This window comes from Mustela lutreola, chromosome 8 (assembly GCF_030435805.1).
Source record: "Mustela lutreola isolate mMusLut2 chromosome 8, mMusLut2.pri, whole genome shotgun sequence".
Classification (NCBI taxonomy): Eukaryota; Metazoa; Chordata; class Mammalia; order Carnivora; family Mustelidae; genus Mustela; species Mustela lutreola.
In genome coordinates, this window is record NC_081297.1 from 96459203 (window position 1) to 96531291 (window position 72089).

General features: G+C 39.6%; 2 protein-coding genes across 7 annotated transcripts; both read left to right on the forward strand.

Annotated features, from left to right (window-relative positions):
• The first annotated feature begins 13464 nt into the window (after nt 1–13464).
• On the forward strand, nt 13465–53934 carry STYK1 (serine/threonine/tyrosine kinase 1). Of its 5 annotated transcripts, none has more exons than XM_059186091.1 (11): nt 13465–13606; nt 32319–32552; nt 38789–38936; nt 39390–39524; nt 42079–42345; nt 43031–43212; nt 44808–44891; nt 47064–47272; nt 48808–48848; nt 49458–49554; nt 52176–53934. In XM_059186091.1, exons 3-11 carry the CDS (start codon nt 38891–38893, stop codon nt 52378–52380), a joined length of 1266 nt encoding a protein of 421 aa, XP_059042074.1. In that variant the 5' UTR covers nt 13465–13606; nt 32319–32552; nt 38789–38890; the 3' UTR covers nt 52381–53934. The 5 variants fall into 5 exon arrangements, with proteins under 5 accessions (XP_059042074.1, XP_059042073.1, XP_059042072.1 ...); XM_059186090.1 differs by lacking the exon at nt 32319–32552 and adding an exon at nt 34843–34996 and having other exon boundaries at nt 13466–13606; XM_059186089.1 differs by lacking the exon at nt 32319–32552 and having other exon boundaries at nt 13467–13606.
• A 6506-nt stretch (nt 53935–60440) lies between these two features.
• Nucleotides 60441–67803, forward strand: MAGOHB (mago homolog B, exon junction complex subunit). Of its 2 annotated transcripts, none has more exons than XM_059186097.1 (5): nt 60441–60608; nt 62584–62686; nt 63617–63727; nt 65702–65784; nt 67452–67803. In XM_059186097.1, the coding sequence occupies exons 1-5, from the start codon at nt 60448–60450 to the stop codon at nt 67549–67551; spliced, it is 558 nt and encodes a 185-aa protein (XP_059042080.1). In that variant the 5' UTR covers nt 60441–60447; the 3' UTR covers nt 67552–67803. The 2 variants fall into 2 exon arrangements, with proteins under 2 accessions (XP_059042080.1, XP_059042081.1); XM_059186098.1 differs by having other exon boundaries at nt 62628–62686.
• Nucleotides 67804–72089: the final 4286 nt, after the last annotated feature.

Consider the following 72089-nt stretch of genomic DNA (forward strand, 5'->3'; position numbering starts at 1 on the left):
TTACATGTTGTATGTTTGCATATTTCAGAAAAGAGGAAGGGGGCTTCTTTCCAACCACACGAGGAATTTCTTCCCCCAGCAAAGATGGTGCCCTCGAATTGAGAAATGTTACAGTATGTGTCAATGCTATGTGGTTACTTCTCAGATACACTGCACCTTTCACATTTATTTATCCTTTAAATCAGGTACATTTGAGCCCTAGGTTTGTGCCAAGCATTATTCTGGTGATGAGGTGGGAACAAACCAACAAAAGACTCTAGTCCCACTGAGTTTACATTTTAGTAAGCAAATATTGGGAATAAATAAACATTAAATAAATGTGAAATTTAAATGTCAGATACTAATAGATACGATAAAAAAAGAAAAACAGTAAAGGGATAAAGATTGTCATAATTGTAAGAGGTTTACTTATTTTAAATGGGGGGGTGATCTCTACATGATAACAATCTATAAATGGATTCATGAGGTGGGAAAGCTGTAAGAATATCTAGAGAGAAGAACGTTCCAGACAGAGAGAAAAGATGCAAAGACCACAGGGAGGGAAGGTGCGTGCTTGGCCTGTTTAAGAAATGGCAAGCAAGGGAAAGTGGATTGTTCAAGAACCTTATATTTCCTTGCAAGTTCAAAAAAAACCCCGAAGTTGGTTTTTTGCACAAGGCAAAAATACTCAAAGGTATAAAGTATTTTAAAGTATTTAAATACTTTATTTAAAGTATTTTAAGAAGAAATGTCATCTTAGTTCTGATTCCCTCAAGACCACCAGGAAGTCTTTTTCTGTTTTTTGTTTTGACCAGTCTCTTTCAGATCTTTTATGTTCATGGGTGTGTGTGTGTGTGTGTGTGTTTGGCAAACTGATGCACTTCAGGGAAGGGGAAGAGGTTTTAATTGTTATTCTTACAACAAACATTAGATCTGTTTCTAGAATCCTATGGGTGAGTTTACTGCCCAGCTGGTGTTCTAACTGTCCCTCACCCCTTCCTGCTCATTTAAAACAATTTTGTTGTGGTGTCTTTCAGAAGTGTCCTAACAATATACATTTGGCAGTGACATTTTTTGCCCATCTGATTATCCTTACTGTTACGCATTATCAAGCATAGGTAGAGTCCTCCCCTCATTTGTACTGGCTGCACAACATTTCAGTTATAGAGCTGTCCATAGTTGTGTCTGCCCTCTTTCTGGATATTGAGACCTTTTTAAAAATTATAAACAGTACTTCACAGTTAAACATCCTTACCTCTAAATTCTATCCATCTGTTTCCAGGTTTACTGTTACTCTATTTCTAGAGAAAAAAAACAATGTCATGATGCATGCAAAGAGTTGGGGGGAAAAATCTTTGGGAGTGGGTAGAAGTACAACCCTAAAACACTGTAGGTACCAAAGAAAGAATGTGAATTGGGTGTGATGTGAGGATGGGCCTGAAATAAGTTGGTTTTGTTTTTGTTTTTGTGTTTTTGTTTCTTTTTACAACAAGGGATCAGGGACTTGTATTGCTTTATCAAGATACAGAGGCTGGATGGGTGGGAACCAAGCCCGAGATAACTAGAAGGATGTCATCCCGTCCTCAGTGATCCCACAGTAGCATAGGTGATGGAACAGCCCCCACAGAGAAACCCTACACAACTTGATATATTTGCATGCCAACTATTTGCCAACAGTGATGCTTGGTGCTTTTTTGTATCACAAATAGCTCAATTGATGCAGTAGTCTAAGGGGCTCCTGTGTTTATTGCAAAAGTGCCATTTCTGAAAGTATTTTCGCTCTTTAGTGGAATGGAATGGAAAAAGATATTTAAACAGGCTAATACTTTGAGATTTTGAATAATAGAGTTCTTTAAGTCTTAGAGTGGATGCAGATTGAAACTTCTGGGAAGGTGGTAGTTGGTTTCAGTTGAAAAGAGAAAATAAATGTAATCTCTTGACTCCAGAGGAGAGATTTTGTATATCATGGCATAGGAACCTTATTAAACAGGAGAAATCTAGAAAGGAAACAGGCTGTTAAAAATCTCTAAAAATTAGCTAATCTTGTCCCACAAGGGTGATACTACATTAGTTTTGTCATTATCTTAGGGTAAAAGCATTTCATTTGACACTCTAGCTCCAGAACCACCCAGATTTTCACAACGGGGATGGAAGGCTGGAATCACCACGGAGCTGAAATCCATGCTGGTCACGTGACAGGTTGCTTAGCTTGTCCGTGCCTCCCTACACCTCTGGAGTCTGCTCAGTATTCTGTTAAGAGAATTATGTAATGGAGGCATGTGACAGAAGAGATGAGAAATCACTTCTACGTTATTACCATAGTATCTTCTCGTGCCTCGATCTCACTGTTTAAAGAGGACTTCATGTGGGGTTCAAAACTTGACTCCTGTGCCTACTGCATGGACATGGCACCAGGGGTAAAAGTCCCTTTCATCAGTTGAGAACAGAACTCAAGTAATATAAATACTGGCAATAGTGTGTGTGTGTGTGAATTTTTTGTTTTTTATTTTTTAAGATTTAATTTATTAGAGATTGAGAGAATGAGTGGGAGGAGGGCTAGAGGGAGAAGCAGACTCCCTGTGAGCCCCACCCGGAACTTGATCCCAGGAACTCAGGATCATGAACTGAGATGAAGGCAGATGCTTAACCCACCAAGCCACCCAGGTGCCCTGAATCAGGTTTTCAGTTGGTGGTTAGAGCGAAGTCATTTCAGAATTATCCTTAGCCTTCCCTCCACTCTAATACACCGCTGTCCTTTGTGCGTTACTCTGCCACTGGTCACACCTAGGGCTGGGACCGGAGAACTTTATTTCACTGGTTGAGATTCGTAATCTATATCTGTATATAATTACAGGGCAAAGGTTCGTGGAGGCAACAGCCAATGTAGGTTCCAGGTGTGTGGGAACAGCCTTGCACCGTGAGTGTTAACTCAGTTAAGTGAGAGGCTGAACGTGGATGGCATACTCTGCCCTCCGCTCACTTTGTGTCGGCTTAGGATAGTTTAAGTTGTTAATACTAGAGCTTTTGACAAGCATAGTTTGAGATAACCCTGAAGCTGTTCAAAGTAAAATAGACTAGTAATGGTTAAGAATTGACTGAAGTCATACTCTTTACAGAGCTGAACTTTCCAGGTCTTTCCCTACCTGTATCTCTGCTTCGCCCTCTCCCCTCTCTTCATAGACGTTCAGTTACTGCTGGTGCCGTGTGCAGTTAATCATTTCCATCTCCCAGATAAGCAGCAATCGGTAGACATCAAGATAGTGGTTGTTAATCATCCCAGTGCCATCTTCCCTTATAGATACCAGGGCAGTTGAAAGAGAAAACCCAGGAAGAATCCAGTGCCTTTGATTTGCATTTCCTTTCTCAATCTCACTCCTCACAATCCCTGTTTGTATATTTCTAACTTGGAGGGTACAGGGGGCTTGTGTTTTTCTCCTGCCACCCCTCTCAGGAATAAATTCCCTGAAGTTAATAAGCGGAAAACTCCACCGTGCAGTTTTTCTCATGATACTTTGCTAGTGATTCCATGTAAATTTATTTAAAATTTAGATAGCATCACTACCATTGAGAGCAGTCCTCTCCCTGTTCTTTGAATCATCCATTCTAATAAATCAATTTGAATCAATTTTTTAAAGTGAGCATGCACCTCGATACATCTATATTTTTTTATATAGACCCCATGTATGTATGTATGTATGAGTATACACGCATAGCATATGTTATAAAAAATAAAGATGAAAGATGAAATACTGGGCAAAAAGTTTGTATTAATGTACCAAACGTCTTAACTAAAATATTTTAATAATAGTATAGTGATTTAAAATGTTTCAATATTTGTAAAGGTATTGGCTTATTCTATTTATTTGTTCAGTGTAACTTGATAGTTGGTTTCCATGGCTCTAAAAGCTGAAAAGAATATATGGGCTCGAATGGAAGAGAAGTATTTTGCTGCTGTCATATATAGTTTTTACTGCATCCACCAATTATTGAAATGTTTTTGTTGAAATTTGCATAGAAAATTTCCATTTACCTGGTATCAAAATACTTTATGTAAACCAGTTAGAAATTGTTATATACCAATAACTTTCAAAATAAATGGAAACTAGATAAAGAGGTTAGTAAATTCTTTTAAGTTTTATGGTATGTAAATGTGAGAGAATTCATAGATGGGCAGTACTTCACTTCAGCAACAAAAGACAAATAGGAACATTTCCAGAAACCTATTTTGAAAACCCATAGCAAAGGTTATTTTAAAAAAAAATCCATTTTTGCTCACTGTGGACACTTTTACTCATTGTAAAGAAAATCACTTTTGCTTTGAAGATATTATTATTATTTTTTAAACTATCTGCGAGGGGGCACCTGCCAGTCACGGATCACAGAAAAGATAGCAAATCTAGGAGACCCGCCTTTATAGAAAAGGAAAATGGATAACATTTTAAATGTGACAATTCTCTTAAGTACTTTGATGGTTGTTAAAACAGTAAGCACCTGAATAGGACAATTTTTTTCCCTTTATTTTCCTTTATTTTTTTTTTAACTTGTAATTTTTGTGAGTAGAGTTGACATACAATGTCACATCAGTGTTGGGCGTACAACATAGTGATTCGACTTCTTTGTGCTATGCTCACTCTAGGACAAATGGTTTTCAGGATTACTCCCCTTTGCTTTCTAAAGTATTGCTATGTTTATACTACTTAATGGTTTTGGTGCTACAGGATAAACCACAGTGATATCATCATAGTTTGTATTATGTTAAACCTACGTGAACAAATACATCTTGCAAATGACCAACTCCTTTGTTGCATGTGATTGCCATTCTTTTCCCCAGGAACCCCATCTTCCATTTGTGATATGTGGACCCCCTGACAGAGTGTACCATTGTCACTTTTATATGAAAACAGTGAATTTTAATGAAAGTTCATTTTTACACATTTCAAGGGAAAAGTACAAGCATATCTTTGTACTTTTCTCTTGTTTATATAACTCTCACTCAAGTAACCTCAGTACCAAGCATTGTACATATATTATCTTCTACCTTTACTGTAAGACGTACTACTTTGCTTTTACTGACCAAAAACCAGTGACTCTGAAAAATTAGGATGCCTGCATTTGTCAAGAGTAATTAATATGAGCTGCTGTAACAACCAATCATAAATTTCAGTCACTTAATATATATATATATTTTTTTTCTTGCAGGTATATTGTGTTAGGTGGCTCTCCTGGGCAGGTTTCCTCCCAGGAGCTACTTAAGAATAGTCTCATTCCAGGCTGTGGCTCTGTCCTCTTTAATATGTAGTTCCAGCATTTCTTGCTGTTATCCAGCCAGAAGATGGAGCAATGAGACAGAGTCTGCTTCAGACCATGTGGGACATATCACTACTGCTCTTGTCCATGGGCAAGAGCTAGTTACATGGCTGTACCTAGGTGTAAGGTGGCTGAGCAAGCCCTTAATAGCACCTGGAGAGAAGACATAGGTTAAATGAACAGAACCCACCACAGTCTGCCATGATTCCAAAGCATGAAGTGTTAAGAGATAAATCTGGTCTTCAATCATGGTCTGATTGGCTATAGGATCTGTGTTTTTCTCTTCTGCCCCATTACAGTACAAGGCAAAGGAAAGACCTACAAAAAGACTAATTGGTTCTTCATGCTGCACATGGTGGGTGCATAGTCACGATGAAAACAGGTCCTCAGCTTTGCTCTCTCATAAACTTTCTATTTGTTAGCTCACCAAGGATTGTTTAGTGCTAGGTTTACCAAACAGGATTTGTTAGAAATGACATCTTAATAACCTAAACTTAAAAACTTTCCTGGGTTTATTGATAATTTTTCTCCTCCCTATTCTAGGGTGAATTACAGTGGTATAGGACACAAAAAGATCAAACGAGTGATAAATTGACAAGAGAATGGGGGAAAGGGCAAATAAAGCTGGAGTCAAAACAGAGGCAGAGTTCAGTCTGATAGCCAGGAAATCCTCTACAGAGCAGAGTGGGCAATGAATCTGGCTCTAAGATAGGTAGAAATATGGTTCTAGGATGCAAACATAAATAGCTATGAGGTGCACTACATCTATGAGAAGAATTAAATCGTCTGCTTCAAAAACATGTACAACCACAATACATATGTAAACCAGAAGAAAATATAACCCAACTCATGGACCATTGATTCATCCATTCATCATTTCATGAATACCTACTGAGTGACTGTTATGTGTCAGATGCTGTTTCAGCTCTGGTGTTACATCTGTGAATAAATCAAAATTCTGTGCCTATAGTTAGGGAAGAGAGATGATAAATAAATAACTTTTTAGTGTGTTGCGGGCTGACAAGTCCTAAGGGGAAATTCAGTAAGGGTGATAGATGAACCAAGCAGGAGTGGAGGAGAACTTGGAGGAGAACCAAGCTTCACTGACCAGATGACATGGGAACAAAGAACCAAAGGGGTGGGTTTGGTGCTTAGCTGTGCTAAAATCTGGAATGTTCCAGAAGCACTAAGTGGCAAGGGCACTGGTCTGGAAACATCTTTAGAGCTTTTGAAAGACATTAGGAAGCCAGGGAGGTGAAGTCAGAGAGATACTGTAGTACTGTGATATTTCCGTGCAGTAACAATGACCGTACAACATGTTCACATCATCTGATCAAGGCATATATTCCCCTAGGCTATGTTGAACGCACTTGACAGATTTTGCTCTTTGGTTTTCTTTTTCTATGCTTTATTCAGACCACTGCATTATTATTATAACAAAAATGAGTTCTTAATAAGATTTGGATTTCCTATTCCTATCTGCAGTGCATTTCTTATTTTATTTTATTTATTTGACACAGAGAGAGAGAGAGATCACAAGTAGGCAGAGAAGCAGGCAGAGAGAGAGAGAGGGAAGCAGGCTCCCCGCTGAGCCGAGAGCCTGATGGATCTCTTTCTTCTATATAAATTGTGGTCTGCGCTCTTGGGGAGAATATAGCCTAATAGAAGAAACAGATCCTAGGACCCTGAGATCACGACCTGAGCTGAAGGCAGAGGTTTTAACCCACTGAGCCACCCATGTGCCCCTGCAGTGCATTTCTTTCTTTCTTTTTTTTTTAAGATTTTATTTATTTATTTGACAGACAGAGATCACAAGTAGGCAGAGAGACAGGCAGAGATAGAGAAGGAAGCAGGCTCCCTGCCGAGCAAAGAGCCTGATGTGGGGTTCGATCCCAGAACTCTGGGATCATGACCTGAGCCGAAGGCAGAGGCTTTAACCCACTGAGCCACCCAGGTGCCCCTGCAGTGCATTTCTTAATCATGTCTTAGAGACTGTAGTTATTTATAAATATTTTAAGGTTGATTTTTACTAATAGTGTTCAGATGTTTGAGTACAAACATGTATTTAATAAAGCATTTATCTTGGAAAGAGAAGATCTTGGTTCAAGTCCTGACCCTGAAGCATACTTTCTGTAACCACAGATAAGCCACAATCACTGAGTCTCAATTACCCTGCAGTACAATAAAGAAACACATGTTCTTCACAATATCTGTCTTCTCTGCCTCATAAAGCTGTTCTAGGTAGGGATCAAAAAAATGATCAGTCTGGAAGTATGTTGAGACTTCAGTTTAAGACCATTGCTTTCTCTGATCCATTTCCCATATTTGATAACCTTGTGCCAGATATTTCACTAGGGTCTAGCTACAGTGATAAATTGTGGTCTGTGCTCTCGGGGAGAATATAGCCTAATAGAAGAAACAAGACAAACTTCTACCAGGGAGAACCACTCTGGGTGCTGAGAAGTTGGAGAAGGGCAGACAGTCTATGTGGGAGGGAATTCAAAGTGAAGGTCAGAGACACTTCTTAGAAGTGAGCGGAACCCTAAAGAACGGGGAGGAATTGTTAGGAACATTAGGAGAGAAAGGGCATTGCAGGTATGTGGAACTGAACATGCAAATGCTTGTAGAGTCAGAGGACTTAGTACTTATCGTTTACCTTTTCTTATTGTAGGGAATATGTATGGATGTATGACTGGAAGATATTGAAACATGGAAAGAGAAAGGCATTTATGGACATCATTAAAAGATTTAATTAATTAAATCATTAAAAGATTTAATTCTGTAATAGTTTAAAGATTCCAGATGGGAGGAGGTGTTCTGTGGCAAGACTTGCTTCTTGGAGATATTATTCTGGTGGCAATATAAAAGATGAGTGGATGGTTAGACTGAGAGATGGGGACCAGTTAGAAGACTTACAGAGATTCAGGCAAAAGAAGAGGGGATAAACTAGACAACAGAAAAGGGGAAGGATGGATGCTAGAATTGTATAAGGTAGAACTTTCTTTGATGCCGTTTGATGGAACGGAGTGAAAAGAGTGATAAGCCATGCAGCATTTCTTCAATGTACTGATAAGCCTCAAAAGCTGCAAAAAAAAAAAAAAAAAAGACTTGAAGCATATCTCCCCCTTAGGGAGACAGGGGAAAATCATATCCAGATAGTGTTTGCACCTAATTAGTATCAACCTTTAAGAATTATTTAATGGTATGTACTAAAATCCTGTTCCTTTGGGTGGCTCTGCCTTAGGCTCAGGTCATGATCCCAGGGTCTTGGGATCAAGTCCCACTCCTGTCAGGTTCCCTGCTCTGTGGGGAGCCTGCTTCTCCCTCTTCCTCTGCCCCTCCCTGCTGCTTGTACACACTCTCTCTCTACCTCTCTGTCTCAAATAAATAAAATCTAAAAAAAACAAAACAAAACAAAAAAACAACCAGAGATAAAATCCTGTTCTTTTACTGTTATCAATGAGGGACATAGAAAAGAAAATTAAGTAGGTTATACACCCATTATGAACTCACAACCCAAAGATCAAGAGTTGCACATTCTACCAACTGAGCTAGCCTGGTCCCTCAGGAGATATGTAGAAATTTTTTAATAGGTTTTTTTTTTTAATCAACTTGTAGTTGAACATGTCTCAATAATATAGTCAGAAAACTGTAAGTCAGAAGTTGATTCAGGATTATCTTTAATGTTTTGCCTGAAGGGGACTGAAATAAACAAGATGAAATTAAAAAGATATAAATGTAACCCATCATAGATTGCACAGAGGTTAATAATAATCTAGATTGTTATTATCAGTAGTATCAGATAATAATATGGCCATTAATATTTATATAGTGCTTTTGATTTTTGAATACTTTCAAGTGTATTTTCTTACATGAACTACTCAACAACTTGATGAGATCAACATTTTTCACCTCCATTTTACGAATAAATAAATTGGGGGTTTGGTGAAGCTAAGTCACATTTTTTATTTAGTATGAGGAATAATGTTCTGGTAGTCAGAGCTTCCATAGATGGAATGAGGGGCCCAGTAGCAGCTCCTCATACTAAGGAAGTTTAGACAGAACTGGTCAGTTCCTGCCAGACAGGGCGTCCTGTGAGAAAGACATCAGTGGGCAAGAATTTGGGGCAGAGGAGTTTTTTGTGTTTAAGGGTTAGGGAATCATTGGATGCAAAACTTGACAAAAACTTGGAGCTAACTTTACTCCATCCTCTTCATTTCCTGAGTGAGAGGACTGACACCCAGAAAAGTCAACCTGTCCAAGTTGGCACAAGCCGTGGAAACTCTCTGTAGGTCACTGATCTCTAAGCTACACTCAATGATTCTATGAGAATCTTGGGAATCTCACAAGGGAAGGAAGGGAAGAAAGAAATGAGTGGAGCATATGGTTGGCATAAAGCCTCAAACCATCACATTTTCCCCCATGGGGAATATGAATATTCTTTCCCAGAATAAAAGTAGTTGGCAAGTGAGAGAGTTCTTTTGTGGTCAGCAACCCTTAACTGATCTTTCACTATATGCAGGACTATAAAGAGGTATGAGATATGGGCCTTATGCTAAAATCTCGTCCAAGCAAGTTGTGGTAGGCAGAGTAATACCCCCCACCCCAGAGAGTTCATAATCTAATCCTCGAGAGTTGTGATTATATTATCTTACACAACAGAAGGGACTCTACAGCTGTGACTAAGATTATAGACTTTTTTTTTTTTTTAAGATTTTATTTATTTATTTGACAGAGATCACAAGTAGGCAGAGAGGCAGGCAGAGAGAGAGAGAGAGAGGGAGAGAGAGGGAAGCAGGCTTCCTGCGGAGCAGAGAGCCCGATGCGGGGCTCGATCCCAGGACCATGAGATCATGACCCGAGCCAAAGGCAGCAGCCCAAACCACTGAGCCACCCAGGAGCCCCGATTATAGACTTTTTAGATGGGAAATTATCCTGTGGGCCCAATCTAAACATCACAGGAGTCCCTACAAGTACAGAACTTTCCAAGCTGAGGTCAGAGACAGAGAGATAATGACAGAATAGGGGTCAGAGAAACACACATGTGATGTAGGACTGACTAGACTGGCCACTGCTGGCTCAGCTGAGAAATGTGGGAGGTCTAGAAGCTGGGAAAGCCAAGGAAACAAGATTTTCTCTAAGAGTCTCCAGAAAGGAACACAGCCCTGCCAATACCTTGGTTTTAGCCTCGAGGGATAAGCGCTGGACTTCTGACCTAGAAAACTGTAAAATAATAATTTTGTATTGTTTTAGCCACTGGATTTGTGGTAATTTCTTACTTCAGCAACAGGAGAAGAAACAATGTATGCATGCAAAGTTAAATACACATAATCCACATTCCCTAGGACATAGCTACCTAGGTTAAATGTGAGGCCAGACTGATAGGGCTAGCCCATGTTCTTTTGTCTTTGTCTTTAGTCAGTTGCAAGACCTCAGTATTATTTCTAAAAAGCAGGTTATCGGCTGGCCCTGGGAGCCCTCAGGGCAGTGGAATACCTCATAAATTTTTGCCAATCAAATCCCAGCTCCAGCATGGAGTCTCCTAGTTTCCTTCTCTGCCTTTGATTCACCCTGCTGATGTCTACTGTTCTCTTGAGGCCTGAGGTGCCAGGCATTGGGACTGGGGCTCTATCGCTGACTCCATTTACAACCCCCCACCAGGATTGCTCTGTTTCCCTGCGTTAGCCTTCCAGGTCTCCTTCAGCTTCCTGCCGCCCTCCTGTGGTGAAGCTGGGCTGCCTTTTCAGACCAAGTCTGAAATCTGTTTGCCTCACGTCTATGTTAAATGCCTTTGAAACAGTTCCAAAGCAATGCTACCCAAGGTCTAATGCCGTCTGTCGTTGCTTTGTGCAGTAACTCTACCGCTTACTGTTCCAGTCTCCTTCAGCTGTAAGTCCCGCCTCGAGTCTCTTTTCTCCTTGTAATGAATGATTTCCTGGGGGTTTCTCCATGCCTCCTATAAATAGATTTCAGGAGTATCCACCGCACCAGATTGCAAGTGGGGATCCCTCACAATTGCAGGAATCGTACAAGAGAGAATGTGCTAAGTAATACGAAAATGGATGGCTGTTGCAGGAGTTCTGAGGAGAGCAGAATCTAGCATAGTCTGGTCTGGAGTAAACTGCAGGATGGAGAGGTTCCCGTGGGTATTCAGGGTGAATTCCTACCGTTCAACACTTCACTTGAGCCGCGCAGATAATGAGCACTGAAACCAACAATTATGAAGTAATTGCGATGCAGAAATAACCAGCTGGCAGGAATGGCTGGAGGGGAGCATAGCTGAAAATGAGTCAGAGGGCCAGACATTTGAGAAAGAGGCAATAATTGAAATTATAAGAGTATGAATACTTGGAGAGTACAAAAAAAAATAACAGATATCTAGACACTTTATTTATTCATGAGTATAAGCGTGGGACCTCTTGTTTATACCTTAACTAGCACTGTATCTAAAATGTACTTAGGTGTTTCTGTGTCTCAGCGTCACTATTTCCAGAATTTTCTCTATTTCAGAAAGTTAAAAAATTTCCATCTTTTGTTTGAACTGCTCAATAAAATTGGAGAGTAAATTCTGACCTCTTTCACTTGGTTGTATTTTGCTTTTAAAAAAATCCCTATGTATGGGGCACCTGGGTGGCTCAGTGGGTTAAAGCCTCTGCCTTCGGCTCAGGTCATGATCCCAGGGTCCTGGGACTGAGCCCCACATCGCGTTCTCTGCTCAACAGGGAGCCTGCTTCCTCCTCTCTCTTTCTCTGCCTGCCTCTCAGCCTACTTGTGATCTCTGTGTCAAATAAATAAATAAAATCTTTAAAAAAAAAAAATCCCTATGTCCTAGAGGGGCACTGTAATGGTTCCTTCACAGTAATGGGATTTTTAAATAAAATTTTGTAAATTAGAATGGGGATGTAGCAGTCTAGTAGGGTGCTGCATAAATTAAAAATATGAGCCATCTGCAGCCTCTGCCTCAGGAGATTCCAATGCTTGGGAAAGCAGAATCGGAGACTGCATAATATCTAATAGTCATAATAATAATGGCAATAATAATATTGCTCAGATCAGTTCAATCGGCTTTTTAAAATCAATCATGACCTAAAGGATGGGAAGAACAGTTGGCTGATGAGATTCCATCCTTTTTATCTAAAGAAAATTAATGTAATATTCATACACCATAAAGTTACACATTAACCATTTTAAATGTACAGTTCAGTGACCTTGAGTACAGTTCATCCGATTTTAAAAGAGCTCTGAAGGAAGAAAAATTTCCATAGAGAAGCTTCTAGCTCCACATTACATTGCACATGAAGTCTTTCTGTTTTTTTTTTTTTTTAAAGATTTTATTTATTTATTTGATAGAGATTACAAGTAGGCAGAGAGAGAGAGGAGGAAGCAGGCTCCCTGATGGGCAGAGAGCCCAATGTGGGACTCGATCCCAGGACCCTGAGATCATGACCTGAGCCGAAGGCAGCGGCTTAACCCACTGAGCCACCCAGGCGCCCGAAGTCTTTCTGTTTTAAATAGGTGTTTCTTTCTGTTTGGTATGCTATCAGTGCTGAGCAAACTGGTCACCTATTTAAGGTATCTGTGACCAGCATTTCTTTGAGAGAACTTGTATTAAGTGTTGGGTATCTGCTTTGGAATTCTTTCAGTCATGTATTTTCTGTGGTGTTTCCTCTGATTGTAAATTCCATGTGAGCAGGTAATATGGCTACTTTCGTTGATGCTATATCCCTAGAGGAGAGCCCAGAATGTATTTAGGAAGTATATGCTAATGACTGGTTACCTACTACTGATACTTTTATTTCCAATATTCCTTAGCGATTCCCCAGCAAAGGCTTGAGGTTGCCAGTATTTCAGGAGAGGACTCATCGAGCTAAATCCTGATCAACTAGGGACCTTTCAGAGCACCCATGAAGGCTGCTGATACAAGGTCGGACATGAGGTGGCGCTGTTGCGCTTTATAATGACTTCCTCTTCTCCACCAGGACTGACGTCTCCTTTATACCTGACCAGGCGGCAATCACTAAAGGAGGAACTCAGTAAGTAGATCAGTAACAAGTGCAGCTTTCACAGTTTCAGCAGAGGTTTCCTGCTGGCTAGTGTGTGGTGAGTCCCGGAAACCTCAGTGCCCACAGACTTCCCTTTGTGGGGAGCCCGCCCAGACTCCATCCTTTGCTGGTAGCCACGCCCCACCAGTGGGAAGGAGGGACTGAAAAGCATTTCCTTGAGGCTGGCACACCTTGTCGTTCCCAAATTGTTCATTTTTTTTTCTCCCTCTGGCTGGGCCAGTTGCATCTGAGAGCAGAGCGGCCGGAGAAGGGACACGGTAGTGGACGGGGATTGGGGGGCAGGAAGGGTGGGAGCTGGGTGCCAGTGATGCAGCAGGGGTGGACCTGGACACTTGGAAAGAAAAGAGGGAGGCCCAGAGTGGGACGGTTGTGAAGGGAAGTTCCAATTTTATGTGAACGAACAATAGTCATTACGTGAGTGAACATGTATTTCTTTGGAAGGAACATCTTGTGGGTTTTGACTTTTATGTATTTATGACTACACAGTATGATATACTCTTGGTGACCGAATTTCTCTAATTTGTCTTCCTTTTTCTGTGCCTCTTTTCCTTCTCCCTATCCGTCAACCCGGTCCCCATTTTGTCTCCTTTCCTCCCCTTTCATTTCGGTGACCGTGGACTCATTTTGTTAGGAATCCACCAGCCATGTGAGTTTCTCATACATTTCAGACCAAGCTTTCTTCCTGATAGTGAGAGCCATCAGCAGTTGTGGAAATAAAGCACTAGAGCTCTTGTAGGGTGCAGCACACACATACTGAAATGCACCTGGAGGTGTCCTTCACCTCACACTCCTCACCCCTGCAAGGGGCCAACCTGGTCTCTAGTGAGAGGAACAGGTGCCCCATGAATAACCTGGGTTTGAGTTGTGTGCATCCAGTTATATATGGATTTTTAAAAATAAATTCAGAACAGCGCTGTAAATGCATTTTCTCTTCCTTAGGATTTTAAAGTGTTTTCTCTAGCATACTTTATTATCAGAATACAGTATGTAATACATAGAATCTACAAAGTTAGTGTTGCTCGACTGTTTATGTTATTGGTAAGGCTTCCGGTCAACAGACTATTAGTAGTTAAGTTTTGGGGGAGTCAAAAGCTATATGCTTACTAGCTGCTGCTTGGAGGATCGGTGTCCCTAAACCCTGCATTGTTGAAGGGTCAACTGTACAGGCAGACTTCAGAGATATTGCGGGTTTGGTCTCGGACCACTGATATAAAGTGAGTATTGTAATGGAGGGAGTCAAATGAAATGTTTGATTTCAGTGCAAACAAAAGTTATGTTTATACTGTACTGTAGTCCATTAAGTGTGCAATAGAATTATGTGTAAAATTTAAAAAAGTGCATCCTTTAGTTAGAATACTTTATTGCTCAGGCATCAGTTGGTTGAATTTTGCTTTCTTGTGCTGCAAAGACACTGTGTTTTTTATGGTCATTTAAAGTGCCAGGCTCTTGTTTTCCGCTCAGATCATGATCTCAGAGTCTTGAGATAGAGCCCGGTTCCAGGCTCCATACTCAAGTGTGGAGTCTGCTTAAGGCTCTCTTTCCTGTACCCCTGGGTGGCTCAGTTGGTTAAGGGTCTGCCTTCAGCTCAGGTCATGATCTCAGAGTTGTAGGTCCCTCAGGTGGGAGCCTGCTTCTCCCTCTGCCCGCTGCTCCCCCTGCTTGTGATCTTTCTCTCTCCTGGACAATAAACAAAATTAAAAAAAAATTATCAGAGGCATCTGGGTGGCTCAATCACTTGGAAACCTGCCTTTGGTTTGGTCATGATTCCCAGGTCCTAGGATCCAGTCCCACATCAGGCTCCCTATTCAGCCGGGAGCCTGCTTTCTCCCTCTCCTCCCCACCTGTGCTCTCTCTCACTATCTCTGTCACAATCTCTGTCTCTCTCTCTCAAATAAATAAATAAAATCTAAAAAAAATTATCATTATTAAAAAAAAAAAAAAAGACTTTCTTTCTCTAGGGGTGCCTGGGTGGCTCAGTGGGTCAAGCATCTGCCTTGGGCTCAGGTTGTGATCCTGGGGTCCTTGAATGGGGATCCAGCCCTTCCTCATGCTCCCTGCCAAGCAGGGAATCTGTTTATCCCTCTCTCTCTACCCCTTCCCACTGCTTGTGCTCTCTCACTGTATTAGTTTGCTGGGGCTGCTCTAACGAGGTACACAAGCTGAGTGGCTTGAGCAACAGAAATTTAGTGTCTCAAAGTTCTGGAGGCTAGAAGTCTGAAATCAAGCTGTTGGAAGGGTTGGTTCTTTCTGAGCACCAGGAGGGAAAGAGCTGTCCCAGGCCTTTTTCTTTGGCTTGTAGATGGCTGTTTTTTTGTTCGTATGGCTTCCCTCCTGCATATATGTTTTCAAATTTCCTTCTTTTTTTTTTTTTAAGATTTTATTTATTTATTTGACAGAGATCACAAGTAGGCAAAGAGGCAGGCGGGGAGAGAGAGAGAGAGAGAGAGAGGAGGAAGCAGGCTCCCTGCTGAGCAGAAAGCCCGATGCGGAGCTTGATTCCAGGATGCTGGGATCATGACCTGAGCGGAAGGCAGAGGCTTTAACCCACTGAGCCACCCAGGTGCCCCAAATTTCCTCCTTTTAACAGGATACTAGTTATCCTGGATTAGGGCCCCCTTGAATGACCTCCTTTTATCTCAATTACCTCTGCCAAGACTATTTTCAAATAACTTCACATTCTGTGGTACTGGAAGCTAGGACTTCAACATCTGAATTTTGGGGTGGCACATTTCAACTCATAATAGTACCTCGTTCTTGAATTATGTACGCATTCAAAGTTAGTTGAGCTCGTCTATTTCAGGTGTCTTCTGCAGAAACTTTGTTTCCACCTTTCCCAACCAGCTCCTGCAGGCATGTGCTTCAAACTCCTCTGGGGAGTTTTGTGATTCTGCAGCTCTGTTTTAAACTGAGCATGTTAGTTTCCTTTTGAAATTTTATTTTTTAAAGAAGAGAGAGAGAGAGAGAGAGAGAGAGAGAATGTGTGCTGAGCAGAGGGTGGGGTGAGGGGAAGGGCAGGGCAGAGGGAGAGGGAGAAGGAGAGAGAGAATTTTAAGCAGAAAGCCTGACACCAGGCTTGATCCTGCGACCCTGACATCGAGACCTGAGCCCCAAATCAAGAGTCAGACGCTTAACTGATGGAGCCACCCAGGCGCCCCAGGCAGGTTAGTTTCCTATTGTTGCTGTAATGAATCAGCACACATTTGTTGGTTTCAACCAACCCAGATTTTTATCTTACAGTTCTGGAAGTCAGAAGTCTCAAGTGGGTAGACAGGCCTGCATTCCTTCTGGAGGCTCAGGGCAGAGGCCTTTTCCTTGCCTTTTTTCAGCTTCTAAAGACTGCTTACATTGCTTGGCTTGTGATGCTTCCACCTGCAAAGCCATTTCAAGTCATTCTCACATTCCCTATGCCGGCAGTGACACCTGTGCCTTTTTCTTCCACATTCAGGGTCTTTGTGGTGACATCAGAGTCACTGGATAACCCAGAATAAGGGTTTCAAGGTCAGTTGCCTAATTCTGTCTGCAATCTCTATTCCCTTTTGCTATTTTGACACTCTTAAAAAACTAACATATTCATAGTTCTGGAGAATTGGACATAGATGTCTTTGATGGTTACCTGCCAGCCACACTGAGCTTTCAATGACTGGGTTCCCTTTATTGGGTTTATTGTCCTATTTTCACTCTGGGGGATCAATGTTTTGCTTGCTATGTGTAGCAGAGAACTACATATCCTTGTTATAGAGACAACCAGCATCCTGCCTAATGATAGAACTAAAGATGTGTTCCCATTGAGCAGAGAGCTGGGCACCCTGATACTTCCTATCTAACACTGTCAGAAACCACTTCCCAGCCCTACTGTAATTTTAGCATTACAATTAAATTCTTTATACCCAATTTATTTGTGTAGGTTATTTTTCTCTAAATATTTTTCTTTTGGATCCAATGCTATTTTTATTTTTTAATTTGCTAAAGATTTAAATATTTAAATATTTTAAAGATTTAAAATTTGTTAAAGATTAAAGATAAAGATTTATTTATTTATTTTAGAGAGACAGAGTGAGAAGGTAGTGCTGAGGGAGAGAGAGAATCCAGGTGCACTCTTTCCCAAGTGGGCTGCCTGATGAGGGGCTTGATCCCACAACCTTGGGATCATGACCTGAGCTGAAATCAAGAGTCGGACTCTTTTTTTTTTTTTTTTTAAGAATTTATTTATTTATTTGACAGACAGAGATCACAAGTAGGCAGAGAGGCAGGCAGAGAGAGGGGCCGGGGGAAGCAGGCTCCCTGTCTAGCAGAGAGCCTGATGCGGGGCTCGATCCCAGGACTCTGGGATCATGACCCTGGCCGAAGCCAGAGGCTCAACCCACTGAGCCACCCGGGCGCCCCAGGAGTTGGACTCTTAACTGACTGATCTACCCCGGCGCGCCCCCCCCCCCAGTATTATAGGTGAAGTTAGCAACTTTTTTTCATTAAACAAACATATGAATTTTGTTATGTGTTATATGCTGGTCTAGATGGGAAGGATACAGTAATGAAAAAAGAAAGTAGACGAAGGCCTGAAATTCTTGTTCCATAAAGTTGTCTCTCTCACTTCATTCTTGGCCTTCCCACCAGCCTAGGTTTAGCCAGTCTCAATGCCCCACCGTACTTCTGACTTCAGATGCCCTCTGCCTGATTCTTGGCTGTGCTAATGAACGGCCTAAAGAAGCTGACCATGCCCTCCAGGAAATTACCAGCTGGTTGGGAAGAAACAGATAATAGGCGAACCGAGTAAGCACTGAGTAAGCAGCTTGGGTACTCAGTACTCTGTATTAGCATATCATCTATTGGACACAGTTTCTTTCTTTCTTTCTTCTTTTTTTTTGGACACAGTTTCTAACAGGGAAAATGAAAGTGGAAGAGAATGAGCACACACCCACACCCACCCATGAAGCAGTTACTTTCACCAACAACTGTGTAGGATGCAAAGAGTCTGCTCCGGAATGCAGGGACCTGAAATCTGTTTTAAGCTCTGGCACTCTTTTTTGTGCTCACTTTTTTATGATTTACCTCATTGTCATTCATTATCTCCTATTTCCCCCCTACCCCTTAGCGAATGAAGGGTTCATGTAGACTGGGGAATCTTCCTGGGTTGGAAAAATGAGTCTCTTATTTTTGAAATTCTCACCATTTTTTTCAGGTTCCATCAGGATAATAATGAGGGGATAGGTTAGAATTTAGCTGGGGAGACAGTCACCTCTGGGCAAGAAAGGAAAGTGGAGGTGGGGTGAAGGGGTTCCCACCCATCCCCTGATTTCAGCCTCTTTTCCTGAGCTGACTACTCTTACCTCCTCAGCTCAGGTGGCCTTCATTACTTGCTCCTGCCTAGAACACCCACTGAGCTGGGCAGGGTAGATCCCAGCGAATGCGACTTCGGAAGGTTGAGTTTTCAAGGAACAGAAGGATCTCCCGATGCTCCTGCCTTCATTAGCCCTCATCAGTCTCTGTCATGTCCCAACTTCTAAGAATTGTCTCCACCCTGTAACTCAATCTGTTTCCTCCATTATAATTACAATCTTTCTGGCAGTAGCCATGTAACCATATAGCTAATTTTTAATAATGCCCGTGGTCAAATCAACTTGAAGATAGTGATAACATTTTTCAAATCTGCAGTTGTAGATTTTTAGGTACTAAATTATTGTCAAGAAGTATAAATGAAAAGGAAGCCCGTTTTAATTTTCCTGCTGTAGCTGTTAATCTCCTATAGCCCCACATAGTAAACTGTCCCATTTGTATATATTCAGCAGTGGTTTTTAACATTGTCAGGTAACAAAAGACAGAAATATGGTGCTATTTCTAGAACACTGGCCTAAATTAAATTTACTATATGCACATAATTCTAGGCAATGTTAGAATTCTACTAAGAACAAATTGTAGCAGATGCTAAAGGTTAAGAAGAAACTGTATCAAAATATATATTATGGCCATAGGTAAATCTCAGTAATGAACATATAATACTCATATTTTAAGCCAGTTTGCTTTCTGGAGAAAGCTTCAGAATTATTAACTTTTGTCTCAACAGTTTTGAATGATTTAAGCAAACATACTGTGTTGGGTAAATACAGAGTGTTGTGTTGAAGAACTCCAGGAGACAGAATGTATGTTTATATTCATATTATGCTGTTAACTGAATGATGAAAAACATTTGTGAAAGGTGATAATTGGAGTTTGGAGAAATTGATCCTAAGCACGTTTTTCTTTTCTCTTTTTTGAAAATATTTTAAAAATTTATTTGAATTTATTTTAAAATGTATTTATTTAAAAGAGAGAGAGAGAGAGAGAGCGCATGAGCAGGGCAGAAGTAGAGGAGAGAAAGGGAGAAGCCAGCTCCCCACTGAGCAGGGAGCCCAATGCAGGACTCGATCCCAGGACCTTGGGATCATGACCCGAGCTCAAGGGAGATGCTTAACTGACTGAGCCACCCAGATGCCCCCTAAGCACATTTTTCTGATGGTACTGAGCTATTAGGGCCAGTCGTATGTTAAAGCCTCCCCTCCCCAGCCCCAGTTTGTATCCTTTGGGTCAACTTCTCCAAATCCCTCTTAAGTCAGTTGGGTCTGGCTTGGCCCAGGCAAGAAAAGCTCCTGTTGGCTCTTGCCACCATGCTCAGTTGGGGCCCCAGTGTAGTGCTCCTTCTGGCTGGTTGGAGGCTAAGGCAGCAGGAAAGGGCTTGTTGAGCTGAGTAGTAGAGGTGACAGACTTGCTTATAGTTCAAGGAAGGTGAAGGAAGTCTAAGAAAATGCTAAATATTTATCTTTATTGCCTTGTTTTTCATCAGATTTGTAAGCAGATTCCACAAATCCAGCCAGTCTGGTCTGTAGCTGTCCTGCTTCCTACTTTTGTGGTTTCTTCCTACAGGTTTCAATACTTGGTCCCTTTAGTTGTTCCGGGGGACTGATGTCTTATTATGAGTCAAAATGAGTTCTGGCAGAGGAAGAAGAAGGAAATAAAGCATCCACTAGAGTATTCTTAAAGCCCTGTAGTCCCTGCAATGAAAACACAGCTGGAATGTGAAGTCTCTAGTCTTCAACCTTGGACACGTAGGGCATAGATTTCCACAGGCTGGTCCAGACATACACAACCCAAGATCCATCAGGCAGAAGAAACTATGAAAGTATGTGCGCATTAGGAATTCTAAAAACTAGTATCCTTTTTCTTATCCTTGCTCCTACAAAACTTAACTGAATGACAAGGGGTCAAATCTCCAGTCAGCCTTATGAAGGGTGGAAAATGGTAGCAAAACAGAACCGGGGGGAGATTGAAGACACACAATAGAAGTCTTAGTTTAAGTGCTCATTGACTGTTGAAAGACATCTCTCTTGTGTGACTGAGTTTCCTCATTGGTAAGATGAGGAGGCAAGTTTTTCCTATTGCTTTTAGAGGGCTCTGCTGCTTGTTCAGCATTCTGTGGCATTTCTGGAGCGTGTGTTGCCCTCCATAGCATGCTCCTCAGGCAGAATAAGAGATGGAAGGCAGGGCTGCTCTTTTGTTACTTTAGTGGGGAGGTATGGCTATAGCAGCCCAGAAGGCCCAGCAGTGGTTACTTCCTTTTCAGCATGGAAATCGAATGGCTTGTTGATATTGAAAGTTGAACCTGTTGTATTTGCATCTGTTCTTGAAGCCCAAGCATCTCATGTATCACCAGCAGGTGACTCGGGTTTCACTGGCTGTGCTTCTCATCCTCACCCACATTCCATTTATAGGATGGTCCAATCTAGAATTCTAGATCAGGAGCATTCACATCTGATTAGATCTCTGATTTATCTTCTGATAAAGGGCCAGTCACCTTAACACTCAGACCTTCAGTTTCCACGGATGAAGTTGTTAAGAGAGCTGTAGAGTATTCGGAAGTGGCTTTCTATTATAAAAATGAAGAGGGACGCCAGGGTGGCTCAGTCAGTTAAGCGTCTCTCTTCTGCTCAGGTAACGATCACAGGTTTCTGGATCAAGTCCCGTGTCAGGCTCCCTGCTCATTTAGGAGTCTGCCTCTCCCTCTCTGTCTGCCACTCCACTAGTTCATGTTCTCTCCCTCTCTCTCTCTGTGTGTCAAATAAATAAATAAATAAATAAAATCTTAAATAAAAACAAATAAATAAGAATGGAAATATTACAATTTTGTAGGACTGGGGAAAAAGAAATATTAAATAAACCAAATGTGATCTTATAATGATCTATAAAGAACTACCCCTTCAACAACATTGCTTTTATCTTTCCAAGTCTGCTTTTCTTTGGCTGATATTAAAATTGACTATTTTTAACTCACTGAGTTAGCATTGGCTGGGGAATGGTGCCAAGCCGACTTAAAAATGGAAGCATGAGCTCATGTTAACTACAAACAGATGGCCCATAAAGATCTGATAGTATCATCATGGCCCCAGGTTGTGGGTTTATAGATATTCAGATAGCATATGAGATAAGTCCCTCACAAAAAGAAATTCACTGAACCTTGGGATAGAACTCTCTGTGCTAGATGGAAATCCTTATTATTTTTATTCTGAGTTATAGGATTTAACAGTGATATCGGGGTTGCTCCTTTGTGGCTTTTGTTTAAACTTTAGTAAAACATATTTTGGGTGTCCAGGGAGCAGTGTTCTCCATAGATTACATGTGCAGAAGTATCTATGTGGATAGAAATTTAGAGATGTCATTCTTTGAATACTGTCTCCAGTTCCACCAATACAGGGCAATCTGAGAAGCTAGGTGAACTCAGGCTCATCCAAGAAAATAAACTGAGTTCTGACAGTCAGAGCTACAGAATGTGATGTTCTGTGGTCTATGCATTTATCCAAACATAAGAAGGAACAGTAGTGGCCTTTTAGTATGCTATGGTATTAGATATAGATAGGATGTCTGGCCAGTCTCTACGAGGCAGATATTGTCCAACCTGTTCTAGAATGAATTTTCTCAGAGACAGAACATTCTGTGATAGCACCACTTCAGACACAAATTCTGGCTTAACTTTTAGAGGCCACAGAACTGTGAATGTTAGCATTGACAACAAATGAGACTTGTCCACTGAAAACTACAAAATATCATTGAGGGAAATTAAAGATCTAAATAAGTGGAAAGACATCTTGTGTTCTTAGGTAGGCAGACTTAATATTAAGATGGCAGTACTCCCCAAGTTGATTTATATAGTCAATGTATTCTCTACCAAAATTCCAGAAAGCCTTTTTTACAGAAATGGCAAAGTGGATTCTAGAAGTAACGTTGGAATGTAAGGATCTTACAATATCCAAAACAACCATTGAAAAGATCAAACTTGGATGACACATATTTAATGATTTTAAGACTCACTGGAAAGCTAAGTAATTAAGACTGTATACTATTGGTATAAGGATAGACATATAGACAGATTTAAGAGTCTTGAAATAAACTCAGACCTATGGCCATTTGATTTACTACACAGTGCTGAAACAGTTTATTGTTCAGACACATTGGATGTTCATATGCAACACTAAGACACTGAAACTGTGCGGAAACAACTGGATATCCACATGCAAAAGAATGAAATGGAATGCTTACTTCACAACATATGTAGAAGTTGACTCCAAATAGGTCTTAGACCCAAATGTGAGAACTAAAACCATTATTCAGCCACAAGAAAGAATGAAGTACTGATTTATAGCTACAGCATGGATGTGATGGTTAAGAAATGGGGTTCAGATGGTGGAGAAGTAGGGGGACCTGGGGCTTTCCTCATCCCTCAACACAGCAGTACTGAGGTCCGGTCACTTGGAACACCCAGGAAACCCATCTGAGGATTGGAAGAAGGATTTCCTTAGTTGGAGGGAAATGACATGGCAGGTGTGAGGTGTGTGGAACTGAATTGGGAGACAGAAAAGCTGCCATGCTGTGGAGGGGAAGGACCCCTTTCTGCAGGGAGAGAAGATGGAGAGAGGGAGAGACAGGTTGAGAGAGTGTGGCATCAGGTGTGCACAAGAAGAAAACTTCTCAGACCCAGACTGTGGTGGTTAATTTTATATGTCTATTTGACTGGGCTGTTGAGTGTCCAGATAGCTGGGAAATGTTATTTATGGGTGTGTCTGTGAGGATGTTTCTGGAAAGGATTAGCATTTGAATCAGCAGACTGAGTAAAGACCTGCCCTCATCAGTGTGGGTGGGCATCATCATATTTGGGGCAAATATGGTGGAGGAAGGGTGACTTCCTCTCTCTTGAGATGGGACTTCTGTCTTGTCCTGCCCTCCAACATTGGAGCTCCTGGTTCTCTGGCCTTCATGCTCTGGGACTTACACCAGTGGCCCCCGGTTCTCAGAACTTCAGCCTCATAATGAATTGTACCACCAGCTTTCCTGACTTTCCAGCTTGCAGACTGTGGGACTACTTGGCCTGCATAACTACATGAGCCAATTCCTATAATAAATCTCCTCTTACGTATCTGCATATCAGTGTATATCTATCTATCTACATCTATATATCTTATTGGTTCAATTCTCCAGAGAACCCTAATACAATGGGTGACCTTAAAAACATGGTAAGTGAAAGGAACCAGACACAAAGCTACAGATTGGATGATTCAGTTCATATGAAATGTTCAAAATAGGCACATCCACAGAGATAGCAAGTAGGTGAGTGATTGCCAGGGGCTGGGGGAGTGGGCATTGGGGTGTGACTGCTATTGGTACAGATTTCTTTTGGGGGATGATGAAAGTATTCTAAAATTATAAAGCAGTGATGGTTGTACAACTTTGTGAACATAAAAACCACTGAATTGAATACTTTAAGAGATGAGTTTTATGGTTATGTGAATTATATCTTGGTCAAAAAGAAAGCAATATTGAAGGTAATTCTAATTTTGCAAAAAAAAAAAAAAAAGATAGAGAGAGAGAGAGCGAGAGAGAAAAGAAAAGAGCAAAGATTTTTAAAGCTCTGCTAGAAAGATGGAGATGGCATAATGTAAGAAAACAAATTCCAAAGCCACACAACCTGGAAATTCCAAATCCCTGTTACTAGCTGTGTGATCTGGAACAAGTTACTTAATCTTTCTGTGACCCAGTTTCTTCATCTGTATGTGAAGTGCTTAGAACGGCACCTAACACATAGGGAGCACTGTATGAACGTTTGTCATTGTATCTACATGCCATCAAATGCACTAGGCTGGAGCGGGAAGCTGTGCTAACCCATAAATGACCATTAAGGAGGGGCACAGCAGGGCAAAGTCCAAAGCAGATGGCTTCACTTGGTTTACTGTTTGAACGCCGCTCCGTGTTGACTCATGGAAAGAAATGGAGTTTAGTGGGAGAGGAGGGAAAGAGAGTATGGGTCCAGGATACAGTATCTATATTTAACTTTTCCTGGGTCCTGGAAAAGATCTAAAACTATGTCAGGAGAGACATTCAGAGGAGGGAACCCGAGAAAGGTATGGTGAAAAGTACTTTAAAAATTTTTGTTGTTCAATTTAGATAAATATTAGGCAAAAATTTTGAGGGTTTTCCTCTGGATTTAGATAATAAACTTAGGATCTTTGTTCTTCCCTTCCTGTCTCTACTGGGATGTTGTTACCTCTTTCGTTACAAAATAAAATCAAACAGCTGTTTCAAGATTTTATTTATTTATTTATTTAGAATGTGGAGGGGAGGGGCAGAGAGAGAGGCAAGGAGAGAGAATCTCAAGCAGACTCTGTGCTGAGTGCAGAGCCTGTTGTGGGACTCGATTTGATAACCCTAAGATCATGAGCTGAGCTGAAATCATGAGTTGGATGCTTAGCGAACTGAGCCACCCAGGCACCCCCAAGCATATCTTTAAAGTTCATGCCACTCCCACATTTTTATTCCTAAGACAATCAAGAAGCCAGGGCCGTGTCAAGTATTTCTAACAATATTCACGTCCCTTTGTTTTAAACTGCTTTCTGCATCCTTGTAGGGTGTATTTACTCTTCCTAACTTTTCTGTAAATCTGATTCTTTCTGTCAACATGTAGCAAAGAAGGACTAGATTACGCAGCCATATTGAAGGGATGGTAGAAGGTATTAGATTTCTTACTTAAAAGGATAGAGAAAAACTCAGTTGTCCATCTTTCCTTTGGTTCTACACTTCTGAATTCTCTTCTATGTGAATATATGTTCCATAGCTTCAGATCATAATTTCGATTTCTTGGATACTAAATAAATAATTCTAATGCCTTATATTTTTACTTTATATGTTTCATGATGCTTTGTATACAAAGCTCTACAAAGAGATGTTAATTGGTTTATGTAAGGTCACACACAAGATGAGGCTAACCCAGGCGGTAACTGAGATCTCATATCCCCTTTGCCTGTATGAGCAGAGGATCCTTTTCTTTCTTTCTTTCTTTCTTTTTTTTTTTAAATATTTTATCCATTTATTTGAGAGGAAGAGAGCACTCATACACAGAGGTAGAGGGAAAGGGAGAAGCAGAATCCCTGCTGAGCAGAAAGCCCTATGCGAGGCTCAATCCCAGGACTCTAAGATCATTACCTGTGCTGAAGGCAGATGCTTAACTGAGCCACCCAGGTGCCCTGAGGATACTTTCTTTTCATTCTACATTTCTCCTAGAACTTTCTATTAAGAATAATCTAGGTGAGAAAAACATGACCAGTTCTAGGGCAGAAGGCAGCTGAAGCCAAGGTGAAGATTAATGCCAGAGCCTCATTATACTTGTTAGTATATATCCATGCTAGTATAGAAATAGTATTATTTAATGTTCATATGATCCCAGGTTTTTCTCCAAAGGGCATCTCTTATATGCATTAATCTGTCTTCCTAAAAATTATTGGCATTAATATATGAGAGAAGGAAAAGTATGATCAACAAATGATGGAACAATGAGTAGAATTGGCCTGAAATCTCTGAAATACCAAAGACTTAACCCTATTTCCCAAACATTTACTATTGAAAAGTTCTAACTGTGGGCTGCAAGGATACTTCAGACAAAAGAGCCCTAGGCATGTGGGGGGAGGGGGAAAGGGGTAACACGATAATTCTACCTTAGACCTCTGAAATCCATTAACTTTCTTCTATTCTAAAATTTTAAGTCCTGTTGTATGTTTTATCTTATTTGTCTTGCCAGAACATCTCTGATTAGGTGGTTCAAGGATTATGATCCATTATTTTATGGATTAGAAGTTAAAACCCAGGGATGTGATAAAACTTGCCCAAAATGACAGAGTCAGAGAGAGACAGGGATAATGTTAAAACATGGATGCCAATTTAGAACTTTATTAAACTAGGGCCTGATAAATTTTAAATCTGACTACATTACTTTACCCACTAACTTAAAAAGCCATTTATTAAAAACTTCAGCTGAATATAAAATTGAGCATAAAATTAATGAACTTGAACATAAAATTAATATATTTATAGCAGTCCATTGTCCAGTTGTATGAAAATTTGACATCCCTCTTTGTATTCATTAAGGTTTTCCAGAAAAAATAGAATGAACAGAACATTTATATGTCATCTATGTATGTAGCTATCATCCATTGAGATTTATTTTAAAGACTTTGTGGATAGTTGGCAAGTCCAAAATCTTCAGGGTAGGTGAGCAGGCTGGAGACACAGTGAAGATATGCAGTTTAAGTGCAGCATGATGGCAGAATTTCCTCCTCTTTTGAGGAGGTCAAAGACCTTCAACTGTTTGGGTGAGGCATACCCAAATTATGGAGGGTAATCTCCTTTACTCAAATTTCACTGACTTAAATGTTAATCTCATTTAAAAATTCCTTCACAGAAAGATCACTGTTTGATGAATTATCTTGGTACCATGGCCTAGCCAAGCTGACACATAAAATTAACCATCATACTCTTCTTCTTTTTTTTTTTTTTAATAAAGTCTTTTTTTTTTTTAAGATTTTATTTATTTATTTGACAGAGAGAGATCACAAGTAGGCAGAGAGGCAGGCAGAGAGAAAGAGGAGGAAACAGGCTCCCTGCTGAGCAGAGAGCCCGATGTGGGACTCGATCCCAGGACCCTGAGATCATGACCTGAGCCGAAGGCAGCGGCCTAACCCACTGAGCCACCCAGGCGCCCACCATCATACTCTTCTTGATGAAAATTTTTATTTCTACTTTTAATTTTTTTATTGTAGAAAATTTAAATATTATACAAAAGCAAATAGATAGGATGGTAAGATGACTACTTATGTATTTAATAACCCCAATTTAATGATTTTCAACACCTGGCCAATCATGTTTCATATTTATCTCTGCACACTTCCATTGCTTAAATCCTGGGATTGTTTTGAAGCACATGCCTATTTCTGCTTTCAAAAGAAATAAATAAAAGTACAATAATTTTTTTTTTGCATGTTCAGACTCATCTTCCATTAAAAAAAATCCTCTTAAGGGATGCCTGGCTGGCTCAGCTGGTGGATTGTGTGACTCTTGGTCTTAGGGTTGTGAGTTTGAGCTCCATGTTGGGTGTAGAGATTACTTAAAAATAAAATCTTAAAAAAAAAATCCTTTTATAATTGACTCGGGAGAGAAATTCCTGGGTCAAAATTAGGAATGTCATTAAGGTTCTTTTCTTACATGTTGCCAAATTTGTTTCCAAAACTATAGAAATTTAGATTCCCTGTGGTTCTTCAGAGTATCAGAATTCTCTTTCATTTTTTTCTTCTTAAGTGGATAGGCAAAAATATTCGCATCTTGTTTTTACTTGAATGAGTATTATTTAATTACTAGTTAAGGTAAACATCTTTGATCTTACATTACCCTTCTTCCATATTTGTTAAATATTAACATTTTAGTTTGGTGTGTTGATTTTCTTTTCTTTTTTCTTTCTAATTTATTTTCAGCATAACAGTATTCATTATTTTTTCACCACACCCAGTACTCCATGCAATCCGTGCCCTCTGTAATACTCACCACCTGGTACCCCAACCTCCCACCCCCCCCACCACTTCAAACCCCTCAGATTGTTTTTCAGAGTCCATAGTCTCTCATGATTCACCTCCCCTTCCAATTTACCCTAACTCCCTTCTCCTCTCTAACTCCCCACGTCCTCCATGCTATTTGTTATGCTCCACAAATAAGTGAAACCATATGATAATTGACTCTCTCTGCTTGACTTATTTCACTCAGCATAATCTCTTCCAGTCCCGTCCATGTTGCTACAAAAGTTGGGTATTCATCCTTTCTGATGGAGGCATAATACTCCATAGTGCATATGGACCACATTTTCCTTATCCATTCGTCTGTTGAAGGGCATCTTGGTTCTTTCCACAGTTTGGTGACCATGGCCATTGCTGCTATAAACATTGGGGTACAGATGGCCCTTCTTTTCACTACATCTGTATCTTTGGGGTAAATGCCCAGGAGTGCAATTGCAGGGTCACAGTGAAGTTCTATTTTTAATTTATTGAGGGATCTCCACACTGTTCTCCAAAGAGGCTGCACCAACTTGCATTCCCACCAACAGTGGAAGAGGGTTCCCCTTTCTCCACATCCTCTCCAACACATGTTGTTTCCTGTCTTGTTAATTTTGGCCATTCTAACTGGTGTAAGGTGGTATCTCAATGTGGTTTTAATTTGAATCTCCCTGAGGGCTAGTGATGATGAACATTTTTTCATGTGTTTGATAGGCATTTGTATGTCTTCATTGGAGAAGTGTCTGTTCATATCTTCTGCCCATTTTTTGATATGATTGCCTGTTTAGTGTGTGTTGAGTTTGAGGAGTTCATTATAGATCTTGGATATCAACCTTTTGTCTGTACTGTCATTTGCAAATATCTTCTCCCATTCTGTGGGTTGCCTCTTTGTTTTTTTGACTGTTTCTTTTGCTGTGCAGAAGCTTTTGATTTTGATGAAGTCCCAAAAGTTTATTTTCGCTTTTTGTTTCCTTTGCCTTTGGGGTGTGTTGATTTTTTTTTTGTTTTTCACTTTTCATGACCATTTATTTATTGTCATCTTAGTAATTTTCTTACTATAGTTACTAAGTTATATAGAATTTCCTTGTTTTTATTCATTGGTTGATCCTTTGTGAGTTTTTTTCCCTATTGGAAGGTGTCTTCTCACTCTCTCTTTATTTAAAAATATTTATTTATTTGAGGGAGAGCGAGCACACAAGCAGGGGAAGGGAGAAAGACAGGTGGACTCTGGGCTGAGCCTGGAGCCTAGTGGGGGCTCAATTCCATGGGGAGGGGTCACTACTGGAGCTGAAATCCCAATTCGGGCGCTCAACCAATTGAGCCACTCAGGTGCTCTAGGAGTCTTCTCTTTTAGACTTATCAAATCCTTACCAATCCAATATAACTTACACTGTTATTTCTTAACATATAATCATTTTTACAACTAAAATTTAATTTTGCATAGGAATGAAGGATGGAAATTAAAATTGCCAAACGAGTAACCATAATATACATATTATGCATAATCCACATAATGATAATCAATCTTAATAGTTCTCAATCTAGCTGTAATTTAGTATCTCCTGGGAAACAGTCCCTTTTTTCAGGGGTGATAGAAATCATAATTATGGGATTCATAATCATCACAATCTCTTCCAAGATCCACATATATAAATGTTATGATAATAGGTGTTTTGTTTTCTTATTCAGAGTTATGGATGCTTACTGATTGGTACAGCTACTCCCCAGCCTGGGAGATAGGTGAAGGAGGGAGGAAGGGAGGAGAGACTGCGACGGATTGACTGTCATGGGTTGGGCACCATACTAGACTTTTTACATAACGTATTCCGTAGAGCTTTCAAATGCTTTGACAGATATTATGGTCTCTACTTACAAGTGGAAAAACAGGCTCAGAAAGGTGACAATGATTTATATGCAGTTATGATGAATGGTGGACCTGAGATTCAAATAGTCTGATTCCAAATCTCCTTCTCTTACCACGATCCCATAGGGAATTATAGGCAGGGTAGGGATAGGGATGAAACTTGGGAGTTTCTGGGCCTTCTGTGATATGGGTCAGAAGATGCCAGTCTGAAGGAGTCTTCAGAATTTGAGAGGCAAGGCGGTAGAGCTGCTTGAGGGGACTTGCTGGTTGCCCTGCCCCTTTACTGGTGGGATTCATTTCTTGCTGCTCTCTGTGGTTCTTCGCTGCCCTCAGGAGAGAAAGAGGCGTCCTGCTCCCTAAATGAGGAAGGGAAGGCATGGCAAGTTCTGGTGTTATGTCTCTGGATGCTTGTTGAATAATCTATCAAGCCAGACCAGGACCTCAGACTTCCGACTCTGTTATCATAGCACCAACTCTTTGCTGATTCCACGTCTCATAATTTCCAGAATGCTTAGCTCTGCAGCATGCTGACTCACTCCTGAAGAGGGACTCTGCTGTTTGCTCCTCGAGGTGCCAAATGACATTCCCAGAGGCATCTTTTTTATCTTGCCAGGCCTTTGTTGTTGTTTACCTAGGATTACTTTCTATGTATAGAATCTTTAGAGGGACACACCCTGGATGACATGGCCTTGAGGTAAACGGCAGTTGAGCTGATTTCCTGATTGTGAAATCCCCTGCCCATTTTTCTCTCTGCCTGCCTGGGTCTGGGACTCTTTTATTAGACTATGAGAAAGTGTGTGTGTGTGTGTGTGTGTGTGTGTGTGCGCGCGTGCGCACGTATTCCTTCAGTCTTTCACAAAATATCTTCCTTCTGTCCTGTTCAGTGTGGCTCTCCTAGTACACTGCCAGAGGGCAATGTACTAGGATAGGCTGGGGAAGTGGCAGAGCAACAAAGGGCTTCTCATTTATGGGGGAAACTGCCAAGATTTTAAAAGCACCAGAAGTCTCCCCACCACCCTGAAAGAAAAGTCTAGCAGAGTGAGGGGGACTGATCCTTGGAAACACACTGTGACTGAAGACAGTTGCAGAGAGGTGTTTGAGAGAAGCCCCCAGCAGGTGTCTTCTGGTGTGTCCATCAGGTAGGACGAAGGGGACGCAGATGGAACAGAAGCGATTCTGTGTTTGGGGCGGGCCGTAGCTGTGTGTCCTTGGCTTTTCCCTGATTGAGAAGTCTTATCCTGGATTGGGGACATGGTTGTTTATTAGTGATCTCGGGAACAGAAAACAGTCAGTGGGAGAATATCTAATTTGAAATATATATGTTATTTCTGGGCTTTTGAGGTTCAAACATGGTAGATGGAGAATAATGGAATCAAGAATGTGCAAAATAGAATGATCCTTATAATAAAAATAAAATGTCTTGAATTTGTACAACACCTCAAAGGAAATAAAATGTAATCTCTGTAATCATATTTAAAATCTGATGGGGCATGTAGGGTTACTGTAATTCTTACCTAGATGTTAGGGAGCCTGTCTTGCAATCACATTGCTCCTCTATAAAGCAAATTTTTTGGGCTATACCAGAATGGAAGTTAAGCTTTCTTGTCTCTACCTGTGTAGCACATGCTTTAGGAATTCCTGTAGATATGTAAAAATAAGAAAAGTTGATAACACTCAGGCTCATTGTTAAAAGAAGGTCAGGACCTTTTTTTTTTTTTTTTAAAGATTTTATTTATTTGACAGAGGGAGATCACAAGTAGGCAGAGAGGCAGGCAGGGAAAGAGGAAAGGAAGCAGGCTCCCCGCTGAGCAGAGAGCCCTATGGGGGGCTTGATCCCAGGACCCTGGGATCATGACCTGAACCGAAGGCAGAGGCTTTAACCTACTGAGCCACCCAGGCGCCCCAGAACCTTGGTTTAAACAAGGCCAGGATTCCCAGACACATAGAAGACTCTCTTCCAACCATTTGTAAGTGCATTTCAAACTCCGGGTTTCTAGGAAAGCAGGGGAGGCTGAAGATCAGAACAGCCACAGTCCTTCAGCATCTGAGAAGAACAGGAGGACAAGGGATTCCTTCTGGGTAATCTCCTCCTCTCTTTGTCTCATCCACACTATGTGGTATCATGCTGCACAAGGCAAGTTACCTACACTGGTCAGGTTTTCTGGATTGCAAGAGGGTCTTTCAATGTGCCTTTCTCTTTACTCTTTGTCCGCTGACCAGTGTGCTTCAAGAGAAAGGTGGAGGCTTGGGTGCTGCGTGGTGATTCTACCCCTGAGGCCAGTGACCTGTCTCCTGGTAGTTCTAGCCCCTTCCTGACCCTCATGCTCTCAGTGAAAGATTGCTAGTTCTGGAAGCTAGACCCTTTTTCTCAAAAAGCAGAAGGTAGAAAAATGATTAAGATGAGATCCAGGAAGGTGAGCAAACAAAGAAAATGATCCAGGATTCTATGATCTGGTGAGTACTGGGAAAAGTTTCTGATACTACTTTTATTTTCTGAATACGTTTTGAAGACAGACATGCAGACATTGTCTGTGCCCCTGTAAGATCTTGGAGAACTACTCACCCGCCCTTCCCAAATTATATTGTATTTGTTGGTGAAGTTTGGTTTCAGCATTATTCTTTCTGTGATTTTCTTGGATTCTGACATAATTCTTTTTTGACGCTGTTGGTCTTGTCCATTTGTTTTGTTTTTTTTTTTTTTTTAAAGATTTTTTTTTTTTTTTTTAAGATTTCATTTATTTTTTAATTTATTTGACAGACAGAGATCACAAGTAGGCAGAGAGGCAGGCAGAGAGAGAGAGGAGGAAGCAGGCTCCCTGCTGAGCAGAGAGCCCGATGCGGGACTTGATCCCAGGACCCTGAGATCATGACCCGAGCCGAAGGCAGCGGCTTAACCCACTGAGCCACCCAGGCGCCCCAGGTCTTGTCCATTTGAATGACAAGTACAGATGAGTAGTAAAGTAGTTTAAGGAATATTGGGTCTGTAATTAAAAGACGGGGGCATGAAACCTTGCTGTGTCATTTACTTGCTTTTTTGTGTTAAAGGTTTTATGTATTTATTTGACAGAAAGAAAGAGAGCGAGCACATGAGCAGGGGGAGTGTTAGCCAGAGGGAGAAGCAGATTCCCTGATGAGCAAGGAGCCAGATACGGGCCTTGATCCCAGGACTCTGGGATTGTGACCGGAGCCAAAGGCAGACGTTTAACCGACTAAGCCATCCAGGCACCCCTGTTTTAACTTTTTTTTTTTTTTTTTTAAACCCTGGCTTATTCAAAACATGATCTTGCTGAACTGCAGTTTCCTCATTTCTGAGAAAATGCCTAACATATACCTGGGACATTGTAGTTGCTCAGCATATGTTTATAAGAGCTAAAAATAGGAAGGACAGCTTGCTTTTCAGAATGTTCAAGATTAAGTCATTTTGGAATCCTGTAGATAGAGCTGAGAAGTTCTTTTCTATCTCATTTCCAATTTAAGATGTTTATTCCAGAAGCACTTGGGTGGCCCAGTGGGTTAAGCCTCTGCCTTTGGCTCAGGTCATGATCCCAGGGCCCTGGGATCAAGCCCCATATCCTGCTCTCTGCTCAGCGGGGAGTCTGCTTCTCCCTCTCTCTCTGCCTGCCTCTCTGCCTACTTGTGATCTCTCTCTGTCAGATAAATAAATATTAAAAAAAAAAATCTTGTGGCAAATTACAACCTAAATATTAAAAGAAAAATGTTAATTCCAGTAAATGGTTTTTGGTTTTGGTTTTGTTTTGTTTTGCTAGACAGCTCAAGGGTGGGGATGAAGGGGGAGGGGAAGAGAAGGTGAGTGAGGTAGAAGGTGGGCTGCCTCAGTCTGGGGGCTGCCACTTCCATATATTTTACCCTCCTCACCTGAGGCCTTTGAGCTGTCTGCTTCATAGCCCACAGCTATTAATAGCTCCCTTACCCAGCGTGGCATTCATCTGGGCGGATGGGTTGCTTGTCTTCATTAAAAATATGGCTGGTAGACCCACTTGTGTTGACACACAGATGAAAAGTTTGAGGGTGAGGCTGGTGTAACATTAATCATATCTTATGGGAACGGGGCCAGGTGTTATACAGAGGTCAGCTGAGGAATTTCTCATAACACGTAGGCAGAACATGAATACAGAAGAATGGATCTAATTCTTAAAGTCTATTTGTAGATGTATTTGGTAAGAATTTCTTCTGGACACTTCTGAGTAAATTGCTGACTATATCTGGGAGATTATATTGTGCTCACTGGATAGAAGTGTTGCTAGTAGGAGTTGTTCTTCTTGCAAATAGAACTGTGTTTGTGTATAATGAAGCAGGTACAAATATGTGGCATAGTGTTATGCTTGCATTGTGCCTACGTATAAGAGTTTGGAGAGTTTGGGGCGCCTGGGTGGCTCAGTGGGTTAAAGCCTCTGCCTTCGGCTCAGGTCGTGATCCCAGGGTCCTGGGATCGAGTCCCGCATCAGGCTCTCTGCACAGCAGGGAGCCTGCTTCCCCCTCTCTCTGCCTGTCTCTTTGCCTACATGTGATCTCTGACTGTCAAATAAATAAATAAATAAAATCTTAAAAAAAAAGAGTTTGGAGAGTTTATGTTCATAGTTAGCTTAATTTCAGTTATAACCATTCACTTGTCTGGTCTCCAGACGGTAATCTTGCAAAGATTTGGGCTGAACTTTACCCCCCATTTCACTCTCATTTTCTTCCTATCGAATCTCCTTCTTCGTTGTGCTATTTCCTCTTCTAGATTCTCAATTCAAGAAGGGAGCTGAACTTTGCAGTATGCCAACAGAAAGCCAGAAGTGGTTGAGAAGAAAGAAAATAAGGAATGATAACCACAAATGAGGCGATAATATTGTTTTAATTGGAGCCCTACCTGAGGAGATTTGGCACTGTTAGATGTAGGTATATGTAAACTATAGGCAAGCTGTGTACATATTTTCCAACCATTAAATGGAATTATCAGAATAAACAAGTTCCCAACTTTACTGGATCCTTGATTCTAATGACTTGAATCTAGTAATACAGGGCATAGGGAGAGAACTGTGGGATAATGTTTCATATATGTAAGGACTTCTTCTCTTACAGTCTAGGTAAGAGAAGGAGTAGCCAACATACATTTTTTCTTTTTTTCTTTTCAAAGATTTATTTTATTTTTATTTTTTAAAAGATTTAATTTATTTATTTGACACAGAGAGAGAGATCACAAGTAGGCAGAGCAGCAGGCAGAGAGAGGGGGACATAGTTTCCCTGCTGAGCAGAGAGGCTGATGTGGGGCTCGATCCTAGAACCCTGAGATCACGACCTGCGCCGGAGACAGAGGCCCAACCCACTGAGCCACCCAGGTGCCCCTCAAAGATTTTATTTTTAACTAATTTCTACACCCAACATGAGGCTCAAACTCACAACCTTGAGATCAAGAGTCACATGGTCTGTGGACTGAGCCAGCAGGGTGCCCCTACATTTTTGTCTTAACACAAGGAGAAAACTGTCTAGACGTAATCAAAGGGGATAGAGTATTAGCCACATGCACATAAATGTTGGTCAAGAACACTGATAAGTTAGAATCTAACCAAGAGGAAGAGTCATCCTAGAAGGTTCTGGCATGAAGGCATGTCTTTTCTCAGGTTGACACAGGGGGCACGCAAAGTGGTGTGGTAACTGAATATTTTGCTGTAGAGAGGAAAGTGATGTGGAGAGGAATATTGTTGCTACAAGTGAATATGAGCATCTTCTAATAGAAGTGCTTTGGTGGGCTCTAAAGGTGGTAAGGCTTCCTGTGTAGGCTTCCATGCCCCTGGGGGCGGGAATGCCTGGTGTGTTTACCTTAAAAAATTCTAGACTCGTTTTGTATATTCCATATGTCCGTAGCCAAACTGTAACAGTTGGAAAGAGCTTATTGTACAAATGCCTGGAAAGCAGTCGACAAGTGGCCCTCACCATAGCACACCCCCCCCCGCCCCCCGCCACGTTTGTTTCCCTGCTCCAGCATCCAATTACATTGGGCTTCTAGTTGTTAACTACACCCAGGTTCTTCAAAATATCCATGCCCAAATAAAACTACACAAATGAACCTTGTTCGGGAAATGTCATAGAAGGTCATAGTGTATCCAGATGACCACCCTGTGCTCTGTAATAAGTGTGACATGCCGGTGCAAGGGGATAAGCATGAGTCACTGGGTGTGGGTGGGTATGTTTGGCCGCATGCCTGTAGTTGTGTTTGGCCTGCCATGAGCCATTCTAGCAGGATACGTGTGCACACAGGCCTTTACATTTCTTCCTGCGGTAGGTAGCAGTGGGTGTATAGTTTGGTTTCTGGGCGGAGCTGGCAAGTTGGAGCTAGCTGCTGACCGACTTTTTTTTCTACTTGTACTGTGGTTAAGAGAGATTATGTTCATGAACACTCCTGGGAGAACCAAACTCGTTAAACTGGCTGCTCCCTAAATGAACACAGTTACATCTGATAGTGCACTAAAGGGAAGTAAGAGCAAAGGAGAACCAAATGAGAACGGCGGTGAGAAATTTCCAAGCAGCTTTGGAATTCTCCTGACCGTGCTAATGTCTTGTCATTTAAGATCCTCTCCTTCTCTACCATCTCAAAGCTCCCTGAGTCCTGCCCTAGCACCAGTGCTATGTGGTCTTGTGGGATGTGGAAACTTTCCCAAATGACTTTCACCTTGCCTTCTTGGGTTATAAACTAGAAGAAGATGGACATCGTTATCTTCTAATTCACCGACTTTGGATATCTCTTGTCCTGCACAAACCCAGAAGGTGCCTCTCCTCTCCCAGGTCGCCCTCTTGCCTACTCCTCTGTATATATGAGCTTCTGCCAACCAGCCACACACCTGTCTTTCTTCTGAGTTATAAGAAAATTGTCTACTTCTCATCTCACAGTACAAGCTCATGGAGCTCCAAGAAGAGTGAGAATGGGGGTGAGGCTGAAACTGGAAGACTTTATTTATGTGTTTCAGGCACTAAACGACTCTGCCTCAATAAGTCGTATTGTGGTTCCTAGTATCAACAATAAAGCACAACATGTAAATAGAAAACCACATATATGGTATAGAGCACATATGTACAATATAGTGTTCTGTAATTCTGATTTGTAAAATTTTTCTTTTTTTTTTTTTTTTTTTTTTTTTTTTTGTAAAATTTTTCTTATTAGCAAATCACTATAAAACTAGATCACATACGGGGCGCCTGGGTGGCTCCGCGGTTTAAAGCCTCTGCCTTCGGCTCGGGTCATGATCTCAGGGTCCTGGGATTGAGCCCTGCGTCAGGCTCTCGGCTCAGCAGGGAGCCTGCTTCCCCCCACCTCTCTCTGCCTACTTGTGATCTCTGTCTGTCAAATAAATAAATAAAAATCTTAAAAAAAAAAAAAACCAACTAGATCATATACTTAGGATGCCCTGGACAGTTTAAAAAAATCACTTTTTTTTCAGATTAGTCAGAATTAATTGGAACCAGGGAAGACTTTTGTTAACCAAAAGCAAAATAAAGTTTGCGGACATCTATAATATATCTATCTACAAGTTTACATATATGTGTGTATGTGTGTGTATACGTATGTATGTATAGACAGCAGTTCTCTTCAGAAAGAGTGAACTGGGTTTTGGGAGATGTAATTTCATATATGTGCTGACCATACAGTTAAAAGTGATGCACCTGAAAAATCTGTGGCCCAGTAAGCAAGAAGCTAGTTTCCTTGGAGGATAGTTCGGAACTGAATAAAAGGAGAAGGATGGGGTGGGAGAAAGATTTTTATGGTATATCACTTTAGTTTTTTTTTCTTTTTAGTTTCAAAACTTATATATTATATATATAAAATATATATTTATATATTTATTATAATATTTAATATCATTAAATATTATTATATTTAATATTATTAAATATGTTAAAATATATTTATATATTATATATTACATATATATAAAAATATATATATATAATATATATATATATATTTTTTAAAGAGAGAGACACAGAAGATGGCTTGGTTCTGAAGCTCCCTTTAATCTACATACTAGTAGGAATGAATGCCTGTGTCTGTCTAAATATAATGACCAGAGGAAGATCCAATTAAAAAATAAGGGATACACACACAATAAAATTAAACCTGCTTAGGAGTATAGGGGACGTAGATCAATCCTGCCGACCACAAATGCTCACACAGGTGCTGGGAACGGTGAATTTGAGCATTGGAGCGGGGGTCTTGGGTAGGAGGGGAAACTTTAAAATAATTTGAGAAACAATGGCACGAAGAGATAAGGCCATATTAGGGCTATATTTGCTGTACAATAAGAAAGACAAAAATGCTAGGAAAGAACAAAGTTCTTCACACTTTAATATCAGGTAGATGGACAGAGATGAAAGGGTGACTCAAAAAGTTCCAGGTAGCCATGTACTTAATACCTAATGATTTTTTAAATTTAATTTTTAAAAAAATTTTATTCATTTATTTGATAGACAGAGACACAGAGAGAGGGGGAACACATGCAGGGGGAGTGGGAGAGGGTGAAGCAGCCTCCCGGCAGAGCAGGGAGCCCAATGCGAGGGGCTTGATCCCACGATTCTGGGATCATGACCTGACCTGAAAGCAGAAGCTTAACAACTGAGCCACCCAGTAGCTCCCCTAATGACCTTTTGAGGGGCCTTAAAATTATCTGCATGCTCCATTTTATTTTTTTCAGAATAACTCCATTCTTGGGAATTATTCTCAGTGGTGCTCTGTGCATTCTCTGAGGGCCAAGCAAAGGAGTGGACAGCTGTGTGGCCTGGGAGATGAGAGGGGCATGGCACGAATACTACTGGAATGCAGTCTCAGTGACAAGCTGTGTGGTAAGGGCAGACACCAGAGATGCCTATCTTCTGATTCCAGGATGACAGAGACTAAGATCTGCATAGATTCCAGAAGGAAGATGAGTTTACTACTAGTAGAAATGAAGACAGTGTCCATAAAGGAATGGGCACTAGGGGTCATTGTCTTTGAAGAGGGACAAGTGCCAGTCAGAGATCCAGAGGCTACATCCTTCATCCTACATCACCTCAGCAGGAAAAATGAGAGATAAGACACAGAGCACACTTGATAGACTGAGATGTGGGGACACTGGGGTTTCTGATTAGAGAGCTGCTCCCAATAATGGTTCCATTGTATGGAAGTGAAGGGGAAGAAGGAAGGGATGATTATTTCAGGAATGAGGAGCTGAGGACTGGTGGGTAGGGGAAGTTGTGTGGATGTGAGATTGGGGTTCTTCTGCAATCTCTCCTCTCCCTGCCTGATTTCCTACCCAGTTGTCCGGGAGCAGCAGTACGAGATTATCATCATCCCAACCATCCTGGTTGGGATCTTCCTTATCCTTCTTGCCGTCATCCTGTGGCTTTTTATCAGAGGTCAAAGAGCTCAGCAACAGTCTCCTGGACTCCGAGGTAAAACTCAAACTGGGGCTGGGAGGAGGGCCAGGGAAGATGGAGATTACAAAAAGGAAGACCCAAGTCTCAGTAAGCCCAAGTCTAGAAGGTGAGGTCCTTGCTATGGGAGAAGAAGTATGGGTCCTGTCTCGTGGAGTTGAGGAAAGGTGAGCTCTTCTCTAGGAATTCATGAGTAGAAACTCTGTAATGCTTGTTAGTTGAAACAACAGTGGGCAGAAGAGACTTCATGTGACTTGTTTCTATCTTTTTTGTCTTATTGCTCTATCAAATATTTGGCCATAGAAGTGTCTACATATTGGGGAAGAATTTAGTAGGTAAAGCCCTAGGCTTTTTTTTTTTTTTTTACCAGCCTTGAAAGATGATATTTTACTCCGTAATACATCCCAGCTCTGCTCTGTGTTCTGGACTGTATGATGAGAGGGGGTGGCCTTTATAGCAGTCTTTGGAGCATTAAGTAGGAGACAATGTCCTGTTCTGATGTACCACTGGGTATACCACTGGGTGTATAATGAAAATGAATTAGTTTACATGAAATTAGGAGTAAAAAGAAGAAAAAAAACATCCTGACAGGGATCAGAAACTGTTTGGTGGCTGATCCCTATTCCCTCTCTAAATGGGAATTGGGTGATGGGCATTAAGGAGGGCACTTGATGTCATGAACACTGGGTATTATAAGCAACTAATGAATCACCAGATTCTACCCTTGAAACTAATAATGCACTGTATGGGAACTAAATTGAATTTCAATAAAAATTTAAGAAATTAACCCAATTCTCTTCTAATTCATTTACAGAAAAACTTCTCAGAGAAGTGGTCTAACTTCACTCCCATGACTTCTACTTGTCACATTCTCGTTCGAACATACTAAAATAAGGCTTTTATCCCCACCACTCCACCAAAACAGTTCTTTCTGAGATTGCCAATGACAGCTATAACTGAGTCCTCTTCTCAACCTGTCAAAAGCATTTGGAACAAATTTGCACCTTCTCCTTCTTGAAACACTATTTTCTTTTTAAATCTATAGTCACTCCCTTAATGGTCTCATTTTCAGTCTTACGGATTCAAACACTTTCTCTCTTCTAATTGTAGTCCCCCCAAACTTCAGATTCCTCTGTTCAACAACTAATTTCACAGTTTGGATCCAATACCCATCTCGTATGTAATATGCCCCACAGCAAAGGTCCTGAAATTCCCTCAGAAATGTCTTCTGATTTTCGATGTGTTCAGTCTAAATCTTGCAGATGTCCTTGACTCCTTTTTCTCTCATACTTTGTATCCAATCCATAAGCAAATCCTGTTAACTCTTATCTTCAAAAGAAATGCAAGCCTCTCTCATGTCTCATAGATCACTGCAATACCCTTCTAACTGGTTTCCCTCATTCTCTCCCTATCCCTTCAACCACTGTTCTCCACAGAGCGGTAGAATGATTCTTTTAAGGCCTAAGTTCTGGCCATTCTCTGCTTGGAATAAAATGTAATATTTTTTAGAATAAAAAAAGACAAAATTCTTTCAAGGCCTTCTAGAATCTGGGCCCACTCAGGCCTCATCTCATGTAATTCTCCAATTATCCCACATGGCTCCAGCTGTACTAATTTCATTCCTCTTCCTCAGATATGCCAAGCATGGTTCTTCCTCAATACATCTGCTCTTCCTGTTCCCTCTGTCTGTAATATCCTTCCTGGTACCAGTGTGGTTTGGTCTCTAATTGCTTCCAGGCACTTCTCAAATGTCATCCCATCAGAAAGGCCTGTCTTGGCCTTGAAATACAGAATGGCATCACAGATAGCCTCTGATTCTCCTGTTTTCCTTTATAGCACTCATTGCCTGGTATGATAACATCTACTTCCTCTAGCCTACCACAAGAAAGTAATCATAAGAATCTGGACTTTGCCTATTCCCAACACCTAGAATAGTTCCTGGCATGCAGTATGTGATATCTGTCACATAAATGGGTAGATTAATGAGTGAATGGTGGTTTAATGAGAAGAATGAATTTCTCTTTCCAACGGAGAAAAATTGACTAAGAAAAAGGGAAAGTACCAAAAAATTTTTCTTTTTTTCTTCTTCTTCTTTTTTTTTTTTTTTTTTTTTTTTTTTTTTTTTTTTTTTGGCTAAGACTCTAGGAAATACGTAATTAATTTGACTTTGGGGACATCTTAAGGGAGGAAGAATAACCATGCCTTCGAGTTGATTGACTTAAGCATTAGTCCCTAGTGGTAGTTACCATCACTTTATAGATATCAGCAGTTTGAGTACCTATTCAGGAGCGTCCTAAATTGTTTCTATACTAATGCTGAGCTGTAATCCTGAGAAAGGTAGAAAGAAAATGACATTACCACTTTTCAGAGGTCCATCTTGAGAAGTAGTAGGGTTATTATAAATGTTTTCCAAGGTTCGTGTTGATGCTGGTTCACACAAGGTAACACCACAACGCGTAGAGAGAAAATTGCTAAAGGAATTTCCTTGTTATCTGTCTGTGTGTTCCAGGCTCTGCTCTCCTGGAGCCCCTAGGGTAGGGTAAAGATGATTAGTATCATCTCTTTGTTCTAGGCATTGGCCCTGAACCTCCATCTAGGGGCCTAAGCTGGGAGGCGGCAGGGCATGGAGGAAGTGTGTTTGTGCCACTTAAAGAGACCTCGGTGGAGAGCCTCCTACGGACTACCACTCATGCTCTGGCTAAGCTGCAGGTGCCCCGGGAGCAACTCTCTGAAGTTCTGGAGCAGATCCACAATGGTAGTTGTGGAGCCATCTACCGAACCAAGATGTACACGGGGGACCCTGCTAAGCCAAAGAGTGTTGTCCTCAAGGCTTTGGAAGGTAAAAGGAGAAGTGTTTGACTTCCCTATCTCTTTTTTTACTTTCCCACAGTGAGCCCCCAGCCCTGAATGCTGACAAGCTTATGGACATTAAGATGTTAATCAATGGATAGCTGTGATCACAGTTGTGTGCAGAGGAAGAAAAGGATAGAAAGTGAAAACTGGAGGCAGAAATATTTTTCTTGGGGTCTTTTCCTAGCTCAGTGTTGCCTATTGAGGCTGCTGGAACTGATTTTTTCATACTGAATCTTAGTGCATGAGGATTTTGAGGTGGTTCCTTCATTTGTCTGCACTATCACTTTCCCTAATATTGTTTCCTTCCTTCCTTCCCCACTTCCTTTCTCTCTCTTTATATGGACCAGTAGTAATGGATACATAAAACAGAACAAGAATAAGGTAAGCAAGAATACTAATTGAAAGGCCTAGGCAGTGATAATATTTGAATGTGAACACTTGTCTATTTAGGCAGATGAAAGTCTATCCAGTTCTAAAGCCTATGATTGTTTGCTTTGACAAAAAAATCAGTGATATTGAGAATTATCTTCTAATTAGTTCCCCTTTCTCTTTACCTTTTGTCAGTATTTCTTCTCCTGTGGAGTCTTGAAAATTACCATAGTCTTCCCTCATACCTCCCGTTGTATTGATCATGTTCTGACCACTTCCCATGGCTCATCTGTCCTCCACAGAACCAACTGGGCTCCAGGAGGTACAGGATTTCTTAGGGCGAGTCCAATTCTATCAGTACCTGGGGAAGCACAGGAACCTGGTGCAGCTGGAGGGCTGCTGCACGGAGAAGCTGCCGCTCTATATGGTGCTGGAGGATGTGGCCCAAGGGGACCTGCTCAGCTTTCTCTGGACCTGTCGGCGGGTGAGCAGCAGGGTAGAGGTGTTGGGAAGGAAAGGCTTGACCTGGCTGATGAGCTGTTCACATGTCAAGTAGCCTGGCCAATGACAAAGCAGAAAGATCTTATAGCAACATAATAGTGATTGAGTATTACCATCCAATAGAACTTTCTACGATGACAGAAAAATTCTCTTATCTTCTCTGTTCAAAATGGTAGCCACTAATCACATTTGAAGCCCCTGAAAGGTGGCTGATGTGATTGAGAGACTGAATTTTTAAAATTTTATTTAATTTTAAATGATAAACACTTAAATAGCCACATGTGGCTAATGGCTATCATATTGGATAGTGTAGATTTGGAGTATGAACTTTGCACTTTATATCCTATGAGCTATGTGACTTTGGGCAAGTCGCCCCTCTGAGCCTGAATTTTCTGCATCTGTAAAATGGGAATAATAATAGGTTATTAATAAAGTTAACAGAAATTATGTATGTAAAAACTATTGTTAGTATGGATTGTAATTTTACTGCTGTTAGTCTTAAATGTGTCTTCTGTTCTATACCATCACTCCAATGTGCCAGGGTCGACAAGGAGAAATCCAGCCTGAACGTTACTGTACTTCATATTCATATTTAAATTTGTATTTAAACAAATTTAAATGTTCAGAAATTTCCAGAGTAAAGTGCAAGTCGTTTTCCTTGCAGTTTTTCTGCTTCTCTACATATTCCTCTATCTGAAGTACTGCATGTTTCCCTAGTTAGTTCCTCACTTACAAGTTTAATATTAACCAAGCCTCCTCCAAAGACTGATTACTTTACTACTAAATGTGTATGATAAAGGGACCCTGTTAATACCTTACATCTGGTGGTGCAAATAGGACAATGTGCAAGTCTTGAGGCATTAAAACCTTTGTAAGAGATTATTCGTCTGTAACTTGTTCTCTGCTCTAACTTCGCTATTCTGTTTTTCAAAACGATTATGCTTCTCTAATTTAGACCATCTACACATGCTTCTTGCATTACACCAAATGTCTCCCCTTTCCTTTTTTTACTTTTTTGCATAGTCATTGTCCGCTCATCCTTCAGATCTTTTTTTGTCACCATCATCTGCTCTCTTTTCCATGTCCTTCATGGATCTTATAGATAGGTAACCATATGTTTATATATGGTTATATACTTTGAGTTCCAGAAGGCAGCAGACGTGTTAAATAACTCACTCTTGTGTTCTGAGTTCCCAAGATGGAACCTGGCACATAGTAGGCATTCAGTAATGTGCTGAGTTAATGTGCTTAATTAATCACACACATACACAGTGCCCCAGGAAAACTGTTGCTTTATCCAGGGGACAGTCTTATGCATATCAGACTTTCTTAACTGCTATTTTGTTATTCCTTCCTTCTGTTGTTTATCTATACTCTTTATTGTTTATCTAAGTTGATATATCATTCTAGTTCTTTGCGTATCTGAGAATCTCTCATATTAACCTCTCCTTGAATCTTCATCCTTATGTTTTTGTATCTTTTCCTTAGCATTGACATCTGAATATCTCTGCCCTTATTTTATTTTTTTCAAATCTGTTCATGTCATTTTGATATCATGCTTCTTCTTTGTCTCTTTAGGATATAATGACCATGGATGGCCTTCTCTATGATCTCACAGAAAAACAAGTCTATCACATTGGGAGGCAGGTTCTCCTGGCTTTGGTAAGGCTTGGCAAAGTGACAACAGTTGGTATGGATTTTTCTTGTTAGCCCGATATTTGACATCATATTTCTCATATTTATATTTCCAAATGGTATAGATGATTAAGAAAACTGGATGGAAGTTAAGGGGCAGAAACTCAAGCGCTGATAAATTGTTTTCAGTTCTTTCTTTATGAAATTATTTAGATAATGTACCACAGGATTGGTAATTCTAGGCATAAAGTCGTAGGGTTTGTAGAAGGAACAGGAAGGATTATAAAAGGTGGTTAACAACCAAGGCCAAGAACTATATGCTTGACACTCTTACTTCCCCATATATACTAATATTAATATATGTAAAATGAAAAAAAAAGATATGTAAAATGGCAAATAGTGAGTGAGTTGGGAAAAGAAACCAAATGGGTGAAACTCTACAGAGCTAAAAGAAGCGCACAATTTTATGCCTGAAAAACAAGAAAGACAAGTTCAGAACATGTTTGGCTGGAGACATGCTTTGATGCTGAATGTGATAGGAAATACACATACTTTAAAAAGAACAACAAACAAATGGAAAAGAAGAAATAAAAAGGGGCAACAGTGAGATCAAGCCTTCATTCTAAACCAACTTAATTAAATAAAGAGGTAAGAGAAAAATAGGGTTTAAAGGGTTTAAGAGAAAAAATAATGTACCTTTACCAGAATTAGGAAATTTAGATGACTATTTCTATGAAGTTATTTAGATAACTGTGCTTAAAATTAGCATTTACTATACAGAAAATCAGGCTCTGTGAAACTACTATTTTAGGTAGTTGATATATCTTGCCTCCTTGAGGTGTGAAATGTATCAGGGATCTAAATGGAATCTGGGAAAGCTTAGAAAAGAAGCCATGAGATGAGAAGGAGGAGTAGTTAACAGCGGAAGTTCCCATGGCATAGGAGAGAGCACATCGTAGAAATGAATATTATCCACAGAGGTTGGAGGGCCTAGTTAGTTTGCTCCCCTGATAAAGTTAGGGTGTCAGGATATAGACTATCTCATATTCTGAGCCACAATTGCAGTGGTTCCCCAAAGGGATGCACTGATCATGGGTCTGGGTTACTAGTTACAAGGCATTGTCATACTATTTTTTTTCTTATTTGGACAACCTCAAAGTCACTACATTCTTTAATTCTTCTCATGACAGTACAATCTCTTTGTCCTAAAACCTCACCTCACCAGGGACAGAAAGCTGCTAGGTACTGTTTTCTTTCACATCAGTGACTGGAAATGACCATCTTAACCTTTTATGTATGTATGTATGTATGTATGTATGTATGTTATTCTTGTTTAGCAATCATAGACCTCAATCTCTAGCTCTTTGGTCATGTATAGCTTTTCAGGTTCGTACACCTTGAATAGCCTCCTGTTTGGGGAAATGATTGCAGCAAATCCGTGCCATCCAGGCGCAATGGCTTTCAAATGCTTTGGCTATGCTAGAATCATTGTGATACTTCTTAAAAATAGAGATTACCAGGTCCTTCTTCCTAGATTTTGGTTAGGTAAACCTGGGCCAAAAATCATATGTTTTAAAAAAGCTCTCAGGAAATTCTGATTTGTAAGCTGACTAGAGAATTATTAGCAGAATTTGTAGTACTTCCTATGAATTAGAATACCCAGATCTGTTCACTACCACTTGAAACTGCGTGACCTTATGTAATTATTTAGATTTATCTGAAAGATACTTCCCTAACTCATCTGACCTACTTATTTTAGGGGCAGAATGAGATGATATAAAGCTCTGTATAAATTCAATATTATAACACTCAATTTCACTTTGTATGTATTACCTTATTTGCAGGACTGCTGCTAGATACTTGAAAACCTGTTTCCTTTTCCAGGATCTAGCTGGAACCCATCCAAGAGAAATGTAAACTCAGTCAGGGGTCAGACCTTGACACAGAATGAGTGATCATACGGTCCAAACCCAGTATTAATGCTATTTGGATTATTTGCTCAGTTTGGTAATCCTAACCATAATGCAAAAATGTCTGATCCATTATGGTGATTTGGAAGTAATCTGTCATTATCAACAAGACTTGTTCAAAGTTGAAAAGTCCTGGTCTTTTTTGAGGATTCCTAGGACTGCTTCTCCTTGTCTTTGACTGGAGCCATGACCTCAGACAGCTGATCCATTTTTGATCTTATGCTGACAGGAATTTCTCCAGGATAAGCATCTGTTCCATGGGGATGTAGCAGCTAGGAATATCCTGATCCAAAGTGATCTTACTGCCAAGCTCTGTGGACTGGGCCTGGCTTATGAAGTCCATGCCCGAGGGGCCATCCCAGCTACTCACTCTGTACCTCTCAAGTGGCTTGCCCCAGAACGGCTTCTGCTGAGACCAGCTGGCATCAGAGGAGATGTGTACGGTTTGTCCCTGCCCTTTGGACTTCTTCCCTTCTTGACCTAGGTGTCCTTCAGTTCCTGACCATGACTACATCTGTTGTCAATTATGTCTACCTGTGAAATCTCTACTAAGTCGTCAGACAGACTCTCCAGGAGAAATGTGTGTTTTGTGACAGAGCTCATACTTGGCATCTGACTGCAATCTTTTCTACTGCCTTTTAAAGTATTCCTTCTGTATTAGATTAGCAGTTTTAATTAGGAAAGAGAAAAGAAATGTGAAAAGGTTCTTCATACCAATATCCAAGGACTTAATCTAGTAGAGTCCCTCTTCTCTGAAGGAGGTGGGTCCACTTAATCAAAAGTTCCTTTAAATCAGGAATTATTAAAATGAAAAGAAAATACATATTTATTGATCGATCTTTTGAGGGAAGGCCGAAGCCTTTTTTAGAGAATTGATCTGTTAAATGAAGTTATATATTGTACTTTGTATATAAATAACATCCATAACACATTAATTTTGAGGTTCAGCTTGGGATGATTCTGAGTGAAAAATCTGAAAAAAAAATGGTAAAGCAATTTGACTGCAGATGATTATTATTTTTTTCCAATTTTCTACTGTTGGCTCACCCACACAATTTGGAAACCCTTTCTTTTTAGCAGTGTATTTTTATAGTATACTTTCAAAGCATTCAGCCTAGTTTTCAGGAGCTAATACTTTTTTGCATTTATATTTAATTGGTTACATAATTACATTGATATATCTGATGGTATAGTACTGTAAAGAATAACAATTGACTTTAGGTAACCATATAATTCAGCAGCATGGAGAAGCACATAGATGTAACATATAATATCTTACTAGCGTGAATGTCATGAGAAGCAGAGGAAATTTAGAACATCAGTTAATATGGTGAGTCAATTAAGAGATTTCCATTGCTGCTTCACTGACATCTGCTTTTCAGTAGAGATCTGGGAATAATAAGCTTACCTGGGAAATATTGCTTGTTTAATGGTGATATTATAGAATAGTGAAATTAACATGTCTCAAGTCATATTGCTCTGACAAATATCTATTTCTGTTATGTGTAAGCTTGTTCTGTTAATATTTTTCCTAGGTTTGGGCAGTTAGATCTATGGAGGAAATAGTAGATAAATGATAAACCTCACTGGGACTTGTGCTAAGAATAAAGGCTAGAATTTCAGCAGGGATGAATGGAAAGGATTAAAAAGATGCAGAAAGTAGTTTCTTTAAGTTTGAGTAGATGTGTTTGTGTGTTTGCATAAACACACACACCCACAATTTAGCAATTGATAATAAACATCCATTAATGTGAAATATAGAAGAAAGGAGACATACAACCACTCTGAAAAGAGATTAGACTTGATGGGGATTGAACAGAAATACTTTTTAATGATTTCTAATTATGTTATGAGACACCTTCAGTTCCCCTGTTTGCCTTTATATGGTTCTTACAAAGGCCCTGATAGTTTAAGTACTCTCTTTAGGAAAGGAAGAAATAGAAATTAAGTAAATGGCTTTGTTTCTTTCACAGCTGGTCCTTTGGGATCCTGCTTTATGAGATGGTGACTCTAGGTAAGGAGCATCCCTAAAGTACTGCCTGTATGCAAATATAAAGTATGTTTACTGGGATGGGGGATGACATATGCTATGGGAAGAGGTTTCAGTATGATCTCTGAGGTTTGAACTGGGCTGACATGAAATCCCTTTACTCCTTTTAACTTTATTTGCTTTCATTTTCTTTCTTTCCCTCGACACTTTACCAATTCCAAAAGAGGTTTGAAAATCCAAAGAATAATTCCAACAATAACTTTGCATGAACATAAATATGTTGTCCTTAAATTTATTAACCCATTTGATAGAGAAAATGCAGTACTCTCCCACATTTGGGGAGTGGAGGGCAGGTCTCATTTCTCACTTCTCTCTGTTACTTTTATGAAGACTCAACATTTCCCTAAATTACCAGTTTTTTCACCCTTCTAAACACTTCTTTTTAAACCCCCAAACTCTCTACACTACATTCTTACTTGTTCACAGGGGAGCAACTATATTGTATCTAACACTTTTCCTTTGGCTCTACCATTTGCAGGCAGTTAGCCCAGGTGGATAAAGAGTCATGTTATAGTTCATATTATAGAGGACCTAAAGTTCCCTTGCTACTCTCATTTTTTCCCATACCAACAGGGGCACCACCATATCCTGAAGTCCCTCCTACGAGCATCTTACAGTATCTCCAAAGAAGGAAGATCATGAAGAGACCCAGTAGTTGCACACATACCATGTAAGTGGCTTTTAGGGTCTACTCTTCTCTCATTACAACTCATTTTTGATCATCATCAACTGCGCCCTTTTATTTTATTTTATTTATTTATTTTTAAAAGATTTTATTTATTTATTTGACAGAGATCACAAGTAGGCAGAGAGGCAGGCAGAGAGAGAGAGAGGAGGAAGCAGGCTCCTGGCCAAGCAGAGAGCCCGACGCAGGGCTCGACGCAGGGCTCGATCCCACTACCCTGGGATCATCACCCAAGCCGAAGGCAGAGGCTTTAATCCACTGAGCCACCCAGGCGCCCCCAACTGCGCCCTTTTAAAGTGGCTCAGATAATCCCTAGCTGCCCCTTTATGTGCTAATATACAGCCTAATAGACTACATACAAACCTAGGTAGTAACATACATCTGCTCATATGTCATATACATATATATGTATATGTGTGTGTATACACACATGCACGCACAGTGTTGAGGCAACGACTGAAGACTATATTAGGAATCTAAGCTGATAAAGTTTAGTTCTTCCAGAAGCTTCTAAAATAGGTAAGAAGTGGACCAGATCCAATGTAAATACAGTAGTGTTTTGCTTGTCTAAATGTCAGTATCAGAGACTGCCAGTCTCGGTTCTGATAGAGCTGCCATAAAATCCATTGCTCTACAGTTACTCACTGGCTCTTATTTAGTATTTAACTTTTTAAAAATATTGACTGTTTTTCCAGTTCTGAGCAAATTAGAAGCCAACAAGAAGAAGGTGGGTAGGAAGAAATTAGAAAGATGGGAGAAGGAGTATCTAATAATGTCAGCAGAAGGGGAACAGCTGATGAGCCAGTGCAGAGGCAGAAAATGGGAAAATTAAAAAGCAAATTGGAAGGGGAGGTGAACCATGAGAGACTATGGACTCTGAAAAACAATCTGAGGGTTTTGAACGGGCGGGGGGTGGGAGGTTGGGGGAACCAGGTGGTGGGTATTAGAGAGGGCACGGATTGCATGGAGCACTGGGTGTGGTGCAAAAACAATGAATACTGTTACGCTGAAAAAAAAATAAATAAATTAAAAAAAAGTATACACAGAGTTTTATAACCTATAATTTACAAAAAGGGAATTTTATAGACTATAAGAAAAGGTTAAAATATTTGTAAGAAGTCAGGGGAGAATATATTACTATAAGTTTCTGATAAAATTATTGCTATTTTTAAAATTCTTCAGCATTGAAAGGGTAAATTTCCATCACCAGAGTTCCTTACCAATAAAGTTATTGTATCGAGCAGATTATAAATGTTAAATACCAAAACTGTGTATATATATATATATATATATATATACACACACACACACACACAACACACACACACACAAGCATGGATACAGTATAATCATACTATCTGGGTATACTGGAATGATTATTGAAAAATATTTCTTATAGGTTTTTTTCTATGTGTAAAAATCTGTCCTTTATATATATATATACCAATAAAGTAATTAGAAACTAAACTAGTCCTGCTACTTTACTGAGCATCGTTTACTTATCTTAAAATATGTATAATGATAATCCTACCTCAAAGTTACTGTGAGGGTAAAATAAAATAATGCATTTCAAGTTCTACTACCATGCCTTATAAATAAAATAAGTAAGTTCTTGCTAAATGTTTCCAAGTGTTATTAAATTAGCATCTTTTATACAGTCTCATTGTACAACAATAAAGAGTATGGGAGACTCCGTGTGAGCTGAGGCTTATCATGGAAGGTTGCCTAGAAGAACTGAGATCTAAAACAAACCTGTAGGAAATGATGACCATCAACAGGATGCTCAAGGAACTGGGCATTAACATGAGCAAAGACAGAGTTAGATGGGGTGAAGAAAGATGGTGTGTTAACATCTAAGGGATAACAAGACACTGACTTGTCTGGAGGAGAGGTGTTCAGTTAGGCAATGTTAGGTCTCTAAGGAAGAGAAGCTAGCAGGTAGGATGTCAGTTTTACATAGCAGACAGTGGGACACCCCTGTGGGTCCCTGAGAAGGATAAGACACCTGGATTGTAAACTGGATTGAAGAAAAGACAGCTTAAAGGTGGGTACGTACTTTAGATTAAGGCAATTTCTTGGAGAAACAAAGTAATAAAGGAGGTCAATGACCTGGATTAATGAAAGGAAACATATAATTAATTAGATTATTCAAAATTTGTGTGAATCATATTATTCCATAGCTTCTTATTTTGTTGGCTGTGAGGTAACTTGTACTGGGAGATACCTTATAGCTATGGTCTGCCATGCTACAAGTTAGTAACATCTAAAGGATAAGAACACTTCAGTTCTCAGAGTTTTGGGCAATAGAATGAAAAAAAAAAAAAAACAGCAACGACAACACTGTTCTGTCATACTGATTCTAGTTTGAGAAAACTTCATTCGTTCTTCTTATAAAAAGGACCCTGATAAGAAGATGGTATTAAGCGATTTAATACTAAGAGGAGGAGAGGGAATATTATTCTCCAGGGAGAACAGGAGAGGACAATGAGAAGGAGATGAAAACTGCAGAGTTTGTTGCTCCTGTCGTTAAGGTTTGTAAGGAGAAGAGACACGTTCCTCAAACATCTACCTTGTCAAGGAAGCCAGTTTCTCTTATCTCCTTTCAGGTATGGTCTTATGAAGTCTTGCTGGCGCTGGAATGAGGAGAGCCGCCCCTCACTGAGAGAGCTGCACTCACGCGTAGAAATCGCCACTCGAACTGCAGATGACAAAGCTGTGTTGCAAGTACCTGAGTTAGTGGTGCCTGAACTGTATGCAGCTGTGGCGGGAATCAGTGTGGACAGCCTCTCCTACAGCTACAGCATCCTCTAAAGATCCTGGGGAAAGAAACATTTATGGGTGATCACATGCTATTGGGATGGATTCATCCAAGAATTGGAGAATAGCTTTCTTAGTGGGACATAAAGGGAGAAATAGGATATTCCTCTACACATTTCCCTAGATACCTGAAATGATCCTAGATGAGGCTCTACACTCCATTTACCCTGGAGACTGAGAAGGAGAGTTTCATTTCTGCTGTCCCAACCCTGGAGTCCCAACCCTGGAGACCCATGGTAGATGAGGTGGATGGTCCCATTACAAAGCAAGTCTTAGGGATCTACAATGTTTGTCTGGCACTTGCACAAATAAGCTGGTCCTCCCACCACAGGCCGATGTCCACCTGAAGCATGCTTTTATCTAGATTATTTTAGGGTCCAGAGAAGTTGGAGTCAACTTAGGGAATAGAGAGTCAATAAAGAAGATGATGAAAAATAAAATCAAAGGTTCTCTTTGTTCAAGAGTACAGACATGGACCAGGGTCATCCTTCAAACAGAGGGTGGAGGAAGGAGATGAAGTTCCTCAGCCCTGGTCTGTTCATGTAGGACTGGAGGAGGACCACGAAGGAAAACTTCCAAGTTTCTTTGTGGGTATAGATAAGGGAGAGATGGCTTCTTTTGATCTACGAGACAAGTAAACTCTGCTGGGACTACTTTTAATTAGAAGCTGGAGGGGTCCTTTCATGATTAACAACATTCACCAGTTATTGTTCATCAGACTAGCTTCCTGGTCCCCGTAAAACTAGGGAAATTGAGCCAAGAGAGTCCATTAGGCTGTTAGGAATACACAGTGGACCCTTGAACAACATAGGTTTAAACTATGTGGGTCCACTTATACATGGAGTTTTTTTCTTGATAAATACAGTGCAGGCTTATCAATGTATTTCTCTTCCTTATGATTTTTTTCTAGCTTACTTTATTATAAGAATACATTATATAATATATAGAACATACAAAATATGTGTTGACTGTTTTTGGTAAGGTTTCTGGTCAACAGTGGCTATTACTAGTTAAGTTTTGGGGGATTCAAAAGTCATACACAGATTTCTGACTGTGCAGGGGTCGGCACACTTAATTGCTGTGTTGTTCAATGTACTATGTACTATATGTGTGTTTAATAAGTAAGAAATGTGAAAGCCAAGAAAGAATGCTTAGTTGTCCAGAAGGTCTTTGAAAGGATTATAAAAGGGTGCAATCTGAGACAGAAGGATAGTAGTTTCTGATTCAATCATTTATTGATGTACTGTGAAGTTTATTTAGTTAAATTAATATGTATTGAGTAAAGGAGGATTTTTATTGTACACAGCTGCCAAAATCTCTACAATAGGGAGGATAAAAGTAAATAAATTAAAAAAGTAAATAAATGGAAGTTAATGTCAACAGAAAAATTCAAGAGACAGTCTACATTGTCAGAAAACTGATTCCTCATGTGTGAAGTGGGGATAATACCTACACATAAAGTTGTTGTGAGGACTGAACAAGAATATACATTTGTAGAGTATTGGGCTCATATGTGCTCAATAAATGGTAGTTTCCTTTCTTTTTCCATTCCTGTCCTAGAATCTTTCATCTCTTTTTCATATAAAATCTGCGGTAGCCAGAAATAGAAGCTCAATGTGTCAGTCACACTGCACAGAAGGACATACTGAAGGATGGTATGGTACAAGTACCACGTGACTAAAATCATGAGCTCATCATTTTTGTATGAGTTTCTAGATGATGCTAGTAGCCTCAAACAATTTAAAAATACTGAAAATAACAGGGTGATGACAATGTACTTGAACATGTGATCTATGGTTTTAAAGAACACTCTGGGTGCTTCGGGAGGGACACTGAAGGCTACTGTAGGAAAGATTGGCAGTTGACAATTCTGTAGAAGTTGGAATCCTTATGAGGTCATGATTAGTCATCCAACTGAATAATGATTCTTGCCCCTGCAGAATACCACATGACGAGTAAGGATGCGAGTGAGTGTTAAGTTGCAATAGGGAGAAGGGAGGTAGAGGGCTTGGCACGTCATGATCAAGTCCTATGGAACCTCATTTTTGTCACTTGCCTGTTCATTTAAGTCAAATTTACAAAATATTTATGTATTAATCCAACTATTTAAAAAAAGGTGAGTGCTAGGTTCAACTGTGCAAGGCACTGTTGTACGTGTTGGATAAAACCGAGAGCTTTCGATTACAGTCTAGAAAGTAAGAGACTTTAGGTATATCTTTGTGTGGGTATAATTACAAATTGTAAGTGCTATGAAGAAAACCTGTAGGATAGTAGAATGAAATGTAAAATGACTTCCTGAAGAAATGGCATTCAAACGCAAACCTTAGGGGCAGGTAGGTAAACCTGACAAAGAGTGAGGAGAAGAGCCATCCGGGAGGGGAGTGGGGCTATAAGTATGTAAGTATATCTGGGGCAAGGAAAAAGGCAGGATTTGTTTGAGGAACTGCAAGTAGGCAGTGGATGGGGGCATAGTGAGGTTAGGAGGAAAGTGGTGCGTAATTCATCAGAGCACCGCTCTTTCATACTGTATGTTAATAGTTGTTTTGGTAGGAGGGGAAGCAGCAGACAATTCCTATTTAAAATTTTTACCCTTAATTTTATTTGTATTTCTGAATATAGGTTTAGAAAAATGGATAAAATAATTGTTTATTCTAAGAAAACTGGGTTTTCCCCCTCCCTCGGCCAGGCTTCCTCCAAAAGGGGGTTTATATTTTTGGCATTTTATCTGGACAGCCAATTCAGGCATTTCTGAACTAATGAGTGAAAAAGAGAATTAGAATATTTACCATTCAATTAACTTGAATCTGGGCTAGGATTTGTTTTATTGTTTTGATTCCACCCTCCTCTTGTTTTTCCAGTTTATGTTTTATTGTTTAAAAAGCCTCTAACAGCCAGGAACTGACCAAACGCCCACCTAGATACAGAGTCTAATTGAAAGTTGAAAATGTAGTTTAACTTAGAATAGTCTGAACCAGTAGTTTCAAATGACGCTCATGCAGAACACTAGTGTTTTTCAGGGTGGATTAAGGTGTTATTAAAATTGAATAACTTTTTTTTTACCATTTTTAAAGAAAAAGTAAGGTAATGGATAGAATTTTCTTAACCTTGCTGTAATAATTTTTATTAAATTTTTTCTTTATCATAGCTCATTTAAAAAAGTATGGCAAATACAATGGAAACTGGGAGGATAGCCTTAATTTAGGGACTGTTTTTTTCTTGTTTTGGAAATAAGAGTTAGTGGTCATGCTATGTGTTGGAAGCATATGATATTGTCATATACTGGAAAAATTATTAGTCTGAATACTGGAATTAAATATATCTTCATGTCATAATAATCTAGCAATAGTGCCTACCACATAGGAACATAGATCTGAGAAACAATGGTATGAAGCTTTTGGTGTTTCTGCGTAATGGTATTTCTCTTATTAAAAATGTAATACCACTAAGTGGTTGCAAAGATATTTATTAATGTTCAAAACCCATAGAGAAGTCTATTTTACTTTTTTAAAGATTTTATTTATTTATTGATACATTTATTTATTTGATACTTTTATTTATTTGAAAGCAAGAGACTGCATGCATGTTTGCAGCAGAGGAGGCATAAAGGGAGAGGGACAAGCAGTCTCTGTGCTGATTGTGGAGCCCCACGCAGGGCTCCATGTGGGGCTCAATCCCATGACCCTGAAACCATGACCTGACCTGAAATTGGGTCAGAGGTTTAAGTGACTGAGCTACTTAGGCACCCCAAGTAGTCTGTTTTAGAAGAGAGAAGAGAAAGGTGGGTGAATGGCACACAAAGGCTGAAATAGACCATTTCATTCTGTCATTAAAAGTTTTTTGATTACCTTAGAATGTTGTTTTAGATTATGTAATATTCTTGATTTATTACTCTGATCCATTTAATGGAATGAGATAGCCCTGGCAGCTTTTGTTCTGTAAATACAAATTCAAACTATTCAAAAGCTACTGATAAAGAAAACAAATGAAAACAACAACAACCAACAACAACACCTCTCCTCTTTAGTGGTTATCTCAGGAAATTCAGGACATAATTGTGAAAATTTTAAGTAAGAATGATTTGATAATTTTAAATAGGAAAAAGGCAAAAGAAATGTGTGAAGACAGAGCAGACTCGAGAGATCAAAAGAAGAGATAATCTGAGATGCAGGAAAAATCAGAACATTTTAAAAATTAACACTTCTAAGAAATAATCATCTCTGACCATAGCCCTCTGACTTGATACATCACTGTGAAGCTGAAAGCAGTAAAGTTAAAATATCAGGGGAAAATCATTATTTTATCAATGAATATTGTGTATTTGATTAAATCATTAAGCCTTAATTTTGGCTGGAGTTGGAAATAAAATGTGTATTTCTTAACTACTTCAGAAGGATATTTTAAAGCTAATCACAGATAGGTTGCTTTGGCAAAGGCAGAAATAGTTTTTTATTTGGCTTCATTTAAGCTGCCCAAACATTTGTTTTCATAAATAAACTCTGGTGATCCCGGTAAGTATGCTCTAATTTGAACCCTACAGCAATTGAGATTGAGATTTCTCAGTGTTTGAAAAATATTTTCACTATTTCCAGCCCAAGTAAAAGTATATGAAGTGGTTCTTAGGTAACTTCACTGTCCAACACAGTAGTCAAAACACACATGTAGCTAGTTAAATATTAATGTAAGTTCATACAAATGAAATAAAATTTAAAAAAATTTTCACTTCCTGGTCTCATCACTCATATTTTAAGTGCTCAAGAGCCGTTCAGAACATTTCCACATCTCTGTTGTATAACATCCAAGAAAAGACCACAAACCACAAAAACTTTATCACTCTGCAATCCTTATCAGATAGAAGAGAGAGGCTTATTTTTTTCATATAGATAAAGGATTAAATACATAATATTTTCACATTTCATCCTAAAAAGAGATAGGGTTAGAGCGGATTAGTCTCTACCTCAGAAGGGGATAAAGACAGTAATTGGCCTATAGATAAATATCTTAACACTGTGGATTCCACACTCACTGCTTACATCGTAGTAAGTTCTGGTACCGGTAGCTCGCTCTCTTACATAAGCATGAACATGAACACTGGCATGTGTGCCAGAAATCTGAAGGACATGCACTAGGGAATCTAAAGATATTGAATGAGTCTCCCTTCCAAAAACAAACCAAATGGATTACTTCTTATATTTTCAGAGCTACTATGGGATATTGTAGCCAAATTTCTGTGGGTTATACTTGTAGTAAGTACACTGACCAACTCATCCCTGTTTGCCTGAGACTTTGCAGGTTTTAAAACTGAAAGTTCCACATCCCAGGGAACTCCCCAATCCTGGTCGAACTGGAACAGTCACCTTAGTAGTAAGGGATAGTGCTTTATGTCTTTTGAATGTTTTCCATAATGGCAGAATAATCTTTATATATTAACATTTATGCAATGGTCAATATAGATTGCTATATTGACAGTTATAGAAGTGTTAATATAGACTCTACATAATCTGGCCCAGTCTGCCTTTCTAGTTATTCTACTTGCATGAACCTTATCTTCTAACTATAGTGATTTCTTCGCTTTCCCAAATCACACACTTTCATAACACTGTGCCTTTGCTAAGACTGTTTTCTGCCTGGAATTCTTTCCCTCCCTTTGAACATATACTGAACTTATTCAGTGAGGTCTAATTCAAAATGTACCCCTTGTCACAAACCTTTCTTGATACTTCCCTTTCTACAGTTTCCCCGATTCCCCAATAAAATGACTTGCTGCTTCTGCTGTCCTACCAGCATTTTAAAAATATTCTTTCCTTTACTTAACAATTGATAATTTATTAAAATGGCTGATTTAAGCATCTGCAATGGTGACTTCAACCTCACCTCCCAGCTCAATAATGATGGATGTAATCTGCTTAACAATTTCAGGAGGACTGTGCAAATCAAGGAGTATCCTGTGGATCCTCAGCTGAAAATGATCCCAAGTCTTAGACGTTTTTCTTGTAGTGATTCTCAAAGCCTTGACAGGCATCTGAACTGGTCTTTCACTTTGAGATTCTTTTCCTCAAGTCAGCACATACCTTCTCCAAAAATTTATCTTGTGGCTGGTTAGAGTAATTCTTTTTTTTTTTTTTTTAATTTTTTTCATTTATTTATTTTCAGCATAACAGTATCATTATTTTTTCACCACACTGTGCTCCATGCAATCTGTGCCCTCTATAATACCCACCACCTGGTACCCCGACCTCCCACCCCTCTGCCACTTCAAACCCCTCAGATTGATTAAGTGAATTGCTACCTCTGATTCTATGGGTATCTTCCAAGTGTCTTTAAAAAAAGTCATGGCTGCAGTGTGGCTTCCTGACTGACTTGTTCCTCTGTGAGAGGGGAACAGTGATGAGTCAAGAGCAGGAGCGGGATATCCAAAGCTCCACTGATGCTGTGACTGCATCTTCCTCAAGGAACTAAAAGTATTCTTTCTTCTAACATTTGCTTCATTATGTTAATTTTCTACTGTTTGCTTTCTTCTTTGGACTAAAAGTGTAAAGGGCTCTATCATTACCAGCGTCCATGCATTTCTGGCACATAAGAAATACCTGTTTTGGACCGCCTGGGTGGCTCAGGGGGTTAAAGTCTCCAGCTTCGGCTCAGGTTATGATCCCAGGGTCCTGGGATCGAGCCCCGCATCAGGCTCTCTGCTTGGCCTGGAGCCTGCTTCCCTTCCTCTCTCTCTGCCTGTCTCTCTGCCTACTTGTGATCTCTGTCAAATAAATAAAATAAAATAAAATAAAATGCCTGTTAAAATCATTAGGTGTTTTATAAATTTTAAAGCTTATTATATATTTATTATCTCATTTGGTCTTCTCAACAATTCTGGAGGTTCACAAAGTCGATTGCAGGACATTGTAGGATATTCATTTGGCTGGTGAACAAAAACAGATGTAGACAGTGAATAAATAACCAAGGTTAGTAGATGGTGTAGTATGTGGTGGGAATGAATCCAGGTCTTCTGACTGCCACTCTTCTAAATCTTGCTGAAGGTTAAAGGTCACCCAACAGAATTACTCTGCTGGTAAAAATGAAAAAAGGGTGATCAATAATATTTCAAAAGTAGACTTTGTATAAAAGTTTACCTAGTCTTTCTACTTTCCCTTCAAAACCCATTCCACATTGCAGCGTTTCGTCATCTCCCCAATTTAATTCTTTCTGGTAAGAAACGTGGGTTGGGGCGCCTGAGTGGCTGAGTCCCTTGGGCCTCTGCCTTCAGCTCAAGTCATGATGGGGGGGGGGGGGAGTCCACAATGGAGCCCCACATGGGGCTTCCTGCTCCGCGGGGAGTCTGCTTCTCTCTCTGCCCCTCTCCCTGCTCACACACTCTCTCTCAAATAAATAAAATCTTAAAAAAAGAAAAAAAAAAAGAAGAAACGCAGGCTAAATCATTTGATCTTAAGTCAAACTGTCAAACTCTATAGGCTACTAAAGATTAACCCTTACTGAATGATTCAAGTTTTACTATTAAGAGGAACTCTTAATGCCGTGACTGTCAGAGAGCTTCAGTTCCAATGTGCCTTTCAAATTTCAGACCTCTTGTCTGATGGATTCTTTCTACTTCATCTCTATTCCAGGCTTCTAGCTGCCGGATAACTAGCAGTCACTGCCCAAAGGGGAAAGCTCCGGTCAGGAATCTAACTGGAGGCAAGGGTGATATTCCAGGTCAACCATTCGGATTCTGGGCTTTCTCTTTCTCCTTCAACCAGTTAAAGGGGACCGAGGCCACACCCACCTCGTGAGGACAGGATGCCGCGAGAATGAGAGACCCGAAAAGTAAGCGACTTGAAAACCTTAATTCTAAACCCATAAAAAATGCGCTCACATTTTCACACTTCTGTGTTTTACTAATATAATCTGACCTACTTAATTTTGGGGGGAAAAATGTTCTTCCAACCCCAGTAAAGCGAGATTCCTCTCGCCCTGACGCCTCCAACCCTCTAGAATGGAAAACTACCTTCCCGCTTTCCTTTGGTGACCTGGGACCCGAAAGGCGCGCCCGCAGTGACGCATTAATCCCGGGCGATGACGTCACTACCAGGCGCCCGGCGGCAAGTTGGCCGGGCCTTGGGCTGGCTTCAGCGGGGCAAAAATGTCGATGGCCAGCGATTTCTACCTGCGCTACTATGTAGGGCACAAGGGCAAGTTTGGACACGAGTTTCTGGAGTTCGAGTTTCGGCCAGACGGTGAGCAGAGGAGGGGTGCTGCGGCCGCAGTCTAGCGCGGTGCGCGGCTAGGGGAAGCGGGGCGGAGCGGACGCGGAGAAGGCGGGTGGAGTGAACCCGTTTCAGTGGGCTTGCAGGTATACAGTGGGGACTGAGGTCACTGCTAGAGCCAAAGTAAATCCGAACCGAAGACTATCAGAAGCATAAGTTGGTTGTAAGTGAATTCAGAAAATCGAATCCTGCCAGATCCTGGAAACTTAAACATAGGGTAATCAGAATCCTACTTTCAGCACACCGTCTGGGTTACTTGACGTCATTCTTGAACACTTTAAAGAACGTCCCACCCCGCTGTTGAGCAATGGATGCTTAAAGTCTTCCGGTGACCGGTAATTTTCGGACTCCCATTCAATCATTGTATTCAGGCAGACGCTCTATGTAAGGCCACGTGTCTAGGAAAAGGAGTGATACCTACTCTGCAGGAGGGAGCTCCGCGTGTAGAAAAATAAGTGTAGGGTGCTTAAATATAGTCGTTCCCCATAGGATGCAATAAGAATAAAAAGGGGAAAATAGTTAGGGGTACATGTAGGAGTCAAAGAAAGCTTCCTAGGGAAGGTAGCAGTTGAAATTGTAGCTGGTGCGCAGGGATGCTCTGGGGTTCTCAAACACCGTACTGGGGGCTCACAGCTGACAAAATCCAAAGGCAGAAAATCTACTGGTGGTGAGACAAGAAAGGAATTTATTTCGGAGAGGCCAGCATCGGGAAGACGGTGGACTAGCATCTCAAAGACTGTCTTCAAAATGCCAAAAATAGGTGCCAAAAAAAATGTGGGGCAAAGGGGGGTTTGAGATCATCATAATGTAAGTAGTGAAAGCCCTCTTTCAAGGTGAGCCTTGAAATGAGAATAGGTATTTTCTTGGCCTTCGAGGGGGAAAAAAAACATTCAGACTGCTGAAAGCATCATGAGCAAAGGGTGAGGTGGAACTGTGTGTTGACAAGTAGGTGCAGGATATTCTATCATTTGAGAGCCCTAATTCTCTTTAGAGAGTTACTGTAGATTGAACTCTGCTTATAATAAGGACAGTTCACCTGCATAGACTTTTGAGAGCTTTGTGAGCATTCTTTGAGTGTGTGTTATGTGCAGGGCAACACATAAGTACAAAAATTGAGGGTACAATAATGAGTAAGTCTCTTTAATTTCTCTGAAGGAGTTATGTCTTGGAGGGTGATGCAGACATGAACCTAGTCATAAAAACAGTGTGGATGTTAACTGGTGTATTAAGCTTTGGACAAAGTTCTGTGAAAGTGAAAAAAAAAAAAAAGTAGAGAAGCATCACATAAGGCCAACTAGAAGCAGTACATAGTTCGTGTGCATCTTAGTCACAGTGCTAAAATAGTGGCATTGCTGTATTGTATACATATATTAATTTGAAGGAAGTAATTAAAAGAACATTTTGAAGTATTGGGGAAAACACGAGTATTGGAAGAACGTAGACCTAGAGATGAATCTTTTTGACCCTGAGCAAGTTACTTAACTTTGTTCTCTCAAGTGTGAGTAAAGGAGAGAATAAAACATTTTAAGGGTTGTTTTACCGATTAAATTAATTTTCTGGGTAAATCACTTAGGGCCAATACAGATATATAACATAGGCTTTAAAAGAAATGTTAGTTCCTTTTCAGGTTCCCTGTCTAGTTCATGACATAGCTTAAGCAAATGTGCCTTAAAAATGACCTTCCTCTTATACTAAATTATATTGAGGGTATGAAATATTTAAAAATTATGTTGAATATTTAAAAATTCTATTGAAAGCATGAAAGTTTTGAAAATGACTGACTTCAGTTGTAGCCAACTTCTTACCAACAAATATTTGAGTGTTTACAGGTCTAGCTAACATTGATCTTATGTTAAAAGGTGGAAATATTAATAAAAGTAGTACTGTAAAACAGTCTTTACCTTTGAAATTGCTTACAATGTCATATCTTTATTATTTTTTTTAGCAGTTTTTGCTGTTATAGAGTGAATTTTTTTCCGCTCCCCACAGGAAAGCTTAGATATGCCAACAACAGCAATTACAAAAATGATGTCATGATCAGAAAGGAGGTAAGTTCTTTTCAATTGTTTTATTTTTTTACACTTAGACCATTTTCTTCATGTCTTAAGAATTTACAAAAGTACATCTAAGGTTGTATTGCTGTAAAGAAGCCAATTTATAGATAGAAAAAGGAGTCCATTTAAATTAGATCTAAATGTAGCATGTGTAATGCCAAAGAAGCAATCTGAATATATTAAGTTGTCCCACCTTTGAACATATAATTTCATTCATTTCCTCCTTAGTTTTGTCTTTTTATCCCAATCCCTGCTTACATTAATTGATAGTCAAGATTATTTATTTATTAAAAAAAGATTTTATTTATTTATTTATTTGAGAGAATGAGAGAGGGAGAGGGAGAACACGAGAAGGGGGAGGGTCAGAGGGTAAACCAGTTCCCCTGCTGAGCAGGTAGCCTGAGGTGGGACTTAATCCTGGTTCTCCAGGATCATGACCTGGGCTGAAGGCAGTCACTTAACCAGCTGAACCATCCAGGTGCCCAATAATCAAGATTTAAACACAGTATGAATTTTAAATGAAAGGCTCAAAAGTTAGGGGTAAGAAAAAGTTCAGAGCAGTCACTGTAATGTCTACTTGTATCTGTTTGCCTCACAGATTTTCTGTTATCATTGTTAACTATTCAGAGGTATTTGAGTCCCATGTTATAAAGGCAAAATCCAGGGTTTTAAAAAGGGGCTATTTAACTTATCTTTTTTTTTTTTAAATTTGGAGACAAATACATATTAAAGGAGAGGGAAAGCGAGTTAATAAAATCTTAAGGATGAGTGATTCTCTCCCATCTTGTATTTTGGTATCAGTATTAGATTTTTCTGTGGCAGTCTCTTTGAATATTTAGGGTTTGTCACTTTGTATGTTATTTCATTCGAGGAATTGTGGGAAGTAATATACATTGCAGAATTTTTATTGTAATTTATTCTCAGGCTTATGTGCACAAGAGTGTAATGGAGGAACTGAAGAGGATTATTGATGACAGTGAAATTACAAAAGAAGATGATGCATTGTGGCCTCCCCCTGACAGAGTTGGCCGACAGGTTTGTATTCAGTGGTTCTTCATGTGCACACATGGTAGAAATTGGTGATATAATTTTTATGTTTCTCCTTATTTATTTAGCATAGATCCTCACTGATTCTTTGGTTTTTCATTTAGTAGGCACCCAATTAAATACTCTTTAATTTTATTTTACTTAGTCTCATTTTCTGTACTGCCTCTGAATAGGAAAAGAGTCAGTACAGAGCTCTAAATTTAGACTTCTCTCTGACCAGTCTTCTCTGTAGCCTCACCTCAAAGGGCTTTTGGAGAAGTTTGAAGGCTTAATTTCACTTTGTAGAGAGACAGTTTGATTGGGTTTTTTTCAACTCTTAAAGAAATGAGATATATCTCCTGGAGGAAGAAACACTTAATTTCACTTTTGTATATTCCTGAGGATTATACTTAATATCCCCTTTGACTCGGCAAAAATGTGGAGAAATCAAATAAATGGTGACATCCTGTAGCAGTCACTTAACTCCTCTTCTGTTTGAGGAAGCATTTAGGAAAGCAAAGGTAGAGTTAACAGAATTTATGTTCTGCATTGTAAACACTTCTAAAAAGTAAATTTAAATCTCGGTTTGTTTGTTGCAATAAGTACATACATACTAAAAAACAGATAACAGCAGTAAACCTTTAATCTCTTTTAGACTCAGGGAGAACCCAGTATTTTCATCTAGTTTTTGATATGTTCATGTGTCTTAGTGGGGAGGGGTAGGTATGTTCCAGAAATCATCTATTGGATCTTTGAGTCAAAGATTTTTTGATCCTTTGAGAGCGTTAGTTAGTCTCTGTTTTTTATGTGCCAAAAACTGTACATAATTAGGTCTCGTAATGAAGTACAGAGCTAAGATCATCTTTATTGGCATTTGTTATTTAACTCGGTAAATCACTGTAGACATAGACACTTAATTATTGGTTTTAGATTTGCAAATAAAATCTAGAAAAATATTTCTTCAATAATTATGGCACACTAGGAATGACTACAGTGTGTCATATTTGTTTTACTAGGTCTTAATTTTCTTTTTTTTTAATTTGACAGACAGAGATCACAAGAAGGCAGAGAGGCAGGCAGAGAGAGAGGGGAAAGCAGGCTCCCTGCTAGCAGAGAGCCCAATGCGGGGCTTGATCCCAGGACTCTGAGATCATGACCTGGGCCGAAGGCAGAGGCTTAACCCATTGAGCCACCCAGGTGCCCCTAGGTCTTAATTTTCAGTGCTTTGTGAAGTCAAACCAAGGTGTCTTTCAGTCTTAACAGCCGAGGATTCAAATACCAAATCCTTTGCTTACTCATGGTTGTAAATACATCATTGTTTTTTCCCTATGCTTTATGCGTCTGGTATTGTGCATTTATAAAATACTCTGAGAAGGATGTCTTAGGGCTTACAGAGTATGTTTGTAAAGTCCTTAATGGCAGGATCTCCCATCCAAGTACTAACCAGGCCCGACCCTGCTTAGCTTCCGAGATATGGCAGGATCTCCTACCTAGTAGATGCCAAAGCGATGCTGTTAGTATTACACATTTTATTTATAAAGTCTGATAGAAAGATTAAATGTGCTTGTATTTATTTATTAAAAATAGGTTTATACCCATATTTACACAATTGTGCTTCAAAGTTGTATCTTTAGTTTTTACTGATTTAAGAAATATTTGTGTGTACTCTTACATATATCATTCATATTTATGGTGTCTTCTTTCTGAGATTTCTGGAAAGCTATTCTTGGTTGATCCTAATACTGGGGACTCCTGAGCAGTTGATGAGGTTTTTATTTTACAGACATAGTTTATGTCTATCATTCTTTTCCATTTGTTTCCTTCTCCTTTTCTTTTCTTTCCTTTTTTTTTTTTTTTTTTTTTCCCCTCCTCTGTGACTGCTGGAAAACTTGCAGCTAAATTGGGACCTCTTGGTAACAAGGATTAGACACCATTGAGGTGGAGTTTTACATTAACTACAGCAATCTATTTTATTTTTTTCAGGAGCTGGAAATTGTAATTGGAGATGAACACATTTCTTTTACCACATCCAAAATAGGTTCTCTTATTGATGTAAATCAGTCAAAGTAAGTATGCTAAAGTATTTTAACTAATTGATGTAATTTAGAGATGTCTGTATGGCTCAGTCAGTTAAGCTTCTGCCTTCGGCTCAGGTCATGATCCAAGGGTCCTGGGATTAAATCCCACATCCAGCTCCCTGCTCAGTGGGGTAGCGGGGAGCCTGCTCCCTTTGCCTGCCGCTCCCCTGCTTGTGCTCTTTCTTTGACAAATAAATAAAATCTAAAAAAATAAATTGACATAATTGATTTGAGAGGCTCATTTTAGAACAGTAGCCAGTTTTCTAGGATTATTTCAGTGGCCACTTAATCAGTTTATTCTGCAGATATAATTCTGACTTTTATGTCATTAAAGACTTCCTGTCAAAGTGATTAGCAGTTTATTTTTCTGATTGTCAAAAAAATTTAATCTGACCACTTCATAACAAGTGAGCAAATTTTAATAGCTGTTTTTGGTAAAAATCTGGGTAGGGTTTCATAAAATTAAAAAGAAATCCTTATTGGATTATATCAGCCTCATTAGCCTAATATTGCATCATTCTCCTCCTTGAGTTTAATGTGCGAAATTGAAGAAAATCTGTATAACTTAAATGTGCTTTTAGCTTCTTCTGTCTTCCCAAGTTTGTTTCCTTTGGGCCTTTGTAGGACATACTATTGTTTTTGCCCCCCAAATTTCTGTGCTTCCACTTCTTACTCGTGTGCCTCAAAATGTTTTCTTAGTGCTCTGTCATTTTAAATTGTAAGAACTTACTTGTTTGCTTTTCTGGTTTAAATGTGAATTTCGTGAGAACCTTGTTATGTCACCAAAGTTAGCACAGTGCCTGGCACACAAGAAGTGCTTTGTAAATATTTATTAGAGGAAGGAAAAAAGGAATGAATGCATAGTAACTATTGAATACAAAAGACTGTGTTTCTAAAAGATCAGTCAGATACTTTTGAATTATCAAGATGATTTTCCCACAGTTGATGAGGATGTGGTGTTCATACCCTAACTGGGATTTAAAATTGGTACAGGGTTTTTTGGGAAGTGGTTTGGTAATTATGCATCAAAAACTGCTAACATTTCATTTTTTAAAATTTATTTTTATTTAAATTAAATTAATTAACATATAATATATTATTAGTTTCAGAGGTAGACTGATTCATCAGTCTTCTATAATACCCAGTGTTCTTTCCATCATGAAGCTGCTAACATTTTAAATTCATGGTTGCTGGGGGTGGGAGAGGGGTAACTGGGTGATGGATATGGGGGAAGATGTGTGTTATAAAGAGGGGAAAATAATGTTAAAAAGGGCACAGGGAATGATTTTATGTATGAAAATAGAGAAATGCCAAAATATTTATAGTTATCCTGTGGGGAATGACATTTTATAGTATTATGAGGATTATTTTTTTCTATCTTTATAATTTTACCTGCTTTCTACATTCTTACTATGTATAGCTATTTTTTTATAAGGAAATAAATACTAATATAAAATTATTATTACTAGTGAAGAGATTTATATATTTTTTAGAAAAGACAAATGGTGATCAGTATGTTCATTTTAGTTTCAGCAGATCCTTCCTTTCTCCTGAATTCTTTTGTTTTGGTGTGTGTTTTGTTTTTGGGAATTGACTTTAAAATTATGTTTCATCTTAGGAACAAAAAAGTAACTTTTACCTTTTTTAAATTTTAGGGATCCTGAAGGCCTTCGAGTATTTTACTATTTGGTGCAGGACCTGAAATGTTTAGTTTTTAGTCTTATTGGATTACATTTCAAGATTAAACCAATCTAAATTGTATGTTTTTGAAGCTGTTTTTATATTTAATTAAGGGATGGGTTTGTCATATACACTCTTGGGATTTTTATAAATGTGAAGGTTTTTTTTTTTTTGTATGCCAACTAACAATAAGAAAATACATAAACAGGCTTAATGGTTATTCTCAGCTTGGGTCCAAGTGGTCTGGATAGTTCTCACACATGAAATTCTGTAAATAAAAGCAACCTTTTGTTGAAAGTTTGCTGTAATAAAACATATCAAAGCCTGGATGGAGAGTGGGTTTTTTGTTTTCTTTTTTTTCAGAAGGCTAAGTCTTTTTATTCACTTTAAGGTAATAAAGAATTGTTCTAGTAGGTACATCCTATGGTAGAAGTTCTTTCAGGCAGAAATGTGATGCCAGATTTTCATCGTTTAAAGGCAATTGCAGATGTCTTCTTACCTAATGGTCTGTAATTTTTTTGGTGCCTATAGAAGTTGTTTACAGAAGATTCTGGATTTTTCACATGTATCCCAAACCCCTCAGGAATTCTTAAAATTTAAATATTTTTGGTATAATAAGTAATTGTCTAAAGAGTTATGAGTCAGGTCAGCACCCCAGTTGAAATACATCTTCTATTATACCCTTATTCCTTATTTGACAGTAGATTTTTGTCTATAAGATATTTCAGAATATATTTTGTGTTTCTGTAGGAATTAAATGAGTTCTCAGCATTACAAGTTATTTAAAATCGAGACTTTAATGCATGTGTGTGTGTATCTGCACTATTAAGAGCATGGCTCAACTTATGATTCTCAGTTTCCTGCAACCTCTTTCATTAACTTCCCCTGGTAGTAACTATGGCCCTGGGATTGTTAATCTCCCATCTCCTAGTAGTGATAGTTCACTTGCCCTGGGATGTCAGGACTGACCTTATTGGGAAGAATTGATCTCTGAAGGTTTGCCAGTTTCCTGAGCTTGGTTCTAGAGTGGGTCTGTCCAATAAACTTCTTTGACATAATAGAGATGTTCTGTATCTGTCGACCAATAAGGTAGCCACTAACTACTACACGTGGCAACTTAAGTACTTGAGATGTGGCTAGTATAACTGAATTTATAGTCCTATTAAACTTTTTTCAAGATTTTATTATGAAAAATTTCAAGCATAGAAGTTATAAGAATGTAAAATGAATACCCATCTGTCAATTCAGTTCTTTAACTATTTTTACTGAAGTAAGTCTATTCTAGATCATGTCCTGTTAATTTTTCACATAAGAATAAAATGGTGTAATTGCTGTTAACCAACCACTATTTTTTTTATTGCTATTTAATTTGATTAAATTTTGATAGTCAGTGTGCCCTGTGTCTACCCTTCAGATATTGTAGCTCTAGAGCTTGTCTTGGCAGCCTGTTTGCCATGGAGTCCTGTCTGATCTTTGACACTGCATGAACATCCATGGCCATCCTCAAGATTTGTCCTAAAAAGTCACCTGATCTCACTGTGCAAGACTATACTGGTTATCACCTCCAGGTCTCTTCAGGAAATAAACATTTCTCTTCAAGTTGTAGACCTTGATGGATATGCAATGTCAAATCACATTGTAATTTTCTTACACTTAGATGTCAACCTCAAGGAGAAAGGGAGAAATGTTTACTCTTTGATCTTGTGGGCCCACAATTTTGTTTTGTTTTGTTTTTTGTTTTAAATAACCCATATTATTTATTTTTAACCATATATTTGCCCTTTACTGTTTACTACTTCCTCCATTTACATTCTTCCACCTAGGATTTTTTCCTTCTGCATGAAAAACTCCTTCGGTGGATATCTACAGGATAGGCACCAACTTCTCTTAGGTTTTGATTAGCTGAAAATGGTGTTTTTTTTTTTTAATTTTTAATTTTTTAATTTTTTAATGAACATATAATGTATTTTTATCCCCAGGGGTATAGGTCTGTGAATCGCCAGGTTTACACACTTCACAGCACTCATCATAGCACATACCCTCCCCAGTGTCCATAACCCCAGCCCCCGTTGCTGACCCCCCTCCCCCCAGCAACCCTCAGTTTGTTTTGTGAGATTAAGAGTCACTTATGGTTTGTCTCCTTCCCAATCCCATCTTGTTTCATTTATTCTTCTCCTCCCCTCTTAACCCCCCCATGTTGCATCTCCACTTCCTCATATCAGGGAGATCATATGATAGTTTTCTTTCTCTGATTGACTTATTTCACTAAGCATAATGCCCTCTAGTTATATCCACATCATTGCAAATAGCAAGATTTCATTTCTTTTGATGGCTGCATAGTATTTCATTGTGTATATATACCACATCTTCTTTATCCATTCATCTGTTGATGGACATCTAGGTTCTTTCCATAGTTTGGCTATTGTAGACATTGCTGCTATAAACACTCGGGTGCACGTGCCCCTTCGGATCACTACGTTAGTATCTTTAGGGTAAATACCCAATAGTGCAATTGCTGGGTCATAAGGTAGCTCTATTTTCAACTTTTTGAGGAACCTCTATGCTGTTTTCCAGGGTGGTTGCACCAGCTTGCATTCCCACCAACAGTGTAGGAAGGTTCCCCTTTCTCTGCATCCTCACCAGCATCTGTCATTTCCTGACTTGTTAATTTTAGCTATTCTGACTGGTGTGAAGTGGTATCTCATTGTGGTTTTGATTTGTATTTCCCTGATGCCGAGTGACGTGGAGCACTTTTTCATGTGTCTCTTGTGGGGCCACAATTTTTGGTTGCTCCTCCAAATAACCATTCTGTGGCTCCTCAGTAAGACATTGAGTGAGTAAGATGATCAAGATGGAGCAAAGTTGGGAGAAAGGTCTTCATTCTCTGACTTCTCTTTCATGCTGACTTGTTTTTTCTGTCTCCACTGTCTACTGAGTTTCTTAGATTCAAACCAAGATTGGAGGCTACATCATCAAGATAAATATTTTATATTGTCTCTGATTTTCTAATATCTTGTTTGAACTGGCTCTTAATTGATTATAAGCCGTTGGTGGACAATGACCACTAAAATTTTGTATAATACTAGTTTTATATGAAACTGGAAGGTTATAGCACTCAGGTCAGCAGATACACATTCCCTTCCCCCTCACCCTGTAAGCAATAATCAAAACTTATTTTCCAGGTATTGGTTTTGTGCCCATCGTTCCTTTGGCCCCTTTATGGGATGGAGTGTTGTTTCCTAGCATCTAGCACAATATTTTTCATAGAGTCAGTGCTTTGTAAAAGTATTGAGGTGGTTGTCTTTTGTACTTACTGCCATCAGATTATTTTGTCTCTGTAAATTAGTGTGAAGGGGAAGAGGTTCATTTCTGCTGCTATGGAAAGCCTTTCAGTCACCATGAACTTTGCATAGGCCCATACTCCTGCCAGGGTTGTATATTCAGACACCTTGGATAAAGATGTGTCTTTTGGATGTGGTCCAGCTGTGATCCTAATTTCTCAAGTAGAGCACTGTAACTTTGCTCAAACAAAGCAGTAGCTAATGGGACAGCAGAGAGGACTGTTGAGAATCCGGATGATCTGCCTGCCTCCACCATTTAATTTAATTTATTTTATTTTGAGTTTCTGAGGTTTGTGCCTCTGCTTCTTATAGTTAAGAGTGCAGATGGGTAGAGCACCTGGGTGGCTTAATCATTAGGCATCTGTTTTCGGTTCAGGTCAGGATCCCAGGGTCCTGGGATCGAGCCCATATTGGGCTCCCTGCTCCTTGGAAAGCCTGCTTCTCCTTCTCCCACTCCCCCTGCCGGTGTTCCCTGTCTTACTGTCTGTCTCTGTCAAATAAATAAATAAAATCTTAAAAAAAAAAAAAGTACAGGCAGGTATTTTACCAAATGATGCTGGCTTTATATTCATATGGACAGTTTTAATATAAATTGAATGATAGCTGAGATTCTTTATTTTGTATATCCTGTTATTAGATTATTCTGTTTTGAAATATATGAGACTTGTGAACATGGATTGTGCTGTAAGTTCAAGTACTGATTCCTGTAGTTTTTTAAAAGACTTTCTTGGGAGCAATTTTAGGTTCACAGAGAAAGGAGAGGAAGGTACAGAGATTTCCCATATATTCCAGCCTGCACACATGCTTAGCCTCCACCAGAATAGTACATTTGTTGTATTTGATGAGCCTCCATTGACACATCATTGCCTAAAGCCCAGAGTTTCCATTAGGGTTCGCTCTTGGCAGTGTTTGTTCTGTGGGTTTAGGCAAATGTATAATGACATATATCCTTTTTTATAGTATCACAGCTAGTATTTTCACTACCCTAAAACTCCTCTGTGCTCTATCCATATCTCCCTACCCTCATCACCAACCCTTAGCATCACTGCTACTCTTTGTATTGTCTCCACAGTTTTTTTTCCCATAATGTCATATAGTTGGAGTTATACAATATATAGCCTTTTCAGATTGACTTCTTTTACTTCTTTCACTTACATATTTAAATTTCCTTCATGTCTTTTATGACTTGATAGCTCATTTCTTCTTAGTACTGAGTAATATTCCATTGCTTGGGTGGACCTCTGCTTATCCACTTATCTAGTAAAAGACATC

Excerpts from the sequence above, each read along its gene's own strand:
- STYK1 (XM_059186088.1), top strand. The coding sequence starts at position 16,484 with ATGGAGCCACCCAGGCGCCCCAGGCAG. Across the intron at positions 42,346-43,030 it reads TGTCCTCAAGGCTTTGGAAG|AACCAACTGGGCTCCAGGAG; the intron begins GTAAAAGGAGAA and ends TGTCCTCCACAG. Across the intron at positions 48,849-49,457 it reads TTATGAGATGGTGACTCTAG|GGGCACCACCATATCCTGAA; the intron begins GTAAGGAGCATC and ends CCATACCAACAG.
- MAGOHB (XM_059186097.1), top strand. The coding sequence starts at position 60,448 with ATGACGTCACTACCAGGCGCCCGGCGGCAAGTTGGCCGGGCCTTGGGC. Across the intron at positions 60,609-62,583 it reads GTTCGAGTTTCGGCCAGACG|CAGTTTTTGCTGTTATAGAG; the intron begins GTGAGCAGAGGA and ends TATTTTTTTTAG. Across the intron at positions 62,687-63,616 it reads ATGTCATGATCAGAAAGGAG|GCTTATGTGCACAAGAGTGT; the intron begins GTAAGTTCTTTT and ends ATTTATTCTCAG.